General features: G+C 35.8%; 4 protein-coding genes across 5 annotated transcripts in view; all 4 read left to right on the plus strand.

The window, feature by feature from the left end:
- Positions 1–2,950: 2,950 nt before the first annotated feature.
- On the plus strand, positions 2,951–3,511 carry LOC127242569 (protein BFR2-like). Its single transcript, XM_051262150.1, has 2 exons — positions 2,951–3,128; positions 3,207–3,511. The coding sequence occupies exons 1-2, from the start codon at positions 2,951–2,953 to the stop codon at positions 3,509–3,511; spliced, it is 483 nt and encodes a 160-aa protein (XP_051118107.1).
- Positions 3,512–13,260: 9,749 nt separating this feature from the next.
- LOC127242532 (uncharacterized) lies at positions 13,261–16,771 on the plus strand. Of its 2 annotated transcripts, none has more exons than XM_051262089.1 (11): positions 13,261–13,586; positions 13,673–13,910; positions 14,011–14,252; positions 14,363–14,569; positions 14,653–14,742; positions 14,852–14,950; positions 15,048–15,356; positions 15,451–15,513; positions 15,624–15,708; positions 16,177–16,316; positions 16,407–16,771. In XM_051262089.1, exons 1-11 carry the CDS (start codon positions 13,272–13,274, stop codon positions 16,422–16,424), a joined length of 1,806 nt encoding a protein of 601 aa, XP_051118046.1. In that variant the 5' UTR covers positions 13,261–13,271; the 3' UTR covers positions 16,425–16,771. The 2 variants fall into 2 exon arrangements, with proteins under 2 accessions (XP_051118046.1, XP_051118047.1); XM_051262090.1 differs by having other exon boundaries at positions 15,060–15,356.
- A 17,477-nt stretch (positions 16,772–34,248) lies between these two features.
- LOC127242698 (germacrene A synthase-like) lies at positions 34,249–37,308 on the plus strand. Its single transcript, XM_051262350.1, has 7 exons — positions 34,249–34,368; positions 34,538–34,814; positions 35,002–35,374; positions 35,455–35,673; positions 35,757–35,895; positions 36,354–36,599; positions 37,009–37,308. Exons 1-7 carry the CDS (start codon positions 34,249–34,251, stop codon positions 37,306–37,308), a joined length of 1,674 nt encoding a protein of 557 aa, XP_051118307.1.
- Positions 37,309–62,428: 25,120 nt separating this feature from the next.
- LOC127242751 (germacrene A synthase-like) overlaps positions 62,429–72,089 on the plus strand; it is a 13,162-nt gene continuing 3,501 nt past the window's right edge. Inside the window, exons 1-2 of the mRNA XM_051262438.1 lie at positions 62,429–62,561; positions 71,963–72,089. The exon at positions 71,963–72,089 is cut by the window's right edge and continues 58 nt beyond it. Coding sequence (XP_051118395.1) covers positions 72,004–72,089 — 86 coding nt within the window. The 5' untranslated portion in view covers positions 62,429–62,561; positions 71,963–72,003. The remainder of the gene's footprint in view (positions 62,562–71,962) is intronic.

Here is a 72,089-nt window from a genome sequence, read left to right on the forward strand (position 1 = left end):
TTTTTGGATACAGCAGATGATGGGGATGGTTGGGAAGGTTACGAGAGGATGAATAGATAAATATGTATTGGTTGATAGGGCTGATGTCCCTGTAGATGAAAGTGATGAGCTTCCCGCTGATCATGGCGTGCCGGAAGGTGATCAGTCCGATCGCATGGTTCACGATACCATACCCATTGACATGTTGGCCATTGATGATTTACGCATGGATATGCATCACCTATGGACGATATGCAAATGGAGGTGAACCGCCAGATGGACAGTATGCGGTCAGAGATGAGATCTTCATTCTCACGTATTTTTCAGCATCTTTCCATTCCTATTTCACCAAATGAAGGCACTCAACATGCACCTACACCGGGACACGGCGACGTCACCATTGCACATATGCCTTGTTTGCGGATCATCCAAACATGAATGAGGATGAGTAGCTTCGTGTTTTTTTGTTTTGTTTCAAAGTATGTAATGAATTTATGTTTCAATATGTAATGGATTTTTGTTTCAAGTATGTAATGATTTTTTTTTTTTTTCTAAATATGTAATGAATGTTTAAGATTTAAATTATGTTAGATTATTTTTATTAACTTTAATTCAAATTTTCTAAATTGGCATAATTTAATTTTAGAGAAAAATCAATTTTGTAAAGGCAGTATATAATTTTATAAAAAATAAATAATGTTCAAAACTGAAAGATTTATGACCATATTAAAAACGTGATAATCACAATATCTAACAACCTAACACGGCCGTGTACACATCTATCACATCCATGATCGAAGATGGTGCTCATACACGACCATGTTGTTATTTGCACATGGCCGTGTTACATCGCGAGAACTGTTAGTTCAGATGTACATGACAGTGTTTGATGGGGAACACGGTTGTGTGTAAACATTGTCTGGAATCATGACTGTATAACTATTATACAACTGTGGACATTAGAACACGGCCGTGTTGTTTAACTGGGGGCTGCTGACTGTTTTAAATACGGGCGTATTTGATGTTACACAACCGTGTGAAGTCTAATTCAGCTACCAAGTCGACTCCGTTAAGTCCACGTCAACATATTCCGTTGGTTTAATAACGGTAAGACTAAAATTGATGATTTTTTTTTTTTTTTTTTTTATATTATGACCAAAATTGATGAGTTGCGATTATATTGAGACAAAGAATAATTTTTTTCTTTTATTTTTTATTTAAATTTATTAATAAAAATAATAATAATTATTAATTAAATCTTTAAGTACAATTAAATAAATATTAAAAATTCTCTTAATTAGCCGAGTCGAATCGAATACGAACAAAAAAGAATTACTTAACAAATCGAGCACAAAGAAGTTTTTTAGTTTGTATCTATTAATGAACGAACCCGAGATGAGCCAAACTTGAGTCCTTAATAAACCGAGCTCAAACATAAAAAGTTCAGCTCAATTCACCTCATTTACAGTTCTAACATATAGTAAAGAAATGAGAGAAATGAAAGAAAAAAAAGACAAAAAAATGCCGAATGATTTTTAATTTTTACTTTGCTAGTTCATTTCTAATCGTAAGTACAGTTTAATTGCAATTTCATGCAATTTAGATAATTTATAATTTTTAAATAGTTCATATAAAAGATTTGCTACCAAATAAATTTAATTCTTAAGTTATTAGATTGATAATAGCTCAAACTTTATATTTAGAGAATTTTCACCTCCGTTTAAGTTTAATTAGTTTTGGCAAGTGTCCCGAATCTGCATGTTTATTCATACTTTACATAATTTTTCAATCACAACTCAACGTACCATTTTACTTTTTGTAATAAATTAAAAAGTAATAGTATTTTATTAGTTAGGAGGAGTGCGTAAAATAATTTTGATATTTTTGTTCTTCCACTTACAAAGAAAAATGGTACTTTTGTAAAAAATTAGGAGTCACTACAAAAAAATATCAATTTTGTAACAAGATTTTTTCGTTGTTAAATCCAATATTTCCGTTACTAATGATATTAGAGACGGAATTTGAGATGGAATTACGTTAGCTACGTGAACTTTAGTAACGGAATTCCGTTACAAATATACTATTTTTTTTGCAGTGAGTATTTTAGTCTTTGTATGTAAATTACTTTTACTATATAATAGGAAATGAATATTTTGAATGAAACATACAAAAATAATAAAAAAATGAAATACTTTTAGTTGAAACGGAGAGAATATTTTTTATTTTAAAGAGACAAAATTGCCTAAAATCTCCCTGTGGTTTCGAAACTCTACGTAACTCCCCCCGTGCTTTAGAAATTGTACAGAATACCCCTATGGTTTAGAAAACATTGCACACTCACTCGCTCTTTTGTGGAAAAAGAGTTGACGCTGTTAATTTTTGACACCGAATGACCGTTATGCGCTCGTATATAATTCACCCCACCCCTCCCCAAATTCAACACTATCACCCTAAACGTTACTGCACGCGACCCTCTTCTCCCACCAACGCCCCCTGTCGATGCTGACACACTTTTCGATTTTGCGCCGTCGAGATTCACCATTTTCGAGGCCCGATCCGGTGAAACATCTCATACCCGTTTCTTGTCTATGATGTGACGTCGGGCAACTCTTTGATTTAATTTGTAGGGCTTCGGCGCTATATTTTTTGTGGGAGTCGGCGGCAACCAGGTGGGACCTGAGACGATGAAGGTTGGAGCGTTCAGTACCCGGTAAGTCCAGATTTCACTTTTTCTTGCCAATTTTTGTACATTGCGCCGCTGTTTTTCCTTATTGATTCTAAGTTTTTTCCCCGTTTTAGTAAGGATGGACCTTGTAAGCTCTATAGATTTGGACAAGGTGGGCTATTTCAAAATTTTAATAAGGATCGTGTTTATTATGGAACTTTTCTCTGGATGTACGGAATGGTAGGGGGCGGGCAACTATGGTGTGATTGTACTATACTGATATGCCTCGCCCATCGAGACTCATAGATGGTAACTGTCGGGTACATAAAGGACGATGAGCATATAATGGATATGTTTTGGGTGCTAAGGCAACATGAGGCTATCAATATCATAACCGAAGATGCTTTATTTCTCATGGAGGCGTGTGACGAGCGTTGGCAAACAATTGGAGAGGGAGATGAAGTCCTTGCCATTGATTGGTATGGTATCAAAAAAATTCCTGGTGATGCAGATTTCCCAGTAGTCTTATCTTCCGAATCTAATCTATGTATTGGCAATTAAGAGGCAAATGAAGAATTGAGACGCCGCAAGGGTAAAGGCGTGGTCTCGGAGGACAGCAGTTCATTGAGTGGGACTTATTCGTCAGATGACGAAGACGACGAGGATGAAAGTGGAGCTAATGCTTTTCCTGGAGCTGGGGTTCACAATGATGATGATGATGATGATATGTGGGATTATGAGCAGCATGGGTTTCCCTTAAATCTACACGTTGACGAGGAATTCTTTGATGCGTATGATCATGATAATGATGAGGAAAACAACAATGGTGACGATGATGATGATGATGAAATGGATGACGATGAGTAGCAAGGCGAGCAATTTCATGTTCACGATGACAATGTCGGGGACCCCATGGAAGATGACGAAGGTAACCTACATAACAATGAAGCGAACATAGAATTCGAGCATGACAATTCGAGCATGACATGCCCACCGGTGTGGGGAACCCTAGCTACGAGAGGCCTTCTTGAGCTGACTATTATGATGATTTGAAGACAAGCTACTGAGGAAATTATGGCGACGAGGCTAGCTACAATACAAAGATTCATTTGATGTAGGGTTCGGGATGCATCACGAACAACGCACCTACTATGGTGAAGTGGAGTGGGACTGTCCTGAGCAGGAGGCCGGCAACAGATGCGGGAATGAATAGGATGAGAGCGGGCCCGCTGACGAGATGGATCCCAATGAGGACACGGACACGACCAGAAAGGGTGGAAGTTTTGAGAAATCTAACCGTAGCTCAATACCCGAAGAGTTGAAAGATCCTTCGAACAATGATAATGGTACTAAAGTCTTAGAGGGGGACCAGGAAAGGAGAGGCGGGCAGCCGAGCAGGCCTGCGTAAAGATCGAAAATGAGTGAGGGAGAAGATGGATGGTACAGTGAAAGCAACAAGGTCACTTACAAAAAATTGCATCATTACTAGAACATGCAAAAATAGTGAAACGTAGAATATTTCAACTGCGGGAAAAATACAAAAAAAAATATGTTTCATGTATACCAAATTATTAGTTTTTATCTTTTATTTATCTCATTGGAATATAACTTATACATTTGCAAAAGTCGTTATTTCTGTCATCCGGCCGCGGGTGGTTGCCGGTGGAACAACCATCTTGTGAATATGACGCGCTGCCGGAGGAAAGGAATGGTGATTTTTGCATAGTGTACTTATTATATACTCTTAAAATACATTTCAATACTTTTACTATTATTCTATATACTTATATAATATCTCACTCTACCTCAATTTTTCGCCTGAAATACCTACATTTATTTTATGCATATCTTGATTTTTGTTTTGTTTTTTTTTTTTAAATTAAAATAAAAAAACAGTTAAAGACACATTATTCATGCATGCTAAGAAGGAAACTACCACCCATGATTTTAAAAAACCTTAAGTTTCAATTAAAGTACTCATGGTCTCTGCAAAACATCCAAACTCCGTCAACCAATCTTTTCGAAAAATGACGAGAAAAAATTGACAACCCATTCTGTCACCGTCACAAGACTGTGTGGGAACATGTGTTGGTGTTCATTTATTCTAATGGCATAATCGAACTACTTTTTGATCAACCGATCAAAGGTGAGATCATTGGCGCGTACTTTTAGTACCTCTGCAATTCTACCTTTTGGAAGCAACAAAATGGCACAGTGCGGTGTGGTTGTTTGTCCTGATTTGTGTCGGTAAGTTAGTAATTTGTTATTTGTATGATTAATTTTATTTTTCTAGTTTTTATATTTTAAAAATGTTACATAATAACAAATTATAACAACATCAATGGCTATATATATTATAAATATTTATTTTTATACCTTTTGAAATAAAAATAGCATAATTTCTCGTTAGAAAAAAAATCCACACTTATTATTATTTGTTTATTTTGATTTTTTTTACGTATTCAAAGGTCATTCAAATGACACATAAAATTCGATTTGTAACGTGCATATGGTTTGTAGGTTTCTATATTGAATTGATGATCTCGATAAATTTATTTGGAATTTCAGCTTCCAGGATTGAATTGGAAGAAATGAAGAAAGTAATGTACTTGTTGTCCGTGCATATGGTATAACAGCTCACCGATGTTATTTTTTTTTTCTTCTATGAATGGTTTGAATGTAGCATGAAAATTTTATAAATTTGTAGAAAGTATGCATAACTGGCCATGACATACTCCTTGACTGCAAACAAGATTCTCCCAAAAGAAGTAGATATGCTCATGTACATTTTTATGTACTCAATAACTGTACGAGATTGTTTACAAAAGACAAGACGTTATGTCGTTGCTGACTGTTTATTCATTAAAGTGTTCATAAGATGTTATTTTTTAGTGGATGCGCAATTGGTTTGCTTTCAACCAGACATTTTTTTTTTTGAGTAAACTATTTTTTTAGTTCCGTAACTGTACCCCTTGTCATTTTAGTCCCGTAAGTGGAGCCTGTTGCAAACTAATCCTATAAGTGAAAAATTTTCGTTGTTTTAGTCCTCCGGCACCGGAGACGCCCGCGTGGCTCGCCAGAAGCGACGTGTCCGCCAGGTCAGCGATACCTGGCGGACACGTGGATTTTATTATTTTTTTTAATTTTTTAAAATTGATTTAAAATTGACTTTTAATTTTATTTGCCTTTTTTTAATTTTTTTATTTTGGTCAAATTGATAAAAAATTTTTAAAAAAATTAAAATAAAATAAAATAAAATATAATCCACATGCCCGCCAGGTGTCGCTGACTTGGTAGGACACCTGGCGAACACGTGGCTTCCGGCAAACCACGCGGGCATCTCCGGCGCCAGAGGACTAAAACAACGAAAAATTTTCACTTATGGGACTAATTTGCGACATGCTCCACTTACGAGACTAAAATGATAAGGGATCCAGTTACGAAACTAAAAAAACAGTTTAGCCTTTTTTTTTTTTTAATTTATAAAATATGGTTATAGTTTCGTGATAGCGTACTAAATACTCAAAATTAGAATATATATGCTTATACATGTTTATAGTGTATTCACAGTTTTTTTCCAACCCAATTCATATTGATGAACATTCTACTAAGATTGTAATTTATATTCGTTAGCGTCTAATATTGTCCATATCTAAAAGCTAAAATTCAAACCCTAAGATTGGACACAATATATGTATAAATAGCTTTACAATGTCAACCACAATGACATTGCAAGTGTTTCAACATTTGTTGAACTTTTCATCAAAGTATAATAGAGGAGAACATAGATCGTGCTCTCACCTAGTTCTTTTATGTCTCATCTCTTAGAGGATTGACTGTTTAAGAAATCAACTACATTTATGGATACCTGATACTTCATATCTAGTACCTTAGATTTCAATATATATACCTCTATGGTCTGTGTTTATACTCGGCACGCATTCACGTACCAATATACACTATACTTATGTTATGGTTCACTAGTTATGTACCTATAGTATAATATCAAATACTCCGTGTACACGTACTTATGCCCAGGGAATCCCTACTTGAGAAATCAATCATCTTTGCTATCATATACCCCCTTGTAGTGGTAACCAGGAATGAATTCAACATGATAGTATTTCCACCAAATCCTGAAGAGTATTAAAATGCAAAGAGTACATGTTTATAAGAATTTAATGGGGAAACACCATCATACATATACAATAAATGTTCAATATCTACTTGTGGATGGTAAACAAAATCATTAAGAACTTAGTTAATATATTTTCCAATACTAGGCTAAACTTCCGCTACTACGAAATTATTAAACAATCAATGCCATTTAAATTTGTTCTCATGAAGTAACATAGGGCAAAGGTTTTGCTTACTTGAAAGAGTGAATTGTAATATACTATTATAACTTTGAGTGTTTTCCACATAATAGGATAAACAATTGTCTTTTATAATATTTTGATCCATAACATAATAATCCAAACCGTAGGAACTCATTTAGAGAATTCTCCGCCGTTGTAGGAACTTAACTAAATTAAAAGATACTTACTACTTTACAGATAATAACTTTGAAATGTATATATACACTCATAAACCCAGTGTTAATACTTGACTACTTTATTCACGTAACTATATAATTTATTTTTATGTCATGTTTTCATTCTCACATATCCATATACACATTTCAAATACTCCAAATTTGCATACTTGCCTATGTAACCTCAATTCGGAAAACCGATCATTTTGGGAACTATATAACTACTCTTGATACTTTTACCGGGGTAAATTTCATAAGATAATATTCTCACTCATTCTTGGAGAGTATCTATTTGCTATAAATGTTATACATATATATTTATTCCATCCAAGTCTCATGGCATTTATATTAAATTTAACTTCAAAAAAATATTATTAAAAAAATAACTTAAGGGGCTTTTTGTATGTATTCAATTAAACATTACTAATAAAATTGTAATAATATCATACATATTTTGTGTCTCATAAAAATCTATTAGATTGTTGCACTTCTATCTATGTTTATAGTAATAGATATATTGCACAACACTAGGTGTTAGTATATTGAGATGTTGCTGAAAATCAAATACTCATAAAAATTTTAAGAGTGCACCCATATATACCTATGCATTGATAATATATACATAAGTAAACATGATATATAATATAGAATTTCTAGTATATACCTTCATTTATAACGTATAAAATCTAGTTGCAGATTCATATGTACTTGAATGATATATGTATACTTATGGAAGAAACTTAGATATTAGTATTTAGTATCTGTACACTTTAGTAAAATAAAATAGTTGATCGTGTAATATATATTCATTAAAATAAAAGAGGTTATCTTAATAATTCCATAAAAATATTGACAAAATCACTTACACATAATCATTAGAGATGTTTGGTCTCATTTGTTCAATTATACGTTTTTATTTTATAATGTTATTTCAATACCATCGTTCTTTTGTATTTAATTTAGTAAGGACATTTGGTTGTTGTGTCTTTGTCCAAATTTTATTGAAATAAATATATTTTACTAACATCATGTATTAATATATGGATTGGAATACCATTGAAAACCAAATAAGTTTGCACATTTTGCGGATACAACCTATTGATCCTTATATACCCAAGTATTGATAATATAAACTTTTATATGCATAATGCTACTTTATTGATTTTAGTAAATACGTCAATTAATGTGCAATAAACTTATACTGCAGTATCATATGCCCCATAAAGGTATGCATATCCACCAATAGAACAAAACAGTTGGTTGTATGATATATATGCAATTCGATCAAATTATAGAGGTTACAAATTAGATTTCACCTATTCAATGACACATTTTTAATACTGTTGTGGCTATATTATAGATCCTAAATAATAATATTACAAAAAATTGTATTCAATTAAAATTAGAGATAACAAAATATTATCCTATTTTAGAACTGTGTGATGGAAACCATCATTTGTTTTTCTATCTAGATTTGAGCAAATGCAATCAAATAAATTGAGAGATAACTGTATTGAAACAAAATTCTCTTTATTTTGGAAGATGAACATATTCAACTTCAAATAGTATGAAACAACCAAATGATTAGAACACTCTTTCATATTTGTGCATCGAAAAATTAATTACTAATTATGTGCCATCAAATTCCACTACCAAAAAAACGGCCTTTCACCACGGCCCGAGAGTTCGTAACAATAACATCGTAACAAATAGTGGTTTTAGTTACGTGAGTATCCGTGACAAAAAAATTTCCTCTTGGTCAACGTTTCAAGTTTATTAGTTACGCAAAAAAAATGTAACAAATACGGAGATTGTAGACTTTGGTCAAAATAAGATTTGTTATGATAATTTTTCGTAACAACTGGTTAAATAATATTAATTAAAAATTTTTTTGCAATAAATAAATTAAAAAAAAAAAGAAGAAAAAGGTAAAAACGCATCTGCGCTTTCACTCAACAGACAAAATAAACACGCTTGTAGAGATCTAGGGCAAAAAGATTTCACTTTCCCATACTTAGAAAAATCAGACAAATTGAGGGCATAGTATTTCGTCCCCTCCAACGATCGACGACTCCCTTCTTTCTTTCGCCGACGCGACGCGCATAGTTGTGGAATTGAATAGGTAGTCCGGCGCTAGCGTCCAAGTAATGTTTTAAAGTTTTCTCCAGTATTATTTGTTGTCGATTCGCAGTTCTTCATCTCTTCCTATAAGGAAAAATCGAATTAGGGAGTATTAATATTCAGCTTCTTCCTCAGGTTGATACGGAGCTCTGCTTTAGGGAGTATCTTTAGGTACCGAAAGATTTCTTCCTCATCGTTACAATTTGTGTGTGAACATAGGTATTGAGCCCAATTTTGATTTTTCTTTCTGGGTATATATTGTTCTTTCATGATATCTTGCGCTAACTCTCACATTTCACAAAGGTGTGGGGGTGGATTTTCAACTATATTTTGTTTTATTTTTCATATTTGAGCTTGCAGTGCCGGGCTGCCCTGCCCCTTGTGCAATTTACTTTTTTTTTATTCTAGATTTAAGATAAGACTGTTATCAAAGTGATTCTTAATGTGTGTCTTCATTAATAACTCAGCCTCATAACGAAGATAATTTAATATCTTTTATCACCACATTTTCAAATATGATTTTGAAATAAAATAAATAAATAAATGTATATGTATGAAATCAAAAAAATAAAATATTGACAACTGCACAAAATGAACTTGAAAAGCCACCGGCTTGTGAATTAAGGATTAATAGTGCGAAGACCAGAAATTGTTGAATTGATTAAGCATCATATTCGAAAAGGGTGAAACTGTAAATGGTGCTATTCATACTACCCAAGTTTCTTTAGTAAAATTCTACCATTCAATAAGTGTTTTGGAAACAAAATCATTTTTGAAGCAGTGAATCAGTTGCTGAATAGTATGATAAAGATGATGTATGTGTGGAATGGAGAAGGAAAACAAACAAATGGGTTTCGTAACTAACTCTATCTAATTCATTCCATGAATATATGCATACACATGCACATGACATGCATTATCATCTTCTTCTCATTGTTTGTTTGTCCGTCTTTGAAAAAGCTTTGTATTTATTGTTGTTGCATTCATTAATATTAAGTTGCTTCCAGATATTGCTGATGTTGTGGGCTTAAGTTAAATTAGGCGAGCTGTTCATTGGATAATTTGCTTAACTGCTGTAAACTAATTTAGTTTGATGTGTGCTAGATTAATTTAGTGAGCCAACAGTGTTTGTAATGTGTATATCTTAGTTGTTGCTGCAAATTTAAGTAGTTCTAGCCTATCCTGTTAATCAATCTCGTTGTAATTGTAATAGGCTCAGTCAGTTCAGATTGTTTAGGTTAAATTTAATTTCTTACTATGTCTGTGGTACATTAGATAGTTAATATAATCTACTGTTGTCATTATACTTAGGCTAGTTTAATTATGTTGTTCCTTGCTTGGTTAGTCGTCAATTCGTCAGCTTCATTCCCATCAGAATAATAGCATTTCACACTTGTAATCCTTTCTTTTAGTTTTATGTACTTCAAATGTTAATCCTGCCATCATATAATACTAAAAGTGATATATATATGTACCAATTCAATCCTACAATAAGTAATGGATATTGTAACGTAGTGCATGTTTAACTTTTGTAGTAGTTTGTGCTATTTTTACTGAAAATGAGTGCATATTTAACTTGTATTTTTTTTTTACAGGATACTAAATTGTGGAGACAAAGGCGTGCAGTGTGAATTCAGGATAAGCATACTTGAGTTTAATGAAAGGTCTGATTTCTTTTTAATGCATTTCCACTGTGCAAAGCTTCTAATTTTTCTATGTTTTCTCGGGTGGTGGTGTAATGGACTTCAATCTGGAGTTGCATAAACAACAGTAGGGTTGTGTCGAAACCTGTAGAATAGTCATAAGTAGGTGCTATTTGCTATCTTTGCTTACTATGTGAACGATTGACTTATAAGAAATTTCGATAGCACCGATTTGATATGTTAAATTGTCATATCTTACATTACTGCTAGTTACTGGTTCCATGAAATCTTCTATGTACCCAATGATCGATTGCTAAACTGCCATCATGTTTGATGCATCCATGATTATGTTACTAGCATTCCACTTATTTTTGCATTTGTTTCTACTATGCAGCGATGACATTAGGGAAAGGCGCAGAACCATGAGCCAGAGCAGAAGCTGAACTTTGAGAATTTATTAGTATTTTCAAATCTATACAAAAGTTCCTTTGGATTATGTGTTTACTGTGCATGGACTTAACTAGCGCTGCTATGTACGCAAGGCCACGCCCTCTGCTTCAACTCGGGATTTGCTTGTCTTTCCTCTACTGAGGTTGTGACACTCTATCCTTACCTTATCTGTCTGTGCTTGTTTTTCTTTTTTTGGTTCATAGAAAAGAGATGCATTGAACTGTACAGTCGTGCTGCATATGATATGGATCTTAATAGATTGCTTGTTGCCTTCTTCATTTTCTTCTAAACCTCACTGATTTCGATTTTCTGTGGAGGTCTCTGCACGGCACTGCTTCATTGGTTTTCTGCATCTGTATGCACTTGTGCGTGGGATCTTCAATTCGGAAGATTGTGGATCTCAGCTGGCTACACTGCTAGATTCCATGTTTGTTGCGTGCTCTGCTCTGCTCTCCTTAAATAGATTTGTTCGATTAGGACTAAAGATGAAAAGATAGATGCTTTGCACACTCCTCGGCGGCATATAATCTCCACCTGTGCTTGCTTGGTTGCAACGATTGATTGATTGATTGATTAACTCACTCTTTTAGGTTGTATAATTGAGTAGAGAATTGAAAGCCCATTTTGAAAATAAAGAAGAAAGCAGGGGAGGGGGTCTGATCTGCTGTAGGTTTTCCTTAGGGTGTTATACAGTTTCAGCCCCTCCATCATCACATAATACTAAAAGTGGTATATATGGTTCTAATTCAATCCTAAAAGAGGGAATGCATATTGTGAATTAGTGCATGTTTAATTAATGTAGTACTTTGCGCATTTTTCATTGAAAATTAGTGCATGTTTAACTTATGTTTTTTTATAGGAAGTGAACGTATGTCAACGCAGGCGTGCTGTGCTCATTCAGGATACCTAGCTTTGAGTTTAACAAAAGGTCTGCTTTATTTTTTATGCTATGCCACTGTGTAGCAACTTTTCTGTGATGTATGTTTATTGGGTGGGTGGTGCAATGAAGTGTTAAGTGCATTCCTACGAATCTAAAATATTTTTTTCCCATCAGATTTCAGAATTATTTCATATTTGTTTTAAAGGGTTTCTACTAGAGGTGTAATCAACATATAGAGGACCCAGGTTCCTTGTCGGCATGATTGAAAAACATCATCACTATGAATTCTATCCTACAGCACGGGAAACTCTCTTCATCGATCTGCACCAACTGAATAACATATTCAATTTCATTATTTCAAAACACATTTGTGCATTGACAATTAACTCAAAGTGCATGCTTAATGAATTTCCTTTGTCGGAACCAATACCATTTTTTTTGTAACTTGGTTGTATGCGTCGATTTGTCGGAAGCAATACCATTTGGGCTATTTTAACTGAAAATGAGTGCATATTTAACTTGTGTTTTTTTACAGGATACTAAATTGTGGAGACAAAAGTGTGCAGTGTGAATTCAGGATAAGCAACATTGAGTTTAACGGAAGGTCGGATTTCTTTTTAATGCATTTCCACAGTGCAAAGCTTCTAAGTGTTCTATGTTTTCTCGAGTGGTGGTGTAGTTAAGTGTTATGTGCATTCCCACAAACCTGCTTTACTCTTTAGACATCAGATTTGAGCATTTTTTTCATATTCGTACAAAAGGGCAAGGAAAAATTTAGAATAGTAGGAAATTTTTCTTGACCCAAGTAGGGTATGGATAATTCTTGCTGCTCTAGTATCTAGAGATGACGCTCAGAATTTTTGGCGGAGCGTAGACATCATTTAATTCTCATCAAATGGCATCCATAAAAGGTTCTAAAGTGGAGATAATGGCTGATTTTAAACCATGGGCCTTAATGTTGTGATTTTAAAAGGTTCTAACACTGGTGTCTTGCAGGTTATGGGCAAATCTCAACGTGCTGCCGTTGGAGGGTCACAGGATCCGGCAGTCTCTCCCGCAAGACGTTTTACCCGGGCATCCGCACGTAACAGCCCCCTAGAGGCAACTCATCCCGCAAGCAGGAATCCATCGCCCATCCGCAATCCCACAAAGAAAGTGACAAAACGGAAGGGATCTCGGGTCTCGCCACTGCTCCAGCGACTCCGGTCCATCACATCAGAGTGGGAGAAAGAGCGCGATGCTCGTGGTCAAAGCATGAAGCCAACATCTTCCACTCGAAGGGCAGTGCTTCAGGATTCAGAGGGCCCTTTGGAGGTAATGTGGTTCCTTTGCCGAAAGCATGTCCTTATTTGAACTCTCAGTATAACACTACAATAGGCTGACACTGTTAACCCCAACAGGAACATGATGATAGGGATGTTCCATCACTTTTTGATCCGACGGCACTGACACAGGATGACGATGATACAATCCCCCCCACACAAGCAGATGACGAGACACTTCCGCCGACGCAGGACATGGAGACTGCAGAGAGTGATATGCCACTCTTGGATGAAGGGCCAGGCTCCGACCCCACTCTGATGACAGGAACAGAGGCGGGCAATATGGCACCATTGGACGAGATGACATCGCACGACGGTTTGGAAATTAGCCTTCAAAGATTACCGATTACATTTAGTGACTTCATATTTTGCATGTAATATCCTTATTAGAACATGTAATCTCCTGTTTGTGTCAGCTGGTTCGTCAAAGAAAAAGCAGGGGAGAGGGGCGGCACGAATGCCGCGTGGATGGGGAAAAGATCACAGGATGCTTGTATTCACATCGCCGGATGGTAAAAGCATCGTCGGACCCGACGTAAACGAGTACAAGACAGCCATTGGGGTCATTGCACGCAACGGAGCTCGACTTCCTCTACATTACCCCACGTTCGCTGAGATACCGGAGACGAAGAGACAGGGTGCATGGATGGAGGTTCAGGTGATGCAAACTTCATTAAATTGAAAGTTCTTTTATTTCATATAGATTCTTATATATGGCCCTACCATCTTCTCCGGACCTGGTGGAAACCGTGTGAAACGGCATTCCAGAGTAACAGCGGATTACCAGACTCAGCGGAGAAAGTGGTCTTGGCTGACCTAAGGGAAGTTTGGAGGCACTGGAAATACAGCATCAAATCAACTTACTTCAATCCGATCGAGGACGATGAAGAAGCACTGAAGAAGGTTCCCTCAAGCAGGATTGTGCCCGATCAGTGGCCGAAGTTGGTTGAGTATTGGCGCGACGAGAAGGTGAAGGTACGCATAGGGACATGCCAAATTAATATACGTTAAATCTGCACGGGCATGGACTGAGAACTAAATAACTTTGATTGACGTAGCTTCAATCCAAGAAAAATGCGTCGAACGTAGCGAAAAGAAGCTTTCCACATCGTACTGGGCGGAAGTCATTCACGACTCTGGCAGAGGAGGTACCTTTTATTACAATTAAGTAATTACTCATGTCATGCTCCATCCCCCTATTTTCCTCTCCTGTATTTCATTATGTTTTTGATGACAGAAGGCCTTGTATTGCTGCAGATCAAGGCAAAGGGGAAGGACCCCGACAATCTGGAGATTTGGATTTCCAGTCGCACACAAGGCAAGGGAAAGGATGACCAAGAAACCGAGGAGATATTGGTAGAATAAATTCGTTCCCAACTTAGTTACAATTCAGTCAGTATTTACATCTCTAACAACAAGAGCAAGTTCGGCCTCACTTAAATCTTTCCTGTAGACTTATTTACAGAATGAGCTAAACAAGGTTCCCCCTGAAGGGCGGACTCCCTCTGTTCGGGAGACTCTGTACCGACGGGCCCTTGGGGGAAAGATTAAGAAGCGGTCAAAGGTCGACAGTGCGGCAACTTCAGCTCATCCCCGCAGCGAGTCATCTGGTTTAACAGACAGTGTAGCATTCCAGCATGGGTGGGAACAACTACAGAATGGAATAGAGGAGCTGAAGGCAATGATGGATGAGTTCAAAACCATCAAGGCTGATGTGTATGCATTCATGCACAGAAACTCCGGAGCGGTTACTGGCCAGGCAGTAAGTATTCATAATCCCTGACCTGTTTGGTATGAGTATCCCATGAGATTTGGATGGCAAAGGAATTTACCATCCTCGGCATGTTATATGATAGGGCACATCTCGTATTGATTCAGTCCCTGAGATTCCCAGGCCTGTGTCCGAGCCAAGCATGACGGTATGATTCCGTGACGCCCTGGAGTTTCTTAGAAATCAGTGCAGTGTCTAATTTAGGCTACTCTTGACTGCGTACTACCTTATCCAACTCATATGCCCTGTCTGTTGTAGGTCGGCACACATGTGCTTCTATTATCCCGCACCGGTGAGAAAAAAGTTGTTGCAGAGGGACTTCTGCTCTGCCCCCCTGGGCCAGGTTGGTCCGGTATCTTTGAGGATGTTTAATTAAACTTTTAATATGCCTCAGCGACATATCGTAGGTTTTCGTGACTGTTCAGGCCTCATATTGCGTATTAGCATGGATTCACTAAGTGTAGAAGTATACAATGATACGATCCGTGGATTTCCAAAGCGATGTAGACTGTTAATGTAGGGGTGGTAAAATAACTGCTATTATGACGACCCATGTTTATTGAAGGATGTTTGGTTTAAAGATCAAGCTGAAATTACATAGGAAATTAGGGTATAATGTGCTTCGCTACCTAACTCATGAATGTAATACCATGTACTGTACGACATGTCTGAATGTACGTACTCCTCTTGTTCTAGTTCCAAAGTATTACACTTATAATGTCTGTGTTATGACATGTTATATATACAGTTCGAACGTCTGTTGATATATATGCTTGAATGTAATCAAAAATTGCTCTTGTGAATGCTGTAGGTGACACACTTTCCTTGGTCAAGGTCTTCGTGACATCCGCGTCAGTCCCGGACACACCCCTTATTTTGCCGACCATTTCTGGGGCGACTACCCTTCGCGATGTCGTCGGCGAAGATCCTATTGAGTGGAGCTACAACGACGTAAGGATCTACTTTAATACCTTTCTTGTATTGCCTTCCGAAATTTATAAGAAGTATGACTTAAAGTAATCTCTGTGTTGGCAATTGCAGCTCATGCGCCGGGCTTGAAATGTTGGTACCGATACACCCATGTTAATTGCCCCGTTTGTCATATGGATTGAATGTCGAACCTGTCTTTGGATGGATTGTGTTGAGTTTTTGTTGAACTATGTCTGGAATTGATGCGTAGACCTTTGTGGTTTGAATTCGTTTGGTGAAAAATGTGCCTAATGGGATTGATGGATAACCGTATTTGCTTATTGCGTTGTTTACTTCTGTTTGAACTGTTAAGCACGTTTTGCGGAACAGGTTGTTGATGTGTAGATACTAGTAGGCTTGTTCTATGGGTTGCTTTACTTTGTTGGTAGGTATGGAATTCAGATTTTAATATGAATTAATGTTTGCGCGGGGCGTAATGATGATGATGTTTATAGCAATCTTTGTATTCGTAATTTATTTTCGTATCATACGCATCACAGCAGGTCCATTTGTTACGAACAATTTCAATTGCAGCGTACCCCCTGTTTTTCACAATACGCTATTTTTCCGTAACAAAAGGCCAGAAAATCGTTACAAAAAGTGGTCTTTGGATATTTGTTGTTACAGACGGTTTCGTGACTATAAGTAGGTCATATTTTTTTTACGGGGTTCAATGCCGTTACAAATAGTCGTAACAAAAACCAAGTTCTGACAACCGGTCAATGGAAAACACTTGTAACGCGAGGAACTTCCGTAACAAATACCGTAACTAAAAGTCCTGCCACACGCGCGGAAGGATCTACCTTTCGTTACGAGAGAAAATTCGTAACAAACATCGTAACAAATACCATACTTCAGGGAGCGTTGACCGATCGTAATAGTTACGAAAAGTGGCGTGGCAAAAAACATTCGTTACGCGAGTACACATTACGGAAAAAAGTCGTAACAAAGGCGTAGCAAATACGCAAATTGCACGAAATGTGGCTTTTTTTTACGATTTTCCGGCCGTAATAGAAAACAGTTTTTTTGGTAGTGTTCCAAATAATTGAAAATTTTAATCACATCTAGAATATTATCACGGTAAGAAACCACCATTAATGTTGAATTTGTATGGTTTGAGAAAATGCAGAAAATGCAGAGTTTGACCTAAAAATAAAATTTGTTGGAGATTTCTCTTAGACCGTAAGCGCTTTTTTGAATTTACATATTTTAAAAATATTATGAACAAGAAACAACGATCACCATGTTTCTCTACTTATTTTTTCTTTAAGAACGATATTATGTGTGCTATCTTTAGTATTTAAAAGGATTTTCCAGAGATGATATGCGTCGTGAGAAAATTAGTGGTTAGCGGAAGGTTGTTTAATTTTGTGTGAAAATACAGTAATCAGAAGAGAGATTGGGGAGGAAGAAGATGAGCCGTAATTTTATATTTTTACAAATAGTAAGGGTAATAATGAAAAAATGGAAATGGGGAGTTATTTGCAACGATTTTACAAAACTAAGGTGTGTAGTGTAATTTATTTGTAATGGGGACTAAATAATAAGATTTTTAGTGGCAGAGGTAGTTTTCTCCAATTTTTCGATAAATAAATAAAAATTTAGAAACATTTTTGAAACATTCAAACAAAAGATAGTAACATAAACTGGAGATAGAATTTTAAGTAGGGTTGTAGTTAGGATTTCGTTATAGACTAAGCCCATTACTTGGATGTGATTTCAACACTCTTATTTAATTAGGTTTAATTATTTTCTACATTTTCATCCAAATTGCAATAAATTATACAAAACATATGAGTGTGGTTTTTGAGCCGATCCGTTAATTACATCATAATGTAAGAAAAGTTGAAGGCGAAATCAAAATTGAAAAAAATTTAGTGTATATGTATTTAATTATTTGGGTCTATTAGCTTGCTAATAAGGTCAAATCAGCATATGTTGATTTAGACTTCATAAATCAATAAGGCGGACAATACAAATATATATAGATAGGACAATACAAATATATATAGATAACACACCATAATAGTGACTTATATTTATATGCTATCCAATGTATATGTTGTATATATATACTTATTATATTGAAATCAATAATATATTGTTAATTATATCATGTGCTGTCAGAATATATATGTATTGTCTGTCTTGTTGATTTGCGCCAATGGGTCAAATAAGCATCATGTGCTTTCAATTTTGCTGATTTATGCAGGTTTAAATTAGCGCAATGTTGATTTGACATAATCTGCACGAAAATTGGACTATCAATTATCATTATTATTCTTTATGTTTTTGCCGATCTTTTCGCATCTCCAAATTTTTATTTTTATAATCTAGGCATACATAATTGTCACGTGCTTTCCAATCCTACTCTCTCCGATGTCTATAGGCCATGGGACATGCTTAGGCCGGTAGGTACATAAATATGGCGGGCTTTTGTTACCCATTCTTTATGTTGTTATTATTGTACTCTTTTGTTTCAATCCAAAGAGGTTATTTAGAGTTTTGTGGTATATTAATAAATAATATTAATATTTTATTAGTTAGGAGAAATGTATAAGATGATTTACTTTATATATAAAATTAATTAGATGTGTAATGATATATTTGTAATTTATGAAAAAAATTAAAAATTATTTTATTATTAGTATCACTTTTTTTTTTTTTTTTTTACTATAATAGAAAATAAATACTTTTGTATAAGATAGTTGAAAATGATAAAAATTATAGTTTGAGTTGAGATGAGAAAAGTATTTAATATTATTTTGTTAGGAAAAAAATGAACTGCTTTTTGTGGGTTTTTTTTTGTGTTAAATTTTAAATAATTATTTTTTAAAAAAATTATTATTACATATTCTTTTTTTATGAGTTTGTTCGTCCAACTAATTTTTTTATAATACTTCAAATTAAAATACTAAACAAATACACCGTAAGTTTATTATTATTAATTTTTGTTAAATTAAAATTTATTTTATTATTATCTTTGTATTATGATAATTATACAGAATTACTATATCAATCAATCAAAATAATAGAAAAAGAAGAGAAAAACAATTCACTTGATATGTGTCTGGTTTGTATTTTTGTTTCGTATTCATGTTTTGTATTTAAATAGTTATTGAATATGATTTTGTTTTCTTAATATTTTTCTAGTACATATAATGCAATTTAAGGGAGTTAAAGTGCGTGAGATAAGCCATTAAGAAAGTAATAACTCTCAAAATGCTAAATTAATCTATAACTAAAAATGATGCCAATTATTAATTGTATCATAAAACCCCTAAGTCTACATCTTAAATTTCACTTTTTAAATAGTGTAATTAAATGCTTTTAACACTGGCCTATTAGAAATTATATATGTTTTATAAAATTGGGTGAGCTTGATGTATAAGATATACTTTCTCCGTCTTAATCCAAATATATCTATTTGGATTTTTGTAGTATATTAAACAATAATGGTATTTTATTGGTTAGTTAAAATGTGAAAAATAATTTAATATTTTTGTTATTTGTACTTTATATTTGTAATTTACTTAAAAATTAATGATATTTTAGTATCAGTGTATAATCACTTTTACTATAATAAAAAATAAATACTTTTGAATAAAATATAAAGAAAATAGTAAAAATAATAGTTTAAGTTGGGATAGAAGAAGTTTTTGTATATGATAATCCAAAATTTAGCATATTCTCTCGTTGCAAAGTATGTCTATTATTTGTGATCATCGTAATATCTTATTTATAACATATCTTATTATTATTATTATTATTATTATTATTATTATTATTATTATTATTATTATTATTATATAATTTGATACGATTCAATAGACCATATATTAGATTCACATACAAAGCCATGAAAAATATGAAATTTAGCCACAAAACTTGGATTTGAGCGAGCATCATTCCAGGTGAGCAATTTACCTCGTGAAGCTCTCTCATATCTCTTTGGGTTTGGTTGGGAATATTTGATTTAGATTTTGTAATAAAATAATGTTTTGGGAGAAATTGCAATAAATATTCCGTAGCTATGACCAATTATCACTCTTGCCTTAAGTGTCACCCTTATAAAATATATCCCTAAGTGTCAATTTTTCACGATTTTTGTTCTCTAGTCACGCGTTAAGTTCACAATGAATACAATCTCATGCACTCAGGGTGGGATTGTACAACAGAGGATGAAAATCATGAAAAACTGGGATATATTTTGTCAGAGTGACTATTAAAAGACATAAGTGATAATTGCTCGATATTACACCTATTTTTAGACTCCAAATTATACAAACTTGCACGACTAATTTGAAACAACTAAACAAACCAACTAACAATATTTTTTTGTCTATCCAAGGTTATTTAGGGCCTAAATATCCCTAAATGCTAAAAAAATGTACATTTATTTTCAGACTCAAAATTACACAAAACTTGAATGGTTAATCTGAAACGACCAGATAAACAAACGAGTGATGTTGTTTTGTCCATCTAAAGTCATTTAGGGCCCTGAAAACCATAAACTCTATGAATTTATAAAACCATTTTTAGACTTAGAATTGGAAGAAATTTGCATGTTTCATTCGAAATGACCAAACGAATCAACTAACAGTATTATTTTGTCTACCGGCGTTGTTTAGGGCTTTGAAAACCTTAAACACAAAAAGAAGAAAATGTAAATTCATTTTTAGAATCCGAATTGAACGGAACTTGCACGGTTTATCCTTGTTGGTACAAACAAAACCCTAAAACCCCATTTTGCTATATTTGGCAATGAACAAGCATGCTGACATGCTGTTGCAGCTACCCTATAACACAGTTTTGGCTTTGGCCAAAAAATGAGGTTCGTAAGGGTCAAACCTGCTGTGCATTCAATGCTTTGAAACAAAGGGACTTGGCTTATGTGGAAGAGAAGTAGGACGTAATAGTGGAGTGTCTCATTTGTCGTGCATGATATTAATTGTCTTTGTACACACAACCATAAAGTTGATCAGTCAACTTTGTCATTTAGTGTAGTGTGTATATGTTTTGTTTGTTTGCTTGTTTTCGTGGGTGAGCAACCAAGACTAGAGAGTTTATTCCTCTCCACTTGTATGTGTGCTGAGATAGCTCATCTGTGGAGGTTTGAAGACGAGAAGAAGGATTTCTTAGAGCTGAAGCTAAAGAAGTCATTCATCTGATAAAAAAATTTATTCTTAGCTTGGCCACAGGTCTGTTGCTGTTGTTACGGCGTAGTAACAACTAGTCCATGAGAGTTTGTATAAACTAAATTGAGTTTTGGTAGAAGATAGATTGGGTAGTTCGGTTTGGTGTCTTATATAGTGTAAACCAAGTGTTTGGTTTAGTTAAATATCCTGGATTGGAATCCCCCAGACGTAGATTGGAAAACCGAACTGGGTAAACAAACTTGGTGTGTTGTTTTTCTTTTTGCACTTATTCAACCTTCAATTTTTGCACGCTTACACACCGCTGCTATAATCGCGAGACAACTACGTTGTAAAGCTGTGTTTACGTTGAACGTTTCACAGTTCCACTGTGCAAGTTACTCAGAGGCGTTGGACCTCTTAATCGATTGTCCCTGCGATTTCCATCAATTTGAAATGACCAAAAAAAAATATAAACCTATTTTAGACTCGTAATTACTCAAAATTTGCACAGTTTATTTGAAACGGGCAAACAAACCAACCACAATATTTATTGTCAATCCGAGATCATTCTGGCCCTAAAAATTTACTAAAAACACGATTCATCCCAAATGAACGTACAAACCAACTAGCGAAATTTTTCGTTAGTCCGGTGTTGTTTATAGCCCCAAAAAGCCAAAAGATTAAAAAATGTAAAGTAATTTTTAGACTTAAAATTGGACAATTATAACTTGTATCTTTTAATTGTTACTCTGGAAAAATATATCCACATGTGTCATTTTTTTTCCTATTTTCATCCTCTATCCGTGCGTCGGATAAAATCGCCTTGACATATATCCTGCGGGTGGCGGTGCGAGTGGGGTTATGCTACGAAGGATAAAAAATGAAAAAAAGTGACACCTATAGAATATATTTTGCCAGGGTGACAACTAAAAGATAAGAGTGATAATTGGTCATAGGTATGAGAAAATTATTGTAATTTTCCCTAATTTTTGATAAGATGTTTTGTGAGAGAAAAATTATACTCCCTTTGTCCCATAAGAGACGTCTTGTTGGATGTTGGCACGAAAATTAATGAATAATAATATTTAATTGAAAGTGAGTATAAAGTAGAATGTAAAAGATTAAAATATCCTTGCTTTTTAAATGATTTTAAAAATTAAGTTAGAGTAATAATTAGGGGTAGTTTGGAAAAGCATGAATAATTTTGTTATAAAGTGGAGACCATTGTTACTAAATAAGGCAATATGACAAATGTTTTGGGACAGACAAAATAGAAAAACAAGACAACTCTTTTAGGATGGAGGGAGTATATTTTTTTGGGGGAAATATAGAGTTCAAATAGTAAAGTTTGGGAGACCTGTGTTAAAGAAACACACCCTCGGTTAGCTAATAAGACGCTTTCACTAAGTGAACTTCAACAGTTTGAGAGAAGTCTTCAATTATTAAAGTTAAGGTCAACCACTCTTGAGAAAACGTTTAGACAATTATGCAGTTTACTCAAACTCACAATGACAAGGACTTCAGCCTTTTAGTCTTTCCCATGAAGCGAAGTTCCTGTGTACTTAGCACTTAGGAGGAAGATCAATGCTTAAAGTGAAGACCATAAGATGATATGATAGACGATTACAATTTCCAGTACCATTATGACAATTATAACCAACTAACTGTTATTCCAACACCTATAAATACCATCATGCTTTGTGTTATTTCATATGTTTCCCCACTTCTTATTTTCACTCATTGTGTAGCTGTAAGGTATAGACTTCATAGCTCAAATGGTAAGAAACTCTTTCCGATAGTTAATAGTTGCAGTCATGAGCCATTTGTGGAGGATTTCCTCCCCTAAACTCCCTTTTCCTTCTAGATTTTTTTCTAGCAGCTCTTACTTTGTAGATTAATGTAGCCGTAACTTGTCTCATTTTCAATAGTAATGAGATATCACTTGATCCTCTATTTACCTAGAAATCATCCTTACCATGTTGCTTTACTCTGTTTAAGTTTGAACATTAGTTAAGTTGTGGAAGAATGTATATAAGTTGAATACCCATGTCTTTTTTATAGACCAAAAGAGATGTCTAGATGGTCAGTAATGAACGAGCAATGATAGAGTTGACAATCTCATCAAACTCATAATCATAATTCAACCTAGAATAAAGAGATGTAACACAATGATATATAACAAATGAAATGACTAAATAGAAAAATTAGATGTAGGTGAAGTCTATTAGATCCGAATAATATCTTGTTACAAAGACTTTACTAATTAATAATGTTCTTAGTTTTTTTTTATTTTTTTTTACCCATAAACGCACACACTCACACACCCGACAAAAATTTCACCCAACTCAAGCATACACCCATCCACCTGGAATCGAACTTAAGACCTAGCCCTTATACGAGGAATGCCTCACTACTTGATCTACAAGAATTTGACTTAATAATGTTCTTAGTTATGAAGTCAAGCATTCGTTAAGCACTAAGGTCAAGTACCAACAAATCCAATGGTCTAGCTTAAACAATCAACCGTAATCTTTATTATTTCACCCAACACATCCTTTTAAGTATAAATCTTCACCAAGACGTACCTCCATAGGGCTCAAAAATCACTATCACTTCTACTTTATAAAAACACAATGTGCACCTTCACTCTCACGATATCGTTTACATCAAAATGATATAATAACACAATTTATTATCACTTCTTCCAATATAAACGCCATTTGCACTTCACTGAATATATAAACTATTCGCTCGTTACATTCCACAAACATTTCATTTATTAAAACATTCATTAATACTTCTCTCTGCTCATGTATCATTACTTCATATTATTAAACCATGTAGCAATCATTTTGCTTTCAATAGTTAATTTAGCTAAATTTACAAAATGTCTTAAAGTAAAATTCATTTTTAGCCTTCATCTTGGCTAGAGTCAAACGCATAATTCTTACAAGTAATTTTTTAATTAAAGTACCTAGTTCAATCTAAAAAATTACCAGACAAATTGTATAAAAACCATTATAAGTAGACTACAACATTGACAACTCTGACTCAATATCTAATACAATCCATAGCCAAGTTCCATCATTTTTTATTATCAAATCATACTACTCACAGTATGTATCACCTATGAAAAATATATTCAAAGGATCTAGAATTTATATAAAATATATTGTGACATCCCGTTGTACAAGTCACGCAAGACCAGACATGTTAGGATTTTAGATTGGCCCTACAGGTCAACACAAGTCCTTAAAATTACACTAGGGCTAACACACTTAACTTTAGAGTTCTTTCAGTAGGGTTTCCGAGAAAGAGAGTGCACATTGTTGATATGAGTATTTTATTCAACTTTGGATGGCCTAATACCGGCTCATCTACACATGAGAGTTGGCCAAGCAACGATCCAACTCCTGGGGTATTACACATATATATATATATTAACCATAAATCACAAAGTGAACAATAAAAAAAACAACAAAATATTGGCTCATACACTTAGCCTCCTTTATATAGAAAGGAACTCAAGAAATGAGTCGTATTGTCAGTGGCCAACGGATGCCCATCTGATGTGTTGTAAAGCCAAAGTTGGAGTGATAACCCCAAAGTTGAGTTTTTTTTTTTTGATTAAATTTTTTTTTTCAAAACATGATTATTACTTGTATTTTTCTTTTTTTTTTGTGAAAATTATCATAATATTTTACTTATGACATACTTTATTGATTTATTTTTCTTGATACGATCCAATACGTATTAGATGAGATTTACTAACTTTTTTATTTGACTTAAGTGAAATTTAGGCCCAAATTATCAGTCTGGAGCAAAGCGACAAAGGCAAACAGACTATGAGATGTCTTTGAGCAAAACGAGAATCCGCTCTACTGGAGTGAGAGCGGCCAATGAATTTCCACCGCTGCACCGAGACCCTGAAGTGAAATTCTATCTTCTGAAGCAAAACAATCATCAAAGCGGTACAACTATTCAGTTCTGACTCACGATGAAGACCAATTCTGTTTTGAGTGACGTCAATGCCCTCTTACAGTGAAGCAAAGAGGAAGATCTGTACCATATCTAGAAAGAAGCCGCAAAGTGAAAGAGTTGGGAGTCATGGAAGTTGCAACAAAATCCAACAACATAACCGCCTAACTGCTAGCGGTTGCAAGTGATCTTTAACAACATTTCAACTGCTTTTCCAACTGGCGTTTCGATTGCTGAATTGTTGTCCTTTGTTATTTTATAAATAGGGCCATATTTCTCATTGTAAAATACACTTACACATATGCTCAATTCAATTACTATGAAATTACTCTTTTGAGAGCTCAAAACTATAAGAGGTCTGGTGTGTTTGTTTGGGGGATTGAAGTAGATTTTCACTATTCATCCCATTTTTTTCCCCCAAAAATATCAAATCAAACACCTATTTTTCATTTTTTATATTATACTAAAAATATATTTTACATTCAAAACATCACATCAACACCTATTTATATCACATCATACAACTATTCAAATTCAAAATTTTTACTATTCAAATCCCAACTTAAAATCCAAACCCCCAATCAAACACAGTAGTTAATTGTGAAAGATATGGGATCAATGGAGTTTCTCCACCCCTGACCTCCCGCAAGTACTGCGGGAATTCCTTTAATTGTAGATTTACTCCTTTATTTTCCTGCCTTTCAATGTCGATTTTACTGCTTCTTAGATGTTAATAAATTATAATTTTCTATGTTATTCTCTATCTTAACCCAAACATCCAGGTTTGTATTTGATTATTTAAATTCTAGTTCTTGATAAAATTGTGGAAGGGCGAGAGAAGAGTTAACTATCTAAGTCTATGATTGCGTAACCAATGGAGATTAGGTAGTTTGTAACATATAAGTACGCGAGAGCCTTGTCGACATACTTATTATGTAAACTGAATTTGTGATTCTAATTAAAAAGGGGTATCAAAGGGGTAGAGCCATTATCGAAACAACTTAAGTAATAATTCATTAGATATAAGCGTTAGTCTATCGCGTCCTAGAAATATCCAGTAACAGTCGTATTTTTAAAAATAATCTTCCTAGTTTTGAGATCTAAAGTCTCGATGTAACTCCCCTAAGATCAAGTACCAGTCAAGTCAAGAATCTGATATAAATAAACAAGTATGATTACACATTTTACTTCTATTTATTTTTGCTCTTATATACGGTTATATTATTTCACCATCATCATCCCACTCATTGCCTCAAGAAAAAACTAGCCATTTAGGAATGCACAAGGATCAAACAAAAACATCAATTTTCATCATACAATCATATATAATCTCGCTCAAAACTCACTTTTATTCTTAGCCACCACTTGCTCTCTCCATCACTGTCACCCTCGCTTCCCTCACCACTTCGCTCTGCTCCCTTCACCAATACATTCCACTTCATTCCATTCCACCGCTCGGCCACTACGCTCACTTTACTACTTTTACAAGAATAACTTTACAACTTTTTGCTGCTAGTTATCTTAACCGCTTTATCGTTCTGCTCAAAATCATCTATAAGTATATCTTTAATTTTTATTTCAAGACTTAAAATTTCTGAGTTTGACCAGGAAACTTGTAAAAAGAAGTATAAACATATTTTTGATATTAAGTTAGGCAAGTACGACATCTTCATTTATTCAAGTGTAAATTGATTTTTGGGTCCCTTAACTAGATTCTTTTATCATTTTAGTTTCGTAACTGGAGTCTGTCGCAAACTATTCCTATAAGTGGAAAATTTCTGCACTTTTAGTCCTTCGACGCTAGAAATGCTTACGTGGCACCTGTGTGGCTCGTCGGAGGACATGTGTCCGCCAGGTCAGTGATATATGACAGACATGTAGACCTTTTTTTTTAATTTTTATTTAAAATTTTAATTTATTTATTTTGTCTTTTTTGTAAAAATTAAAACTTTTCAAAAAAATAATTGAAAATTAAATTTTTTTAAAAAATAAAAAAAATAAAAAAATTAAAAGTCCACGTGTCCGTCCGGTGTCGTTAACCTAGTAGAAATGTGTCCTCTAATGAGCCACACAAGTTCCATATAGGCATCTCCGGTGCCGAAGGACTAAAAGTATAAAAAAATTTCACTTACGGGACTAGTTTGTGACAGACTTCAGTTACGGGACTACAAGGATAAAATGATCCAATTACGGTACAAAAAAATCAATTTACCCTTTATTCAATATCTGCCCATTAAAATATTCTGAGATCATAAGATTTTAAAATAATCCATCGCTTTAACCTTTTCCCCTTATCAAAATTTGACGCCATTACCAGAAATTTTAACTTCTAGAAACTTAGTCTCAGAAATATACTTGAGTTCTGCGCCATAATATTATGCATTTTCTTTATTATTGCCTATTCTAACTTTCTCACTTTGATGTAGTATTTTAATTTTAGAGGTCTTAACTTAAGCATTTCCAACGTGAAACTAGTTCAACTCTTTCCTCCCGTACACAGAGACGTCTTTTTTATGATCAAGTCAGAGAAAGAATGATGGCTTTCAACAGAATCAATACTGCTGCCCCTGTGTCTACTGCTGTCACCACATCAACTCACTCTTTCACTTTATTGGAGAATCCACTCGTCTCTGCTGCTCCTACTACTACTGATGTGAAAATTATGCAGGCTCTTGTCAACATGCAGGCAGACATGGCTTTTATGCAACAACACCTTCTTCGGGTCGGTCAAGGCCTAAGTTGCTCAGGTGCAGTTTAAAGGTTCTAGAAAACACACACACACACATATATATACATATATATATATATAGATATTAACCACAAAATCACAAAGTAAACTCAGGTGCAGTTTAAAGGATCTAGAAAAAACACACACACACACATATATACATATATATATATAGATATTAACCACAAAATCACAAAGTAAACAACAACAAAACAACAAAATGTTGGCTAATACACCCAACTTTCTTTATAAAGAAAAAAAAAAACTCAAAAAATGAGAGCTTCGGCATTGTCAGTGGCCAACGGATGCCCATGTGATGTATTGTGAAGCTTATATTAAATACATAGAGATACTATACATCCAACCCCTCAAGTACCAATCGAGCTTCGGCATTGTTCTTTCGTGGTTTTTTGATCTTGATTCCTAATTTACACAACACTGCACAAACCTTAAAATATAATTTGAGATAAACTTAAATCGTGATAAAAGTGTAATTTTTAAGGTGATACATAAATTCTAATAATAGAGATGACAAAATCAGTAGAAAATAAACTGTCATATGTGTTTACTTTGTGTTGATCTTGTATTAGCTTAAAATCACATTTGCAGCATATAGTTGCACTGTTAACAATAGAATTACACTCCCTCCGTCCCATATACCATGTCCACGTTTCCGTTTCTGTCTGTCTCACATTCCATGTCACTTTCTTTTTTTGGAAAATAATTACATACTTACTTTAATCTCATTTTAAACTTTTTAATTTATTTTTTAATTTTAATTAAACTAATTAGTTATCTTAATCTTAATTTATAATTATTTATATTATAGGATAATTATTTTCACTAATACATTCTTAATTATCTACTAATAATACCCCTCCTAAAATACCGTGTCTATAGTGTAGCAGACACGGTATATGGGACGGAGGGAGTAATAAATAACTATTACTAAAGCATTAAAGGAAACACTATGATTGAAATGTATGCTTTCTTAAATTGGTTTAGGAAGATAGCATTTGTCGCATTGTTCATGGGCATAATGAGAATGCATGTAAGGATTACATGGCTAAATAATACTTCTGCCGTCCCAGCTAATTTGTCCACTTTAGCTTAGGTACGAAGTTTTAACTATTGTGTAATTAGTAAGTAATTAAGAAGTGTATTAGTGAAAAGAATTATGATTTAATAAAAATAATTATAGATTAAGATTAAGATGACTAAATAGTTTAATTTAAATAAAAAATTATACATTTTAAATTTTAAAAATATGATTAAAGTCTATAATTTTTTTCAAAAAAAAAAAAAGGCAAAACTATCCCCTCTGTGGTTTGGAAACTTGGCTCCATTTTCCCCTGTACTTTAAAAACTGCGTGGTTCTCCCCTGTGTTTTCAGAAATGTTGCGCCTAACCCCCCAAACGAAAAAAGTTAACGGAATGTGGAATACACGCGTGGAGTAAGTGAGTAGACTTGCTGTTGCTTCTCTTAAACTACCCAAATTCCCTAGTTTACCCTTCCACTCCCATTAAGTACAACCATTCTCTATCAATCAATCTAACACAACCGCAGCAAACCCAGAACACCCTGAATGCCCTTCTCGACGCTGGTTAACCACTGATTTTCAATTTCCAGGTAGGTATTTGCAAAATAGATGTGATGTTTTCGTTTCCACCTTCTTCCTTGGCTTCATTTCTCCAATAATTTTTTTTTTTCATGTATTTTTCGACATCAGAATATGTTTTCGGTTATGGTGGATGTTGTTTTTTCCTTGATGAAATTTTCGAATATGGCTATCTTCTTTGTAGTGGCCAAAATTGGTATCTTACATGACTATTCTTTGAATCGAGTTAGAATGTTTTTTTTCGATATATGCCCCAATGTTTTCGGTCCTGTTTGTAATTGTGAGGTATTTAATTTGTAGTGATATGTGTGCATTTATCTTGATTCAGAAAATTTTATAGTTCTCTGAAATTGAATGATTTTTCCAATTTGCAGATGTCTACAGGTAGTAGTAACTCTCACGCGAAAAAAAGAATGAGTTTTGAGTTTAGGTATAAATGCCCAAAGTGCAAATGTGGTGTACTTGTTGCAATACGTGTGGTTGGTCCATCAAAAGAGACCGAAGGTAGATTATTCTGCAACTGTCGGATGGGGGATTGCGATTTTTTTCGTTGGCTGGAACTTCTCAATAGAAGTCACCAGGATCATGAAATGCACGCGTATACTGAAGCCGAATCTTCCGTGTGTTTAATTGATGAGTTCAAGGAGATTAAGATGGTGAACGAGCAGATCATTTCCGAGTTGAAGGTGTTGCGACGCTATTTGAAAAACATCATGACAGTTTTTGTTGTTTTTATTGTATTTGTGTTATTGAAAATAGCACTTTAAACAACCTATTGTTGCTTGTTGGGGGGGGGGGGGGTGTGGTTTTTAAATTACTTGTGTTGTTCTTGTGGTTGTTGTATTTTAGAAGGTGTAGTGCTCGTTGGTATTCCGATGCGTGTACTTGATACGGTTTTTAAATTACTTATTTTGTTCTTGTGGCTGTTGTATTTTAGAAGGTGTAGTGCTCGTTGCTATTCCGATGCGTGTACTTGATGCGTGTTTCTATTGTATTAGTAACCATTCCCTTGGTTATTACTTCTGGTGTTTCCAACAGCCATCATGCTTTCCAGCAGGCATCCAACAGCCATCTTTTGTGTATGCAAGTCCAGTAGCACTTGCCGCCCAACCAGTTCTACCAATTCGGTGTACATAGTCCCCTATTCCTGTTGGAAAGTTATAATTTATCACCACCCTATAACAAGATGGACTATGAAATAAGAGATAATTCGTTTTCCCAGGTATTTGTAATATCAGGGTTATCGCTTACGATACTCTTGATTCGTCTTCCCAGGTATTTGTAATCCGCTTGCGTATTTCGTGTTTGGTGCGCACAAGTGTGAGTCCCTACATAATGTACAAGCAAACACAAAAAAATGTAATGTACAACTGCACCAATAAATATTGCCCGAACAGAAATGCGCAAACAAATGTGAGTACATTTTAACGTCTTGATCTGAAATGTAGGCCCATTCATTACACATGATGCGTGGATCCTCCAAGCGCATCCCTTTTTGCAAGCCGCGGTCACTTTTGTCCTTTCATTCTTTACGAAAAATATGTCCCATCCTTTGCGCACCGACCAATCCCTCAATGCATTCTTGTACTTCTCGCGGCTTTCAAACTTTAGGCCTACTTTTAAATCAACACAACCTAAATCACGATCCTCGTCCCATTCATGATACATAGGGGCCGAGGTATGATCTGTCCGAGGCGGCATTCTTAGACATCCCTCGTTGTCGCTGTCTGCATCGCTGAACCAGCCCTCGGACGATCGAGGTGCTGCCGTGAACCACCCGCCTACTCCTCCTCGTCCTCATCATCCTCTCCGTGAAGACCTTCAAATCCCTCAAAATCACGCTCATTTTCGGGCAATTCATCATCCTCCCCATGCAATCGGTGTATCTCTTCTTCAAGTCCCTCAAACCCGGATCCATCTCCATCATCGTCATCATCTTCTTCGCCGGATGTGATGCCATCCCAACATTCGGCATCGTCTATAGCTGGTGCAGTAAACTCTCCCTCCAAGTCATCATCCCCGTCCGGTTGATCCTACATGGCCGTGTCATAACTGTCCTCATGGTTGAACCTCCCATCGTGCTCACTATCTCCTCCGTCGAAGCCCCCATCATATGAATCGTCCATAGCAGCCCGTTCATCGAAATGATAACCCGTACTATGTTGTTCCCATTGATCTCTACTTGGTGTAAAGCCGAAAGTATATTCCGCACCATACTGTTTGGCCTTTCTCGCACCCGCAATATCTTCATTGTAATCTGTCCACACCGGTTCATCCACACCAAGATGCCCTAGACCGTCCCCCGTACGAATCTTCATCATTGTCGTCATAATTCCACGTTGGCGGTCCACTACCACGAACATCATCATCCTCCTCGTCCATTCCTTCACCCCCCTCATCATCGAACTCTTCTTCTTTGGACTCTTCTCCTTCGACATTCTCATCACTCTCTTCATCCATTTCATCCCTATCGTCAAACCCACCATAATATCGCCCTTCCCCACCATCCATTTCCGAGGACTCAGAGTCCGAGTCCGAATCTAACTCCTCCACAGTTTCAGCAACTCATTTACCCTTCGCATTGTATAATTCATCGTTCGGATCAAACCCCCCGGTCATATTTCTGCCAGTCCATGCGGCAGAGCACTCTCCACCCACGCAACCACCCTGGTTCTCTTCCACAGACTCGTCAGTCTCTGAAGATGGCAGCTCAATAACCGCACTGCCCAGGGGAATCGGAAAATAACTTGAAGTGTTATCTCCATGCCAACCAATGAGGGGCATCTGTTTTTCCAATCCTACTTCGCACCACTCTCTATTGCATGTCGCGATGGGCAATCAACGTCTTCTACATAAACGTATATGTGCTTTTCCCCATAATGCTCGCGAAACATTTCCAAGACATCCTCGTCGGTCTTCATTAGGAAAATAAATTTGGTGCTGAATCCGCAGGAGACCCCTTTAGAAGTGTGATACATGCGAACTGCAAGGCTCTTTCCACCAGCACGTCCGTACATATTCAGGAGGGTCCCATAATAAATCCTGTCCTTGTCGATCTTTTTAAACAATACTTTTATTCTGCCTACATAAGGATGACCTGGGCTTTCCACTTGAAAATATCCACCAACCCACATGTAAATATCAACGTAAGAGTCTTCATTCATTGCTTCGAACTAACATAATCCTGCAAGTGGGACAACCAAAATCACGATTCAATCCCCCTCCGACTGACAGACATAAATAAACTATACAAAACAAAGCGAAGATGGTCCACCCCTAGACAAAAAAACAAAAGTTCGATTAAAAAAACCAATAAATTCTAAACTCTACGTAGACAGGTAATGGGTTTTTGGGGAACACCATCGAAAACCAATAAAAACCAGACAAATCGAAGAACTTCTCAACCCGAAATTGCCATAGTCCGTGAAAGCAAAGGAAAAATGAAAAATGCCCTAACCCGTGAAAAAAAAAAAAAAAACAAAAAGAACGAAGTAGAAGATAACCCATGAAATGCCCTAAATCGCGATAACAAGTTGAATACCCGTGATATCGCTGAAGAGGAATGAATGACAGACCTGTTCTTGGCCGAAATTGCGACCGCGACCGGGGGAGACAGCCGCCGTCAGAACCTGAAGTTCGTCTGGAGCTGCGGCAACTTCGGGAGGGGGGGATGGTGGGGATAGATGTCAGTGGGGTGGGGAGGAGTGGTAGGAGAGAAGCGATAGAAAGTTATGTGAGATATTTAATTGAGGGGTATAACTGTCCATTACATATAAAATTTAACACCGTTAGGTTAAATTGATCAATGGGGAGAGTGTGCAACGTTTCTGAAAATACATGGGAGAATCACGCAGTTTTTAAAGTATAGGGGAAAATGGAGCCGAGTTTTCAAACTACAGGAGGATATAGACAGTTTTGCCAAAAAAAAAAAAAAACAAAGAACAAATTATTTAGAACATATTGAAATAGAAAAAGTGGACAAATGAATATATTTCCTCAATCCACTAAACTTATGCTTATTTTTTATTTTTTTTAATTTTGTCCACCAAATTTATACTAGTAATAAGTTTATTTCAAACCACTTAAAATATTATTACCACTTTAATTCAATGACAAATTTGTCATTGTAGCTACATTACATATACAATATCAATTGAACTCGTTTAATGAATTTTTTCAAAATACCCCTATATAACTATAACTTATACATTAAATTATCATTTATAGCATAAATTTGTTAGATAGAACAGTATATAATTTTGAAAGATTGGTCAAAGTTGAGCTAACAATTTAATTACATAGTTAATAGGTTGTTATTCGACTTAAATGGATATACACATACGTGTGTGCATATATAAATGGAGTATCCCATTAATTAATATATGTTGCTTGCAAAGTAAATCACAAATAATCGAGAATCATATGTGTTCTATGAATAATAAAAAAAAAACATGGTTGAAAATGGTGTGAATAACTTGGGCAAGGAAGTCGGAAATTGTCCCCGTGCCGTTGGTAACTTCCCTCCAAGTTTATGGGGTGATTTGTTCTTCAAATACACCCCTGAAGATCAGGTTTAATCAATTCTTTTCTACTGTAAAAATTAAATAGTGCAAGAATAATATCATAAATTAGTGCAAAATATATTTGAAAACGTACAACATACACAAGTTTATCCAAAAGAAAAAAAATTGTTAAGATTTTTTATTTTTTTATTATTATTTTTTTTTTTTTCACTAATAGCTCATGCAAGAATATTCAAAGGAGATCGAAGTGTTGAAGGGTAAAGTCAAGAGTATGCTAACAACTCTTACGAGTTGCAGCAACATTGTCGAAACAATGGAGCTAATTGATACAATCGAACGCCTATGCTTGTCCTACCACTTTGAAGACGAGATTAAAGAAAAGTTGGAAAAATACTTCAATCTTGATGTTGATTATAAGAATGAAGCCTACGATCTCCACACGGTAGCACTTCACTTTCGATTATTCAGAGCGCATGGCCATCATATGTCACCGGGCATGTCTTGAATCTCTTTTATATTATGATTAAAAAAAAGATGAAGATAAATTTAAACTACCAATCTGGAAAATGCAAGAATCATAAAAGTATGATAATGTTTTATTGATTATATGTTCTTACTAAGAATGTTCTTTTATTTTTATTGTTTTTTAATTGATCAAGCAACTTTATTTCTGGAAATTAGATGTTTTCAGTAAATTCAAGGATGATAAAGGAAATTTCCAAGAAGCCCTAAAGAGTGATACTAGGGGTTTGTTAAGCCTATACGAAGCAGCTCATCTACGGATACATGGAGAGGACATCCTCGACGAGGCTCTTGTTTTTGCAACATCAAATCTCAAGTCTGCGACACAAAATCTCGATTCACCCATTAAAGAAGAAGTCGAGCATGCTCTAGCGCAGCCATTGCATTTGAGCATTCCAAGAGTTAATGCACGAAAGTTTATCTCAATTTATGAAAATAAAGAACAACATAATAACATCCTTCTTAGATTGGCCAAGTTGGACTATAATTTATTGCAAAAGCTTCACAAGAAAGAACTCTACGAAATATCAAGGTAACTTCATAATCAACTCACATATGATGTATGTATCCATCCATAAATTTGGTTAAACTTACTATCATTAGTTGATTCAGGTGGTGGAAAGAATTGGATGTTCCATCAACACTTCCATATGCTAGAGACAGAGTAGTAGAGTGTTACTTTTTTTCGCTGGGGACATATCATGAACCTCAATATTCTCATTGCCGAGTTTTACTAACCAAAGTCATTGCAACACTATCCATACTCGATGACACATATGATTCTTATGGTACAACTGAAGAACTAAATGTTATTACAAATGCTATTCAAAGGTAACAATAGTTCATACTTCTTTAAATTAGATAGAGTTTGGGATTTAAGTATATTACAATTGATTATCTTAGAGATATTTCAGGTGGGATGTTAACCAGATTGATCATGTCCCGGACTATTTTAAATCATTCTACAAAGCATTTTTGGAACTCTACGAGAAATTTGGAGAAGAACTGGAAGCTAGAGGGCAATCTTATGGAATACATTATGCCAAAGAAACCGTAAGTTAAATTGCAAGTTAGTATCGTACAAAGAAACCGTAAGTTAAATTGCAAGTTAGTATCGTATGCAATAGAGATTATTCAAGAAAATATCTTTTTGATAAAATAAGATTAAAACAACAACAATGTGAGCAATAAAAAATTTTAGGGCTTTGTTTTCGTAGAAAGTTTACAATGCATGGTTCTTGGATGCTATTACCATGCTGTAACTTTCTTCATGAGTGATACAAGAGAATTAAGTTTCAAAAACCACTACATTATGTTTCGGTGTTTCTTGATTTTGACATTTATGAGTCGAAAATATTTGTTGGATATGATATTTTGAGGTGAAAAATGATAGAAGCCACTGACGGGTTTTAAAATACAAGTAAATAAACTGGTTCAATTTGTACATGTATGGTTTCCAAACTTTATAGTATAGCTAATTATCTATCTTTTTGTTCCGATCCATGTTGCAGCTTAAAGAATTGGTGAGAGGTTACAATGTTGAGGCAAAATGGTTCAACGCGCGGTGCTTGCCACCATTTGATCGATATCTAAGTAATGGTATTATTACATCCGGCTACTATTACCTTGTAGTCGCATCATTATTTGGAACAAAATTTGCAACTAAAGAAAACTACGAATGGTTGATGACGAAACCTAAGGTACTAGTAGCAAGTTGCATCATTGCTCGTATTGTTGATGACACAGCTACATACGAGGTATGCATATTTATAAAAATAATTTCATCCTATATAGTCCCTCCATCTCATTAAGTATAGATACTATTAAAGATTAATAGTATTTTATATTTGTTCGATAATATATAAGTGCGTAAAGATTGAAAGACCCTTAGATTGTGAGGATTATGACAAATAAGAATTGTTAAAAAGGGTATTTTAATATATTATTTTTTATGTAATATAGTATAATATTATATTAATATTTTAGGTCCACACTTATAAAATTGTTTGTGGATGTACTAAATGTCTATTGTAGTAGACAAAGGGAGTATGATATTAACTCAACTTACATGTACAAATTATACCCTTTTAGTTTATGTCTCTACAAATTATGTCATATTGGCCATTATTATTATTGTTGTTGTTGTCGTTGTCGTCGTCATTTAAGGTTGAAAGAGAGATTAGAGGCCACAAAGCTACTGGCATTGGATGTTATGCAGAAGACAAAGGAGTTTCAGTCAAAGAAGCCATAGATAAGTTCTATGAGATTGCTAAAGATGCATGGAAGGATATGAATGAAGAGCTTCTCAAACCAGCAAAACACTTGAGGGATGTTCTGACACGAATCTTGAATTTGACGCGACTAGTAGAAGTTGTTTACAATGGTACTCAAGATGGATATACACATCCCACGAGAGTTTTAGCACCACATATCAAGTCGTTGGTCGTGAATCCCATCGTAATTTAAGATTTCTTGTCATCTTAATAAGATTATACATATGTTTGTGTGTGAATAAGAGCTTGGAATGCTCATGCATTTGTCATACAAATGTTTTCAGTTGTTCATGATTAATATTTGTTTTTCTATTATATATTTCCTGATGTTTTCCCCCATCCCCTGTCTTTGGAATTCATATACAAAATTTTTATTATGTTGTCCTTTGAATGACAGAAAGAATTCATTTTTTATCTCAAGCTACATACAATCAAGAAAATAAAAAAATAAAAAATAAAAAAAGACAAAATTACATCACTTGTTGTTCTGAAAATATGTATTATTCTTCCTCATAATTTAAAAATTGCACGATATTTCTCTGTACTTTTGAAACATTGTTCAAAATTCATTTTAGGGAATTGTATGCAATATTTCCAAAATACAAGTGAGTCTTATGTAATATTTAGAGAAGTGCAATATTTTCTAAAATAAGAGGAAGTTTGTGTAACATCTGAATCATAGGGGAGTATGATGCCCAGATTTGCTGCCACCACCTTGAAGAAATCCACTGTTATAAGATCTTGCCAAACCTATTCTTTTCTTTCCTTTTTTTTTTAAATTTCCTTTTTCGTGTTATTTTTTTTTTAATTATTTATGTTTGGAATTGAATGAAATTCCTATAATCCATTTGAAATGGCCCAATGAGTCAAACTTATAGCTTTGCTATGAATTATGATGTTTTTGGCTGACTCGATCCAACGCCCGAACCGAGTCCGCAACTTGGTTCGACACATAATTATGTATCATTTATGTATTTCTTACTCACCATAGTTCAGTTTTGAAACCATGCTAAACATTTTATGATTATTTGATTTACTTAATTATGAAAATGTGAATTCCTAGAATTGGATCATGTCATTAACGTTAAATATAATTGAAAAGACAGAAGTGTACAATGGATCATGTTTAATACTCCCTCCGTCCCCAATATTACGTCTTGGTTACTGTAGATACAAAATCTTACGAATGGTATGATTAATAAATAATTAAGAATGTATTAATAAAATTAGTTATAATTTAATACAAATAATTATATATTAAAATTAAGATAACTAATTAGTTTAATTAGAATTAAAAAATTATAAATTACATGTGGTTTTGAAAATCTTCGTGAAATCCCCAAGGTTTAAAAATTGCATTGTCTCTACTTGTGTAAGACACTTTTAGTAAAGAGATTCAAATTAAAAATATTTCAAATGACTGCATGAAATTCATTCGTTTTTTTTTTTTTTTGATAATACCATAAACTTTAAATCTTCAAAGTTGTTTGTAAGTTTTAAATATTTCATCTTATATGCTTAAACAAAATTTATATTATGTCATTTCAAATACTTAATGTAACCAAATGACAATTATTATTATTATTATTATTATTATTATTATTATTATTATTTTCATGATGAACAAAATGATAATTTTAATTATGAAGTATTTTTGCAGAGTGAGGTTGAATATTTGCATGTATAACAGAAGTATCAACAATTGTACTTACAAATTTTTGTGCACAATATGTATGTTGTTTTCACACCATATTAACATAATGAGAATTTGAACATGATGTAAAACATATATACATAAGAGTATCAGGGCCGGGTTTACCCAGTGCACACTTTTGGGTAGCGGATGAGGATTCCCACGTCATAAAAAAAAAAAAAGTCATTTATTCGGTTATTAACTTCAAATGACTTAGCTTATTAACTGCTTTAATTATCTGACGGTTATTCACCACTTTGTTGCAAGGAAGTTAAAAGAAGCATACTTGAATGTTTTCGTCTTATGCACAATCTTATGAATAACATTTGTGCATTCTTTGCTCTTTGGTTGATCGACCTGAAGTAACATGGCTAGAGCTCTCAAAATAGGTTGAGTCTGTTGGGTTGGTCCGTTTCACTTTACTTTTAATGAAGGTTAGAGTTCTAATCATGTAGGCCCATTAAAGCGCAGGCCTAAATGAGCCGATCCACATGTGTCGCGTTAGAAGTAAGTTAATCTGCAATGGGGCGGATTAGCATGTGGTCTAAGTAAATATAATTATTATCTATATTAAAATTATAATATATTTTTTATAGTTTCTCCGTTCGGAATCAAGATATCTATTTATTTATTTTAGTTTATTTGAAATTAATTTATTCATTTCATTTTTAGTAATTCTACTTGCTACATATCTGTAAAAAGAAAAAAAGAACAAACAAAATTCTTGCAACTTACATATTATTACAAACATATCATCTTTATTAGTGTTTAGCTACTGTGTTTTCTTATTTTTTACTTTTATGGCTAAATTTGACTATTTGTACATCTTTTATACTATATACATGTAAATGCTAATATTAAAAAATTTACGAGTAAAAAGTAAATAGACATTTACATATAGGATTGGAAGAGTAATATATTTTATAGTACTTTGTCCACCTTAGTTGGACAACGGTGTTTTAGTTATTATTTAATTAATAAATAATTAAAAAGTGTATTAGTAAAATAATTATAATATAAAAAAATAATTATAAATTAAAATTCAGGTAACTAAATAGTTTAATTAAAATAAAAAAATTATAAATTATGAATTTTTAAAATGTGATTAAAATTTATTATTATATTTCTTTAAAAAAATGAAAGGACAAATTATGTGGAACCAAAACCCCGGCGAACCAAGGCGTACAACTTCAACCCACACAGCACTGAGTCATGCCTTATAAATAAAAATATTTTATTAGTTATTGGAAATATGTAAAATGTTTTTTTGATATTTTTGTCATTTGTATGATATATATAAATTAATTGTATGTGTAATGATATATCTGTGATTTATATAGAAATTAAAAATTATTATCTTATTAGTGTGATCAATTTTACGATCATAAGGAAATAGATAAGTATTTTTACTTGAGATGAAAGAAATATATTTTAAATATTATTAAAAAAACTTGCAAACAACTCGCTTATTCGCAGGTTATGATGGATCCCAGGCTAATCAGACCAAATATCATATAATTTTGTGTATTCGGGCCCATGTAAGTACATGTTCGATCCAATAATAAAAACTTGAAGGATATTTATCCAACACCCCCACAAAAATTATACAATCATATCTATTCAAACTGTCTAAATGATTCTTTCATAAATGATAAGAATAAAATATAAAATAAAATTTATAATAATATTATGACGGGTATTTTAAGTTAAAAAATAATTAATATAAGAATATAAGAATATTTAATTAGGTTTAGTTATATTTTCATCCAAACTGCAATGAATTATACAAAATATATGAGTGTGGTTTTTGTGCTGATCCATTAATTACATCATAATGGACATAATAGTATAAGAATATTTATGTAAAAAACATGTGTTAAATATGTGAAAAATCATAAAAGTTGAAGGAAAAATAAAAAAAAAAATTAATATAGACGTATTTAATATCCGCTATGGTTAGCTCGCTAATAAGGTCAAATCAATACACATGCTGATTTGGTTCTATCAGCACAAATCAATAAGGCCGATAGTATATATATATATATATATAACACATTATAATACTGTGTTATATAAATACATATGTTGTGCAATTTATTTATTGTATTGTGTTGTTTATATATATATACTTATTACGCTGAAATCAATAATATGTTATTCTATGTAAAATTATATTATGTGCTTTCAAAATATGTCTTGTATATTGTATTATCATATGTTGTCCGTCTTATTGATTTGTACAAGGTCAAATTGACACCATACAGATTTAACACATTTTGCACAAAAACCGAATCATTAATAACCATTATTATTCTTTATTTTTGCCGATATATTCAACCTACACATCTCTAAATTGTTATTTTTATAATCTAGCACACGTAATTATCACGTGCTTGCCAATCCTACTTTGTCCTATGTCTAAAGGCCATCGGACATGCTTAGGCCAAACATAGGTACATAAATATGGCTGACTTTTGTTACGCAATCTATACGTTGCTAATATTGTACTATTTTGGTCACGAAATAAATGATCCATTTGTTCTGAACATGGTTATTCAAAAAATATAAATTAGTAAGTTATTAATAGTAAATAATGATATTATTTTATTATTTTTTTATATAAGTAGTATTGTTGGTATTTTAAAAATTGATATATATAAATGATTATAAAAAAATTAGAATATCCGTTCAAATATATGATTAAAATATGTATAACATTGTACATAATAAAATTTTACATAATACAAATAAATAAAAAAATATTTATTTGTTTATAATTAACTTATACTAGTTTTATAAAAAATAGAGAGTTTTAAATATAGATAAAAATATTTGTTTATTGAAGAGTGATAGAAAAATCAAGAGATTTTGAGCGGTATGTGTAAAATGTTAGAAATTTAATTAAATTTATTTATATTTATTAAGTATGTTTAAAATGTACCAAATTATTAAAAGTAAAAATAGAACATTTATTTTGAGACAGACTAAAAAGAAAAACGGATCATATTACATATTCTTCTATTATGGATTTGTTTGTCCAATTAATTTTTAAATCGATACAATTCCCAATATATATATATATTACTTTTTTTTATAAAAAATAACATTCAATATATATTATTTATTTTTTTATATTTTCTATAACTCACGTAAATTAAAATTAAAATTAAAACCCTAAACAAATACACCCTAATTGTTTAGCATTATTAACTTTTTTTTTGTTAAATTAAAATTTATTTTATTATTATCTTTGTATTATACTCCCTCCGTCCCATGTAATATGGGTGTATTACTGTAGACACGGTAGAAATTAAAAGTGTATTAGTAGAAATAATTATTTGGTAAAGTATAATTAGTAAGTAATTAAGAAGTGTATTAGTAGAAATAATTATTATTAAGTAAAAATAATTATAGATTAAGATTAAGATAAATAAATAGTTTAATTAAAATTAAGAAAATTATAAAATTTAAAATTTAAAATACGATTAAAGTGCATAAGGACAAGTTATGTGGGACGGACGAAAATAGAAAATAGGAACAAATTATGTGGGACGGGAGTAATAATTATACAAAATTACTATATCAACCAATCAAAATAATAGAAAAAAAGAACCCATTCACTTGATTAGAGTGTCTTTGATTTGTATTTTTGTTTTGTATTCATATTTTGTATTTAAATATTATATTTTGCATTTTTAATTATTTTCGAGTATATTTAATGCAATTTTAAGCGGGTTAAATGTGCATTATGCCATTAAGGGAAATGCTAAATTAAGCTATAACAAAAAATTAAACTAATTATTAATTGTATTATAAAATCTTTATGCCTACATCTTAATTTCACCTTTTCAATTTTGTAAATTTTAACAAGGGCCTAATAGAAATTATATATATTTTATAAATTTGGGTGAGCTTCATGCATAAGATCTATTTTTAGTGTTTTTATTTATTTATTTACATTTTGATATTTTTGAAGTAAAATAATTGTTACATATAATATTTTTATATAACAATTCCATTATTTAGCATATTTTCTCTTTCCATATATATATATATTTTCAAAATTCAACATATTATCTTACTTTCTAAGGCTTACCTTTACCTTTTTGTGTCATTATACTTGATATTAAAAATATCTTTATATTTATATAATTGATTTGTACAAATGTCATTATATTAGTATTATAAGACACTAATATAAGTTTTTTTTGTTATTTTTTCTTAATTTGTATTACGTATTGTTATAATAATTAACATTCAAAGATAAATATATAAAAGTAAATTTGACCGAACCGGACAGAGATAGTATTATAAATTATAAATTCGACCAAATATTAAATTCACATACAAAAGCCATGAAACATATGAAGTTTCGTCCCAATACCTGAATTTGAGCAAGCATAATTCAACTTAGAATAATAGAAGTGTTATAAATTTTATATATTTAATTTTACATTTCTTATGTTTAAGTTTAGTGGGGTGTATTCAATACAAAATCTATTGAATTTCATTGGACTCTTAAAATTCAAATTTTTAAAAGTTTTACAAAATTTGGTATAATCTATCCATATTTTTAAAAGTCTTTTAAAATTTGAGTGTATTTAATTTAATTTTTTTTAAAAAAATGTTTCGGTATATTCAACAATTATAGACTTTAAAAATCTATATATTTTCTTGAATTTTTAAATAAAATTATTAACAAATTACACTGTATAGAATCTAGTTGAAATTTTGTAGATTCTTAAAATCTAAAAAAATATATTATTTTATTTATATCATTAATAACTATTTATTATTTTATATGTATTTAATATTTTATTATAATAATATCAATAAGATTAAAAAAAAATGATGTAAATATAATACAAATATTTTAAAATTTTATATATTTGAAAAAATATTTAGAATTATATATATTGTAGGCATTAAAAATTAAATGTCTAAATTAAATTAAATATAATGTATTTTTGAAGAAAATAAAATTTCAATAATATAAATATATGGTATTTAATTATGCACGTATGTTAATTTTTGTACAATAAATATCAATCATTAATGCAAAAATCTTCTTAAAATGAAAGATATCGTACAAATATTACGTGCATAAATAGAACCATAATAAATTTGGCAGCAAAATAAATTAATTTTGTCAATAAAATATATAAATTAATATCTTCCAAAAAAGACAATAATATAAAGATCTTGTTAATAAATGAAATATATAAATTAATATCTTCCAAAAATAGGCAATGACATAAAGATTTTGGCGAGAAAGAAAGGTGCACAATCAAATCCGTCAAGAATGAAAAATGACATCTGATAAAAAAGGAAAGATTATAAAATCTTTCTATTGACCAATCAGGACACGCCATGTGGCACCATCCGAAAAGGAAGCCAAGGCCACCCTCCCCTATAAATAGGAGCCTTGGCCAATTCATTACACACCGAAGTTCATTTGAAGACTCGCGCAAGGGTAAGTCTCTCTAGTTTCTCTATAATGTTCTTCATTTTTCTTCGTGTCCTTCGAAGCGTTCTTCGTCGAAAAGTCACCGATTTGGACAAATGATCCAATATTCGTTGAAGAATCGATGAAGTTAACGTTCTTTGTCGTATGACCGAGCCGGAGAAAGGATCAAAGCTCCCAAAGCCATCGAGGAATCCATCAAAGACAAGGAAGAGCCTCTAAAGTCGCTTCCAAAGCTTCAAGATGTTTATCGCGTTCTTCATAAAAGGCGCAAACTCGGCCCCTTTTGATCCAAAAGTCAAAGGGACACGCCGCCAAAAGCGTTATGGAGCACCAAATCTACCTCCTCAAATATCAAATTCCCTCGAATCATCCAAAGGAGATCAATCCAAAATCGACGATCAAAATCGCCAACGCGAATACCAAAGCCCTCCAAAAGGCGGTGATGACTCCAAATATGAGCATATTCTTAGCTTGACAAAAATGTGTGTTACTTGAATTTTTGCATAAGAACCATCAAAATAATTCGTAATCGGCATACAATATTGATTTATATCACCAGGCATGACCCAGAATTCATTGTTGAGATTATTAACGATTTTTGCCCTCTTAAGCGGTATTCTGGAGCCAGAAAAGCTAAGGCAGACGCCGCAAGCGACAGCCGCCTTCGCTCGCAAGCGCCCAAAACACACCTTGAAAACACTAAGGCATGAGAGGCAAGCGGCCACCTTTATAGCCGCAAGCGATAGCCTCTCCCGCTTGCAAGCGACAGTCCAGATACCCGCCGCTGCAGACTATCACCAGATTTCAACTAAGTACTTCAAATGCAGCGGTACAGCCATTCCAATTCCAGCTAGCTCAAGCGAGCCGTGCTACGCTGATGCCCTCCTGTTCTCCAGCAAGCGAGGAAGATCTGTGCCATCAACGCAAGCGAAGCGGACACCCTGGGAGTTATGGCCAGCAACCGCTTCAACAGAATAACCACCTGCAACCGCCTAACTGCCCAGCGGTTGGAACTGCCCAACAGCTTCTTGCAACCGTCTCGTTACACCTGCTATAAATAGGGCCAGATATCTGTATGTAAAGAGAATCGAATTCTTGGACGATTTTCAGAATACACACAGCGTTCATTGTCTTCCTGTTTCCGAGAGCTCCAACCCTGTAAGGGAGTTCTCCACAGGAAAGGCCAAGGGAGTGGGCGTATTCCCCCTCCCTTGGCCACGTCTTTAATGCTTTCTTAGACTAGCTTACTGCTTTCATTTACAGCTTTGTAGTCTAATCCTTTTCGCAGTTTTCATAGTATATAAAGAAATATCATTCTCTTCTTCAATTTAAATCCTTCCACAATTTTCCATACTTATATAAATCAATTTAGAGAATTTCATATCACTGGTATAGAGCGAGAGACGAATTAATTAATTAAGCCTTGTGATGCGCCAAAAGCGGTCTCAAGGTAGTTCAACGTAGTTAAGTACGCGGGAGCCTTGTCGACCTACTTAATTACTGTGCTGAATTTGATTCTGATAAAAGAGTACCAACATCAGGGGGTAAAGCCACTAATGAGGCAGAAATTGAGAAAATTAACGGGACATAGACGGGGGTCTATTAGGTCGCAGAAATTCCTAGTGACAGTAGGGTTTCTTTCTTATAATGTCTTAATTCTGGGTGTCATTGAAGTCTTGTTGTAAATCCCCCCCAGGCCAAAATACCAGTGTGATGAGTTCTTTATAATCGAGTTTATATAATTACAACATCTTTCTATCATCATTTTCGTAATATACATATATACTTCCGATAACACAATTACGTCACTCGCTCGCTGCATCCAGGGAATTCTACCCATTTTGTAACGCACAGTTCAGACACAACACCTCTTTTCCACTCCAATTCGCTCATATACATATACATATAATATGCCGCTCACTCACATCCCAATCCTATCGCTTTCGCTTCGCTCGCCCCCGTTCATCTTTTACTGCTTTATTTACCGCTTTCAGTAGTAGAAAATTTAGGCCCGCTCCAAGCGGACCCAAGCGGACCCCTTTTTGTCTCTTCGTCGCTTCTCCAAGATTTTTACCTTTGAAATTCATGACTTTAAATCCCTGTGTTCGACCTGGAAACTCACCAGTAAAAAGAGTATAAATAATTGTGATAACTATCCAGGGTCTACAACCACATAATTGCTATATCTGACCATTCTTCTATAAAAACTCTACTCATTGATTTTCGAATAAAATTCCCTGCGAATTAATATACAATAACAAATATATTTTTCGGTTATCATAATTTGGCGCCGTTGCCGGGGATTTGAAACTCATGAAAAGTATCTGTTGGAAATCTTTTGAAGCGCCATAATTTATTTTTTTAATCCGTTGTAATCGTGTTTTTTGTATTTAATTAAAAAATTCTTCTAACTTTAAATTTTTGTATGTGGCTGCCGTTTTGTAGGGGTCCGAAGCGTTTTTAGCGTCCCACGAGTCCTACTCCCTCCGCTCGATCACAGAGACGTCTGTTCCGAGAGCAAGTGCGAGAACAACTCATGGCGAATCAAGGAAATGCCACCGCTCCTCCTACTGTCATCCCAGCTTTCCAGACTGCCGCTGGGACATCTTCAAACTCCGCCACATCTGCATCTTCGCAGGAGGTGCCGCTCCACGTCCCCTCTGTGGTCCCTACTGTCATTCCCCCTGCACTTTCACAGACTGAGGAGCAGCTATTGAGAGCCCTCAGTAGCATTCAACAAGGAATGGCGGGGCTGCAAGCGCACCTCGCTCAGGTGGAACAAACTCAAGCTGCGCAGGGAGCATTTATTGCTTCCCAAGCGGCACAAGCTGCCACCACCGCTGCGATACCCACAACAATCATTCCCCCACCACCTACTGCTGAGCCTTACCAGAGGGCTGAGGGTCATAGGGCTGCTGATCGCCCACTTGCTGAAGTCCCCATGGATGTTCACTACCAGACCCTTCTGGATCACACTTTGATTACAAGTTCTGCGCCCAGAGGCTCTGGCCATTATGAGGTGAAACCAGCGCTCGTCAGCCTGGCGAGCCAGAGCCAATTTCATGGGCTACTCAATGAAAGCCCTTACGAACACTTACAGAACTTTAATAGGATCGCTGCCACCTCCAAATCGCACGGCATCACGGAGGACGCTGCCAAACTGATTCTGTTTCCATTTTCTTTAACAGGAGAGGCCAGAAATGGTTTGATAACCTTTATCCGATCCCTGGCTCATTCAAGGAAGCAGCGCAGGCCTTCGTGAGCAAATACCATCCTGTATCAAAGACCATTCGCCAGAGGAATGAAATACTTACTTTCAAGATGGCGAGTGATGAGACCCTTCCAAAAGCCTGGAGCCGATTCAAACAACTACTCCGCAACTGCCCTCATCACGAAATACCGGACTTCATGGAACTTCAGATTTTCTACTCAGGAATTACTCCTGAACTCAGAATGTCCTTAGATGCAGCGGCAGGAAGCTCGCTTATGGGGCGTTGTGCCTCTGAAGCGAGGGCTTTGATTGAGAAGATGGCGGCCAATCAGTCAAGTTGGCCAGAGTCCAACAGGCCCGAGCCATCGAGGGGTCTGTACCAGGTCCCTACTTCCGTATCTCACGATGCAAGGATCGACAGTTTGTCAATCCAAGTGAAGGAGCTGTCTAAGCTTATGAAGCAGGACCTGCGTACTAAAGGAAAACAAGCATTACATGAGGCCGCGGAATGCGAGGAAAAAGCTTATGAAGACCAAAAATGTCCGCAGGTTGCTGAGTATTCAAATGAGGAAGCTCAGAACCCGGCGGAGGTCTTTTATATGGCTGGCAGAAATGCCCCTCAATTCCAGCAGTTCCAAAAAGGGCAAGTTCAAGGCCCCGCTGGACCGCGTCCTCAGCAACAATTTCAGAGGCCACAACAGTTCGCTGCACAACAATATATCCAAGGGGGATATCATCCACATCATCAACAATACAATCAAACCCCCCATTTCCCGCAGCAGGCACATGCATTCGCTCAACCTCCCACAGCGGCACAAGTCCCGTTGAGTCTGGAGGAACTCTGGAGGAACACAGAGCGAGCGAATCAGGAGTTCCAAAGAAACACATCTGCTTCGATCAAAATGCTGGAAGTACAAGTCGGGCAGATTGCTGAAGCGCTGAAGCTGAAGCAGAAAGGAACGTTGCCTGGGACAGTCGAGACTGTCCCGAACCAAGCAAAGGCCATCGAAACTAGAGGAGGAAAAAGGACGCAATCGCCACCACTGCCAGACAGAGGTATGAATCAATCTTCTTCCCCTATTGTTGCTAATATGCCTGTGCAGGATGAAATTACACAGATTCCATCTAAGGAGCAAGGTCCATCCCAACCTCGAGCGATACCAGCCGCTCAGGAGTCTGACCCGAAGGAAAGGGATATTGCTCAGCCTTTGGTTCGAGCTCCCTTTCCCGCACGATTTGGGAAGAAGGACAACTCCAAGGAGTTTGATAAGTTTGTACATACTTTCCGTAGTCTTCAAATTACTATACCGTTTGCTGATGCTTTGTCTCAGATGCCACATTACGCTAAGTTTATCAAGGATATAATCAATCGGAAGCGGGCATTTCCTGATGAAGTGGCAGCGGTGCAGCTGGAAAGTGTGTGCAGTGCCGTATTTAAGGAGGACCTCCCGAAGAAACTCAGCGATCCTGGGAGTTTTATCATTAGTTGTATAATAGGAAATTTAGAGCCGATTAGGGCATTATGTGATTTAGGTGCAAGTATCAATCTTATGCCCTTCTCGCTTTTCTCTAAATTAGGGCTTTATGAATTAGAAGCATGCAGAACTGTAATTCAGCTTGCCGATAAATCAATAAGATTGCCTAAAGGAATCATTCGTGATGTACTCGTGCAAGTAAACAAATTTATTTTCCCTGCAGATTTCATTATTATGGAAATGAGCGAAGACCGCGACATTCCAATTATATTAGGGAGACCTTTCCTAGCCACCGCTCAAGCTACAATAAATGTTGCTGAAGGAAAAATATCCTTGAGTTTTGGTGGTGATAAGGTCACATTTTCCATGAACTCAGCACTGCGCCAACCCCAGGAAGAAAATTGTGATTTTATCAATGAGTTAAATGAAATAATAACTTTTGAGAACCATGTTACACTTGATAGCCTGGAAGGAATTTCAGGTAATGGATCGCTCGAACTGGAAGATAAAAAGAATTCAGCTGAGGCAAGCGACGACATTCAAGCGCCCACTGAATCCATTGAACAAGCGAATAGGGAACCAGCGAGCGAGACCAACAATAAGGATGAGCTGAAGAAATTACCTGAGCACCTCAAATATATATTCCTTGGGCCGGAGGAGAGTTACCCGCTGATAATCTCCGCCTTATTACTGCCGGACCAAGAGGCTCAGCTCATCTCACTTCTCAAAAGAAATCAAGCGGCGTTTGCATGGAAAATCTCAGACATTAAAGGAATCAGCCCAGCGGTGTGTATGCACCATATAAGGCTGGACGCTGATGCAAAACCATGTAGACAGCCTCAGCGGCGTTTGAACGAAAATATGCAAGAAGTAGTCAAGAAAGAGGTGATCAAATTGTTCGATGCAGGAATCATATACCCTATCAGTGACAGCCAGTGGGTTAGCCCAACCCAGGTGGTTCCCAAGAAAGGAGGATTCGTTGAACAGACAAGCGACGATGGGGAGGTCTTCATGACAAGACCTGTCACTGGATGGAGGGTTTGCATCGACTACAGAAAATTGAATTCAGCCACAAAGAAGGATCATTTCCCACTTCCCTTCCTTGATCAATGCCTTGAGAAGCTTGCAGGTCACGAATACTACTGTTTCCTCGATGGCTACTCAGGCTATCATCAAATTCCCATCAAACCGGAGGACTGTGAGAAGACCACATTCACTTGTCCATATGGGACTTTCGCTTATAGGAGGATGCCGTTCGGGCTGTGCAACGCTCCGGCCACCTTCCAGCGATGCATGTACCATATTTTCAGTGATCTCCTGGACTCCTGTATTGAAGTCTTTATGGATGATTTCTCGGTGTATGGCAAGACATTTTCCAGATGCCTGAATAATTTGGAAAAAGTACTCCTCCGATGCATAGAGACTGATCTCGTGCTGAACTGGGAAAAATGTCACCTTATGGTGAATGAAGGAATTGTCTTGGGCCATAAGATCTCGTCTGCCGGTATAGAGGTAGATAGATCAAAAATTAGTGTAATCGAAAAAATGCCAGCGCCCTCGAATGAGAAAGGAGTGCGAAGCTTTCTGGGTCACGCGGGATTTTACCGTCGTTTTATCAGAGGTTTCAGTCAAATCACACAACCACTCACGTCACTGCTGTGCAAGGATACTCAATTCCGCTGGTCAAGCGAGTGTGAGGAGGCTTTTCAAATACTGAAGGATAAGCTGACCTCTGCTCCTATAATTTCAGCACCAGTGTGGAGTGAGCCATTCGAGTTAATGACGGATGCAAGTGATTATGCCGTCGGCGCTGTACTAGGACAAAGGGTGGAGTCTAAACTTAACGTCATTTACTATGCAAGTAAAGCGCTGGACTCTGCTCAGAAGAATTACACTACCACCGAGAAAGAGCTGCTAGCTATTGTCTTCGCTTTTGAGAAATTCAGGCAGTATCTTATTGGAAGCAAGACTATTGTTCACACTGACCATGCAGCTATTAAATATTTGATGGAGAAAAAGGAGACAAAAGCCCGCTTGATTAGATGGGTTTTGTTGCTCCAGGAATTCGATATAGAAATCAAGGATAAGAAGGGAAAGGAAAATCATGTGGCAGATCACCTCAGTAGGTTGCAACAAGAGGAGGACAAATCTCCTGGAATCAATGAACAATTCCCAGATGAGAAGCTGTTCCTGGTGCAAGCGAAAGAGCCATGGTTCGCTGACCTGGCCAACTTTTTAACTACAGGACAGTTTCCAGCACACACTGTACAAAGGGAAAAAAAGAGATTGCTCAGTTTGGCAAAGGATTATTTTTGGGATGAACCTTATTTGTTCAACATCGGCTCAGATGGGATAATCCGTCGCTGTGTAGCGGAGTCTGAGATCCCGCTGATCTTGAACGAATGTCACGGGTCCCATGTAGGAGGGCATTTCGCTGGCATGCGCACAGCGGCCAAAGTTTTGCAGTCAGGTTTCTTTTGGCCTACCCTACAAAGAGATGCAGATGCCTTTGCCAAATCTTGCGACAAATGTCAAAGACTGGGGTCCATTTCGAAGAAAGATGAGATGCCCCAAACTGGAGTCTTGTTTGTGGACATATTTGATGTATGGGGGATAGATTTTATGGGTCCCTTTCCACCTTTAATGGGAAACAATACATTCTGGTGGCGGTGGATTACGTGAGTAAGTGGGTTGAAGCGCAAGCGCTCACCACAAATGATGCTCGATCAGTGATCCGCTTCCTAAAATATACCATATTTCCAAGGTTTGGGGTCCCTAGAACAATAATAAGCGACGGAGGCACCCATTTTGTGAATAAGGCGCTGCAATCTTGCCTTCAACAATATGGTGTTCGTCAACATTTAACTACCCCCTATCATCCACAAGCGAGCGGTCAAGTGGAAGTTTCAAATAGAGAGATCAAACACATCCTCCAGACCACAGTAAATAAGAGTCGCAAGAATTGGGCAGAAAAATTGGATGATGCGCTGTGGGCCTATAGAACAGCCTTCAAGACTCCAATTGGAATGTCCCCTTATCGGCTTGTATATGGAAAAGCCTGCCACCTACCACTGGAACTAGAGCATCGTGCGTACTGGGCTATCAAGTATCTCAATTTTGATCTTCTCCCAGCGCAGGAGAGGCGCACGAAAAGATTGCTCGATCTGACCGAGTTCCGATACCTTGCATATGAAAGCGCAAAAATCTATAAGGAAAGGATGAAATTCTATCATGACAAGAAGTTGAAGAAGAAAGAGTTTGCGGTGGGATCCAAAGTTCTTTTATATGACACTAGGCTCCACTTATTCCCAGGAAAATTGAAGTCACGGTGGACTGGGCCGTATATTGTCAGACAAGTGCTGCCAAGTGGAGCCATAAGGATTAACAATGTGGAGACCCCCGGAGAGAAAGATTCCTTCTTGGTGAATGGAGCGAGGCTGAAACCGTATATTGAAGGGCCTGTGTTGCAACAGGCCAATGCAGAGATTAATCTGATTGAGGTTCAGAAGCTCAAGCGATGATAGAATTTCGTGAAAAGAATCCAGAAGCCCAATCTTATATCCGCCAATTTACAGCTTTCTTTTATTGCTTTTCTAGTTAAAACTTATCGCTTTCATAGTTAAAATTTACAAGCTTTCCTTTACCGCTTTCATAAATAGATTTCATAATTTTATCGCTTTCATTAGAATAGGATTATCGCTTTATAGGAATAGTTTAGTGTTAGCATTTTAACTTCCAACCTAAGCCTGACCCAAGTCAACCACCGCTCCGCTTGTTTCACCCTGATATTTACTGGGGGAGCAGTATCGCTCACCCAGCACCGCTTTCATCTTCGCTTTTGTGTCAGTCTTAGGTGTATAGAAGTGTTGCTTTAACCGCTCGCCCGCCCTGAAATACCCTCCCCTATACCTTTATAAGTATTTACAGTGGACTTGGCATCGCTCCGCTTGCCCTCTAGAGAGTCTTGAGAAAATCTATAAATAACCCAGTCCACAGTCATTTTTCCACTTTTGCCCTACAGTAACTTCCTCCCGAAGCTTTAGTAACCGCCACTCTCAGAGCGAAAATTTTTCAAAATCTCACCATTTCAACCAATAATAGCTTCATTTAAGGTAAGATCTAGGTTAACCTTAGTACATAAACTCTATTTTACGGTTGATTCTCGCCGATTTAACTTTTAAAAACACAGAATCGCAAATTATTTTCACGATATTTCACTGTTCTTCATTTTTGCGAAAATGTTTGCCTGTTCGATTTCTGTGAATCTAAGTTTGTTATATGCTAGATTTAGATACAATAACAAATATACTTGCTCTCTACGGATGAATTTCACTCTAATCTGTAGGTTAGGTTTTGTTTTGTGATTTTCTCCCTTTTTCACAACGTAACGCTTACAGTAGTGTTCTGTTTCGTTGTGAGGGGGAGAATTTAGGGTTAAAATCACCGGAACTTTGAATGTGATTGCCTTACATGGATGTTATTTACATTTAAAGATAATGAGGCAGGATTCATAATGTTCGTATGACAAACAATAATTCTGGAAACCCTAGTTTCAGGACAAGCTTAGCAAAATAGATCCAGCAAAGCAAGAAACGTTGAAGAAGGAGTTTGAGAAAGTTGAGGAGAGGATCGAACGAAGAGTCCAAAGGATCAAATCCACGGACGGACGTAAGGTGGTGACAACAACCTCAGGGGCAGAATTAGTAGAGCCAGTGCCACCTGAGGAATACTACAAGAGGAGGAGAGTATTGGAGCTAACAGAAGACTGGGGGAAGCTCAGGCAGCTTAAGTCACTGCCATTCCGAAAATTCATCCCAGAGTTCCCGGAGGAATACCACAGATTCGAATACACTGAGGAAACAGAGCAGAGGTATCCGGTGAGCGACTGGTGGCTGGAATTAGAAGAATCGGAATACGAACAACTGAAGGAGTACCAGCTGAAGGAGCTTAAAAACAAATTTGCCTGCCTAGAAGCACCGCCAAGGAAAATGAAGGCATTCCGGAGCAATATCTCCAAGAAGAATGCCGCCGACGCTGCAAAGGACGTATTGAGATCGAAGCAGTATGACAAACTGCACTTTTCCAACATTGACGCAGCGGCGGCGTACGAGCGGATGAAGGCAATGGGAATCCTCTACGAGAGAGGATTTGACCCCGAGAAGATCACAGGCCCGCTCTCTGACTGGCTGGAGGAGCGGGGCCTGTCGTGGTTGATCAGAAACCCCAATGAACCAGTGGATGTATCACTGGTGAGGGAGTTTTTACGCTAATCTGAACCAGGCTGAGAGTCTTAAGCATGTCTACATTCGGGGAAAATGGGTAGACTGCTCAGCCAGGAAGATCAACCGACTCTTGGGTTGGGAACACCACTACCCCGGCCAAGAGATGCAAGACAAGCTGAAGGCTACGGAGGTCTGCAGTTCACTTGAACTGCAGTCGCTATACAGGACCTTCGCCACCACCCCTGCATATGAGAAAAGAAACCTGAAGTTTGGGTCGGTGGACGAAGAGAAAAAGGAATGGGTGAAGTGGTCGTTGAGCAGAATAATGATCACTGCTCACACCACTGACATTCGTCCTGACTACCTCATAGCCCTTCGCTCAATCTTGGAGGAATCGAACGATGTGGATTTGGGCGCGATCATCGGCTTAGACATCTGGGATCGAAGAAGTGGAGACAGAACATTGGGTCACGGGACCCTGATCACAGAACTTTGCCGTCGCGCGGGCGTTGATTTGCCCACTCCAGCCCCAGAACTTCAAATGAAGCCGCTTGTCCCAGCGGCCTTCCACAAAAATTGGCTGGAGTCCAAGGGGTTCACTCTCATCCCCAAGCAGAAAAAGAGGAAAGCACAAGCGGCAACGCCCCCGCCACCAAAAAGAAAGATGAAATTTGTGGGGGGGGGGGGAAATCATAAGAGAAGACGTGACACCCCATACCGAGCCAGACTCTGAGAGAACAGTTTCCAATGAAGCTCCCAGCGATGAGGAAGAGAAAGCCCTCCGCTTCGCTCGGGAGATTGAGGAAAATCTATTTGGGGCTGAAACAACTAGGAGAGATAAGGAAGGAAAGGCGCCGCGAGCGGCCGTGGGCGAAAAGAGGTCAAAGAAACAAGAAGACCCTGCTCCACCGCCTGTCAAAAAGCCGAGGGTGAAAGAAGTACTGCGAAAAAACCCAACACCCCATCGGCGAGCGACAAGGCAAGAGAAAGGGAAGGGGAAAGCGGTGGATATAGAGTCAAGCGAGGACACGATTCCCCTCTCCAGACTACGGAAGGGGATCGTCATCAGAGAACCCACCGCCCAACCCGAGAGACCTTCGCCGGCACGGCCAGCAACAGAGGAGGTTTTGCCAAGCCCATCTGGCGATGAACCTGTTCCCTTCGACCAACAGGGGGCAGGTGAGCCAACTGCTGTTGGAATAGGCAAAGAAACCACACCCGTTAACCAGCCGGGAGCGGTGGAGCCTACTGCTGCTGGAGCAGAGGAGGAGCGGGAGACCATATTCACCGAAGAAACTATTGGCGGGATCGATGTCACCATTGAATCATACAAAGAATACCCCGCCGAGGTCCCCGCTGCCACAACCGCTGAAGCTGCCAATGAAGCCGAAGAGGTGGAGGCAGTGATTCTAAATCTTCCTGTCTTGCAGGTATCCCCAAGCAGCCCAAGAACGCATACCATGATCGGGACACCCGCAGAAATTCTGACTCCTGCCTCAACCAAATCTGATAAAACACTTATAGAAGAGGAGGAGGAGGAACAGGACAGGAAGTTCCAAGAACAGAAAGCTCAGCTTCTTGCCGCAGTACAACGAATCAAACGAATGCAGCAGCTCGAGCGAGAAAGAAAAAGGAAAATGAAGGTGCTGGTCAAGCTGCTAAAATACTGGAAACCGCTGACTCAACTCCAGCTGCGATTCAGAAGATATTTACAAAAGAAGAAAGCAGAGCAGCAGGAGTACGAGGCAGCGAGGCAGCTAGTATTCCTCAGGGATGTCTCCCCTGAGCCAGCACCCGATTCCCAAAACGAGGAAGAGCCAGTGGATATCAGTTCAGCTGAGAGCGAGCGACAATCACCAGAAGCGGCGGGTGCTGGACCATCAGCCCCCCGCGCATCACTGGAAAATATTGAAAGAAGATTGGATGAACTCGACTCAGCCATTCTCACCCAATACATGATGACTCAGACATTAATAGACACATACGCTAGGAGTCTAGGTGACGAACTGACTGCTGGAAAGAAAGCGACTGCCGCACTAGAAGAGCGAGTGGAAGCGCTAGAGACTCTGGTTGCAAGCATGGGTACGACGCTGCATGAAATTATGAAAGCTCTCGCAGCTCTTACCCAACAAAACGCCATCCTAATGGAACAACAGCTTGAAACAGCCAGGAGTCTCCTCCGATTGGAAGACCTAGTGCGGCAGATATCACGCAACCTTCCTCAAGGGCGAGGACCAGCAAGCGAAAAGAAGAAATAAAGAAAGGTCCTCACCCATGTAAAATTGAGAATAACAAGGGCTGTACATAACATCAATCAAGGAGACAACAATTTTTGGTAACTCGTGACAATTTTTCTTTATTGTATGCCTAACATAACCTGAAGTATGTGCTCTTATGTGAAATTCCTGTGATATTCTGCTTGGTTAACTTTGTGATATGTTCTAGAGTAGAGTTAGACAACCTAAACACATCAGACTAAGTACTTGTCCTTCGAACTTCACCATAACTCGAACACTAGTGTTAGACTAAGTAACAGCGAAAGAGACTTGTGAAAAACTAGTGCCCCCTTCGTTTCAACTTTCCATACTCAGTAAGGCAAGTGACCAGGTTTTTCGATTTTGCTCATAAGGCATAACTTGAAAAGAGAAGTCCTTAAATTTGGTTTAAGATACGATGCAAGCAAAGCAGGGAGGACCTATCATTACAAAGGAACTGAAAAGGCCTAGGCGTGCGAGAACCTAATAAGATCATGAGCAGACACAATGTTTGTTTGAAACTCACGATCTAAAAAAAAAAAAAAAAAAAAAAAAAAAAAATTTATACATATATTCTCCACGCCCTTCGGCTGAAGGTTTCCTAGATCAAAAAAAGAATCTCTGCTAAGCGAACAAAGTTGACAATACCTGGACAACTCCAATCTCGTTAAATCAAATGACATGCTGAATACTTGTGGTTCACTTGTTACTATTTGAGATTCACTCTACTCCCAATCATGGCACTGGTTATTAGCACTTCTTGATTGCCGTGAACGGAATAACCTCTTGATCCTTTAATGCAGTTTGTTCGAGGACGAACAAAGGTTTAGTGTGAGGAGGTTTGATGACTCCAAATATAAGCATATTCTTAGCTTGACAAAAATGTGTGTTACTTGAATTTTTGCATAAGAACCATCAAAATAATTCGTAATCAGCATACAATATTGATTTATATCACCAGGCATGACCCAGAATTCATTGTTGAGATTATTAACGATTTTTGCCCTCTTAAGCGGTATTCTGGAGCCAGAAAAGCTAAGGCAGACGCCGCAAGCGACAGCCGCCTTCGCTCGCAAGCGCCCAAAACACACCTTGAAAACACTAAGGCATGAGAGGCAAGCGGCCACCTTTATAGCCGCAAGCGATAGCCTCTCCCGCTTGCAAGCGACAGTCCAGATACCCGCCGCTGCAGACTATCACCAGATTTCAACTAAGTACTTTAAATGCAGCGGTACAGCCATTCCAATTCCAGCTAGCTCAAGCGAGCCGTGCTACGCTGATGCCCTCCTGTTCTCCAGCAAGCGAGGAAGATCTGTGCCATCAACGCAAGCGAAGCGGACACCCTGGGAGTTATGGCCAGCAACCGCTTCAACAGAATAACCACCTGCAACCGCCTAACTGCCCAGCGGTTGGAACTGCCCAACAGCTTCTTGCAACCGTCTCGTTACACCTGCTATAAATAGGGCCAGATATCTGTATGTAAAGAGAATCGAATTCTTGGACGATTTTCAGAATACACACAGCGTTCATTGTCTTCCTGTTTCCGAGAGCTCCAACCCTGTAAGGGAGTTCTCCACAGGAAAGGCCAAGGGAGTGGGCGTATTCCCCCTCCCTTGGCCACGTCTTTAATGCTTTCTTAGACTAGCTTACTGCTTTCATTTACAGCTTTGTAGTCTAATCCTTTTCGCAGTTTTCATAGTATATAAAGAAATATCATTCTCTTCTTCAATTTAAATCCTTCCACAATTTTCCATACTTATATAAATCAATTTAGAGAATTTCATATCACTGGTATAGAGCGAGAGACGAATTAATTAATTAAGCCTTGTGATGCGCCAAAAGCGGTCTCAAGGTAGTTCAACGTAGTTAAGTACGCGGGAGCCTTGTCGACCTACTTAATTAATGTGCTGAATTTGATTCTGATAAAAGAGTACCAACATCAGGGGGTAAAACCACTAATGAGGCAGAAATTGGGAAAATTAACGGGACATAGACGGGGGTCTATTAGGTCGCAGAAATTCCTAGTGACAGTAGGGTTTCTTTCTTATAATGTCTTAATTCTGGGTGTCATTGAAGTCTTGTTGTAAATCCCCCCCAGGCCAAAATACCAGTGTGATGAGTTCTTTATAATCGAGTTTATATAATTACAACATCTTTCTATCATCATTTTCGTAATATACATATATACTTCCGATAACACAATTATGTCACTCGCTCGCTGCATCCAGGGAATTCTACCCATTTCGTAACGCACAGTTCAGACACAACACCTCTTTTCCACTCTAATTCGCTCATATACATATACATATAATATGCCGCTCACTCACATCCCAATCCTATCGCTTTCGCTTCGCTCGCCCCCGTTCATCTTTTACTGCTTTATTTACCGCTTTCAGTAGTAGAAAATTTAGGCCCGCTCCAAGCGGACCCAAGCGGACCCCTTTTTGTCTCTTCGTCGCTTCTCCAAGATTTTTACCTTTGAAATTCATGACTTTAAATCCCTGTGTTCGACCTGGAAACTCACCAGTAAAAAGAGTATAAATAATTGTGATAACTATCCAGGGTCTACAACCACATAATTGCTATATCTGACCATTCTTCTATAAAAACTCTACTCATTGATTTTCGAATAAAATTCCCTGCGAATTAATATACAATAACAAATATATTTTTCGGTTATCAGGCGGCAAAGCCAAACCGAAGACCAAATCCCTTCGGATCAAAGAAGCCATCCAAAATTCAAGTTGGAAAAATGAATCAACCCGGGAAGAGAATCAAAGGATCCGAATAGAGAATAGGACCCGCATATATTTAAATTAAATGTAATTTGTACAATTTTGTGCTTATCAAAATATAACACAATTTTTTTGTCTACAAATTATTGGCACGCCCAGTGGGACAACTCTACCTTTCATCTCTCTTTCCATTGAATTCTCAACGATCAATGACTTCTTACAAGATCAAGACTTCCAACGCTGTGACGAAAGCTGTTGCTCTAGCTGCCGCTGCCAAAGGAGTCGCTGCTACTACATCAAGAACCTCAAGTGCTTTAACAAATGCTGGAGTGATGACACAAAAGCATGGCTAAAAGAGCATTGTCATTTTCCGAGGACGCACATCCGAAAATCACAGAGCCTTCAATCATTTTGAGAGAAGTCTTCAATTATTAAAGTTAAGGTCAAACACTTTTGACCAAACGTTTAGACAATTATGCAGTTTACTCAAACTCACAATGACAAGGACTTCAGCCTTTTAGTCTTTCCCTTGAAGCAAAGTTCCTGTGTACTTAGCACTTAGGAGAAAGATCAATGCTTAAAGCGAAGATCATAAGATGATATGAGAGACGACTACAATTTCCAGTACCATTATGACAATTATAACCAACTATCCACTATTCCAACGCCTATAAATACCATCATGTTTTGTGTTATTTCATATGTTCCCCACTTCTTATTTTCACTCATTGTGTAGCTATAAGGTATAGATTTCAGAGCTCAAATGGTAAGAAACTCTTCCCGATAGTTAATAGTTGCAGTCATGGGCCATTTGTGGAGGTTTTCCTCCCCTAAACTCCCTTTTCCGTCGAGATTCTTTTCTAGTTGCTCTTACTTTGTAGATTAATGTAGCCACGACTTGTTTTATTTTCAATAGTAATGCGATATCACTTGATCCTCTATTTACCTAGAAATCATCCTTACCATGTTGTTTTACTCTGTTTAAGTTTGAACATTAGTTAAGATGTGGAAGAACGTGTATAAGTTGAATACCCATGTCTTTTTTATAGACCAAAAGAGATGTCTAGATGGTTAGTAACGAACGAGCAATGATAAACATGACAATGTCATCAAACTCATAATCATAATTCAACCTAGAATAAATAGATGTAACACAATGATATATAACAAATGAAATGACTAAATAGCAAAATTAGATATAGGTGAAGTCTATTAGATCCCAATAATATCTTGTTACAAATACTTTACTAATTAATAATGTTCTTAGTTTTTTTTTACCCATACACGCACACACTCACACACCCGACAGAAATTTCACCCAACTCAAGCATATACCCACCCACATGGAATCGAACCTAAGACCTAGCCCTTATACGAGGAATGCCTCACTACTTGATCTACAAGAATTTGACTTAATAATGTTCTTAGTTATGAAGTCAAGCATTCGCTAAGCACTAAGGTCAAGTACCAACAAATCCGATGGTCTAGCTTAAACAATCAACCGTAATCTTCATTATTTCACCCAACGCATCCTTTTAAGTATAAATCTTCACCAAGACATACCTCCATAGGGCTCACAAATCACTATCACTTCTACTTTATATAACCACCATGTGCACCTTTTCACTTTCACGATATCATTTATATCAAAATGATATAATAACACAATTTATTATCACTTCTTCCAATATAAGCACCATTTGCACTTCACTGAATATATAAACTATTCGCTCATTACATTCCACAAACATTTCATTTATTAAAACATTCATTAATACTTCTCTCTCCTCATGTATCATTACTTCATATTGCTAAACCATGTAGCAATCACCTTGCTTTCAATAGTCAATTTAGCTAAATTTACAAAATGTCTTAAAGTAAAAATCATTTTTAGCCTTCATCTTGGCTAGAGTCAAACGCATAATTCTTACAAGTAATTTTTTAATTAAAATCCCTAGTTCAATCTAAAAAATTACCAAAAAAATTGTATAAAAACCATTATAAGTAGACTACAACATTGACAACTCTCACTCATTATCTAACACAATCCATAACCAAGTTCTATCATTTTTATCATCAAAATCATACTACTCAGGGTATGTATCACCTATGAAAAATATATTCAAAGGATCTAGAATATATATAAAATATATTGTGACATCTCGTCGTACAAGCCACGCAAGACCAGACATGTCAAGATTTTAGACTCGCCCCACAGGTCAACACAGGTCCTTAAAATTACACTAGGGTAAGCACACTTAACTTTAGAGTTCTTTCAGTAGGGCTTCCGAGAAAAAGAGTGCACATTGTTGATATGAGTATTTTATTCAACTTCGGATGGCTTAATACCTGCTCATCTACACATGGGAGTTGACCAAGCAACAACCTGACTACTGGGGTATTACATATATATATATATATATTAACCACAAATCACAAAGTGAACAATAAAAAAACAACAAAATATTGGCTCATACACTTAGCCTCCTTTATAGAGAAAGGAATTCAAGAAATTGGTGGTATTTTCAGTAGCCAACGGATGCCCATCTGATGTGTTGTAAAGCCAAAGTTGGAGTGATAACCCCAAATTTGAGTTTTTTTTTTTTATTTTCAAAACATGATTATTACTTGTATATTTCTTTTTTGTGAAAATTATCATAATATTTTACTTATAACATACTTTATTGATTTATTTTTCTTGATATGATCCAATACGTATTAAATGATATTTATTAACTTTTTTATCCGACTTAAGTGAAATTTAGGCCCAAATTATCAGTCAGGAGCAAAGCGACAAAGGCAAACAGACTATGAGATGTCTTGGAGCGAAACTAGAATCTGCTCTACTGGACAAAGAGCGGTCAATGAATTTCCAACACTGCACCGAGACCCTGAAGTGAAATTCTATCTTCTGAAGCAAAACAGGCATCAAAGCGGTACAACTATTCAGTTCTAACTCACGATGAACACCAATTCTGCTTTGAGTGACGTCAATGCCCTCTTACAGTGAAGCAAAGAGGAAGATCTGTACCAGATCTAGAAAGAAGCCGCAAAGTTAATGAGTTGGGAGTCATGGAAGTTGCAACAAAATCCAACAATATAACCGCCTAACTGCTAGCGGTTACAAGTGATCTTCAACAACGTTTCAACTGTTTTTCCAATTGGCGGTTCGATTGTTGAATTGTTGTCCTTTGTTATTCTATAAATAGAGTCATATTTCTCATTGTAAAATACGCTTACACATATGCTCAATTCAATTACTATAAAATTACTCTTTTGAGAGCTCAAAACTATAAGAGGTTCTCTTTAGTTAATTGTGAAAGATAGGGGATCAATGGAGTTTCTCCACCCCTGACCTCCTGCCAGTACTGTTGGAATTCCTTTAACGGTAGATTTACTCTTTTATTTTCCTGCCTTTTAATGTAGAGTTTACTTCTTCTTAGCTGTTAATAAATCATAATTTTCTATTTTATTCTCTATCTTAACCCAAACATCCAGGTTTGTATTTGATTATTTAAATTATGGTTCTTGATAAAATTGTGGAAGGGCGAGAGAAGAGTTAACTATCTAAGTCTATGATTGCGTAACCAATGGAGATTAGGTAGTTTGTAATATATAAGTACGCGAGAGCCTTGTCGACATACTTATTATGTAAACTGAATTTGTGATTCTAATTAAAAAGGGGTATCAAAGGGTTAGAGCCATTATCGAAACAACTTAAGTAATAATTCATTAGATATAAGCGTTAGTCTATCGAGTCCTAGAAATATCCAGTAACAGTTGTATTTTTAAAAATAATCTTCCTAGTTGTGAGATTTAAAGTCTCGATGTAACTCCCATAAGATCAAGTAACAATCAAGTCAAGAATCTGATATAAATAAACAAGTATGATTACACACTTTACTTCTATTTATTTTCGCTCTTATAAATGGTTATATTATTTCACCATCATCATCTCACTCGTTGCATCAAGGAAAAACTAGCCATTTAGGAATGCAGAAGGATCAAACAAAAACATCAATTTTCATCATACAATCATATATAATTTCGCTCAAAACTCACTTTTATTCTTAGCCACCACTTGCTCTCTCCATCACTGTCACCCTCGCTTCCCTCACCACTTCGCTCCACTCCCTTTACCAATACATTCCACTTCGTTTTATTCCACCGCTCGGCCACTACGCTCACTTTACTACTTTTACAAAAATAACTTTACAACTTTTTGCTGCTAGTTATCTTAACCACTTTATCGTTCTGCTCAAAATTATCTATAGGTATTTCTTTAGTTTTTATTCAAGACTTAAAAATTTCTGAGTTTGACTAGGAAACTTGTAAAAAGAAGTATAAACATAATCTTTATAGGAAGTTAGGCAAGTACAACATCATCATTTATTCAAGAGTAAACTGATTTTTGGTCTCTTAACTAGATCCTTTTATCATTTTAGTTTCGTACACTACAAAAAAAATAATATATTTGTAACGGAATTCCGTCCCTAAAGTTCACGTAGCTAATGTAATTTCATTACTAATTCTGTCTCTAATGCCATTAGTAACGGAAAAGGTAGATTTAGAGACAAAAAAGTTTTGTTACAAAAATAATTTTTTCTTGTAGTGGTAACTGGAGTCTTTTGCAAACTAGTCCTATAAATGGAAAATTTCTGCACTTTTAGTCCTTCGACGCTGGAAATGCTTATGTGGCACCTGTGTGACTCGTCGGATGACACGTGTCCGCCACGTCAGTGATACATGGCAGACATATAGATTTTTTTTTAATTTTTTTTAAAAAATTTTAATTTATTTATTTGGCATTTTTTGTAAAAATTAAAACTTTTCAAAAAAATAATTGAAAATTAAAATCTTTTAAAAAATCAAAAAAATAAAAAAATTAGTATTGATTGATGTATGAAACCCTATATTTATTTATATTTTTGTTATTTATTATCTCTAGAAATCTGTTTTTTTTTTTATATTATTTGTTATTCTAACAAAATTTAATTAATTATCTAAATTTATTAATTAAAAAATAAATAAAAAACTCCAAAATTATGTTAGCGCAGGAATATGAGTGCCTTGTCAAATATATATATGTATATGATTAGTAAAAATATAAAAATAATAAAAAAATTAATTCAATATTTAATAAATAAAAAAATTGAAACATTTTTGAAACATTAAAATAAAAGATAATAACATAAATTAGAGATAGAGTTTTAATTAGGGTTGTAGTTCGGATTTGGTTATAGACTTAGCCCATCTCTTGGATGTGAGTTTAACACTCTTATTTAATTAGGTTTAATTATATTTTCATCCAAACTGCAATAAATTATACAAAATACATGAGTGTGGTTTTTGTGCTGATCCATTAATTACATCATAATGGACATAATAATATAAGAATATTTATGTAAAAAACATGTGTTAAATATGTGAAAGATTATAAAAGTTGAAGGGCAAATAAAAAAAATTTAGTACATACGTATTTAATATCTGCGGCGGTTAGCTAGCAATAATGTCAAACAATACAAATGCTGATTTGGTTCTATCAGCACAAATCAATAGGGCCGATAGTACGTACATATATATATATATATAATACATCATAATATTACGTTATATAAATGCATATGTTGTACAATTTATTTATTGTATTGTATTGTATTGTATATATATATTTATTATTGTGTTATGTAAAATTATATTATGTGTTTTCAAAATATGTCTTGTATGTTGTATTATCATGCGTTGATTTGTACAAGATCAAATTGATATCATACTGATTTAACATATTCTGCACGAAAACCGAACCATTAATAACCATTATTATTCTTTATGTTTTTGCCGATATTTTCAACCTACACAGTTATTTTTATAATCTAGCACACGTAATTATCACGTGCTTGCCAATCGTAGTTTGTCCTATGTCTAAAGGCCATGGGACATGCTTAGGCCAAACATAGGTACATAAATATGGCTGGCTTTTGTTACCCAATCTATATGTTGCTAATATTGTACTGTTTTGGTTCCCAAATAAATGATACATTTGTTCTGAACATAGTTATCTAGAAAATATAAATTAGTAATATATTAATGATATTATTTTATTATTATTTTTTATATAAATAGTATTCTTGGTACTTTAAAAATTAATATATATATATGATGAAAAGAAATTTAGAATATGTGTTCAAATATTTTAAATATTATATTTCAATAAAATATGTATAATACCGTACATAATAAAATTTTATATAATCAAATAAATAAATAAATAATATTTGAGAGTTTTATAAAAACATATTTAGCTTTATATCTCAATAAAAATATATTTATTTGTTTATAATTAACTTATACGAGTTTTATAAAAATTGGAAAGTTTTAAATATAGATAAAAATATTTATTTATACAAGAGAGTAGAAAAATAAAATGGATTTTGAGTGGTATGTGTAAAATGTTAGAAATTTAATTATAGTTATTATGTTTAAAATGAAAAGAATTATTACAAATAGAAATAAATCATTTATTTTGAGACCGACTAAAAAGAAAAATGGATCATATAACATATTCTTCTATTATGAGTTTGTTTGTTCAACTAATTTTTTAATCGATACGATTCCCAATATGTATATATTTTACTTTCTCACTAAAAATAACATTCAATATAAAATATTATTTATTCTTTTATATTTTCTATAACTCACATAAATATACTCAAATTAAAACTCTAAACAAATACACCTTAATTTTTTAGTATTATTAATTTCTTTTGTTAAATTAAAAATTTATTTTATTATTCGTTGGATAATCGGTTATTTTACAATCGATTATTTTGTGAGTGAAAATGCGACGGGCCGGTGTACCATAATTAATTTGGAAGAAACTGTATGGGGTTTGGGTAATATTTTTGCTATTTTGCCTGTCTCGAGACAAACCAAATTGTGCAACCCCAAATTAAACCCGGGTATATGGCCTAAGTCGCAATATTATTTGGATAAAATATTATCCGTTGGATAGATTTTTTATAATCTCAAACGAAATGTTTGAAATTAGAAGAAATTACAATCGTTTCAAATGGAAGACTTGAAATTAGAATAAATTATGATCATCACAAACGGAAGGTTTGTAATTAGAATCAATTACGACTGCTTCAAACGGAAGGTTTTAATTTATAATTAATTACATCGATAACTAAGGTCGTAATTATGATCGTAATTGATCTCCTGCCATTTTAGCTGAGTGGAGACGCCTATATAAAGGGTCTCCCCCTTCATTCTAACATCTAACAAAAACAATCCTCTAGTCCTCCTCTCCTCTCTTCTAGCTTTCCGGCAGCCTCCCCAGCTCAGTTTCTCTCTCGTTTTGTTCGTCGAAGCTCCAACGATTAGAGGTGTCACTCTCATTGGAGACGGAAACCGTTTTATCTTTGGATTAAAACGCCACCCACCGGAGGCACTACCGGGGCGTATCTAATTTTCGGAAAGAGGATCCATCATCGACTCGGTTTCACGTTTATTCTCACAATACCCATATATTCCAACAATCAAAAATTAGATATTCCTTTGCGAGAATGTCAACCCCTGCCGAATTCACCGCCGGAGAAGTCTCCGGAGCCGTCGCCAGAGAATTTTCCGGAGCCGTCTCCAGAATCGCCGCCGGAGGAATCGCCGGAAGAACCCCCGGAGCCGTCGCCGGAGCCGCCACCGGAGATTTCGCTGGAAAAGTCGCCGGACGAGTCGCCGGAATCTCTGCTGGAGCCGCCGCCGGAATCGCCACCGGAGATGTCGCCAGAAAATTCGCCGGAGCCGCGGCCGGAGGAGACGCCGGAACCGCAGACAAGATAGTCGCTCATTTACTTGGGCCAGTTCCCTTTATGGCAGCCCTTTGTTTTCTGGATTTGTCCCTGGGGGATATGGGGGATTTCCTGGGTTTGTGGCCGCACCCTCTGCTTCATTCGCGGCCCAAACTGTTAGTTCTAGGCTTGGCCCACGGATGATGATCCATGTATAAGTTCCATAACCATTCACGGGAGTGAACTTTAAGAGGTGGCAGGAGAAGATGTTCTTTTACCTGACTGCGATTGGGTTTGCCATGTTCGTGTTGCACGATGGCCCAATCACCCCACAGCCCGGTGCTGATCAGCAGACGCATGCAGATTATGCATCGTGGGCACACAGAGACTACATGACAAGAAATACTATATTAGGTAGTCTCTCTAACTCTCTTTATAATGTATATTGCAAAATAAATAGTGCGAAATGGTTGTGGGATGCCTTTGAGAAAAAATATAAGCCCGAGAATGCCGGATCTAAAATGTTTGTCGTGGCCCGATTTATGGACTATAAGATGGTAGATGGCAAGTCCGTTGTCGAACAAGTGGAAGAATTTCGACATATTGTTCACTCTGTTATCGATTGTCCGAATCAGGATAGAGGAAGACAACAGAAAACAGCACAAAGCTAAAATTGGAGATATTGCTAAAGTCAACTTGGTCGGAGATCCTGCCAAAAAACGTGCACGCCCAACTCAAACGGACAAGGGCAAAGCCAAACAGTCCAAGTTTACAAGTAACTGTTTTAACTGTGGTAAAACAGGAAACCAGGTTAAGGACTGCATGACACCGAAAAAGAAGAAGCTGAGTTCTCAAATGGTCGAGACGAGCCACCGGACTGATTGTGATCTCAATAGTGACGACCTTGTCGCTGTTGTGTACGAAACAAATAATGTGGAAAGTCCGAGAGCTTGGTACTTTGACACCGGAGCAACCTGCCATGTTTGCTCCGACAAAACAAACTTCTCGACCTACAAGGAGACCGAAGGGAGAAAACTGCAACTTCTGAGGTCCAAGGGGTAGGGAACGTGGTGCTGAAGATAACCTCTGGCAAAGAACTAACCCTGAAAGATGTCGTGCATGTTCCAGACATTCGAAAAAATCTCGTCTCAGGATCGCTACTAGTTAGGCATTGTTTTAAACTTGTCTTTGTAGCAGATAAATTTATATTATCGTACAACAAAATGTTCCTAGATATGGTTTATCTTACAAATGAACAGTTCAAATTGAATGTAATGGCCGTGCGCTGAGCACCACCTACTTATAATAAAAATATTGCTTCTTCTTCGTACTTGATTGAGTGTTCTGATTTATTGCATTGTAGACTAGGTCATGTAAACCTAATGCTATAAAAAGATTAGTAAATATGAATTTACTAAATATAAAAGAGGTGAACACTCAAAACAAATGTGAAGTTTGCGTAGAGGCCAAAATGGCAAGATTACCCTTCCCGTCTGTTGAAAAGAAGACTAAGCCATTAGAGTTAATTCACACCGATGTATGTGATTTAAAATTTGTGTAAACTAGAGGTGAAAAGAAATATTTCATCACCTTTATCGATGGCTGTACAAAGTATTGCTATCTTTACCTATTAAGGGAAAAGAGCGAAGCAATCAAAGCCTTCAAGAACTTCAAAACCGAGGCAGAAAATCAATTTGACTGTAAAATCAAGACAGTTCGAACTGATAGAGGTGGCGAATATGTGACCCCGTTCAAAGAATTATGTAACGAAAGTGGCATAATTCATTAGACAACGACTCCATATTCACCTCAATCCAACAGCGTTGCAGAACGCAAAAATTGAACACTTAAGGAAATGATGAATGCCTTGTTGATAAGTTCAAGACATCCCTAAAACCTTTGGGGGAGGCGGTACTGACTCCAAATTATATCCTGAACAAGATTCCACTTAAGGGTAAGGATGTCACCCTTTACGAACTATAGAAAGGCAAGAAACCCACATATAAATACTTCAAAGTGTGGGGGTGCCTAGCAACAGTGGAAGTTCCGTTTCCAAAGCAAGTCGCTATTGGCCCAAAAACGGTAGATTGCATATTTATTGGATATGCACTAAACAGTAATGTGTATCGTTTCATAGTTCACAAATCGGAAATCCCTGGGATGACCGAGGGAACTACGATAGAATCAAGGAATGCCACATTCTTTGAAAATATCTACCCTTGTAAGGAACGGATGCAGTCAAACCCAAAATCCGTAGATAAAGAAGTACGGGGCGTAAAAAGACAAATGACCAGTAGCTCTGATCAAGAGGCTTCAGAGCCTAGGCGTAGCAAAAGAACAAGGGTCGAGAAAACCTTTGGTCCGGATTTTGTTACGTATACGTTAGACAATGATCTAACAACGATCAAGGAGGCACTATCTAGTCCTGATGCTCATTTTTGGAAGGAAACAATAGATAGTGAAATAGACTCTATAATGTATAATAACACTTGGGTGTTATCTGCCCTACCCGAAGGTTGCAAACCACTAGGGTGTAAACGGGTTTTGAAAAAGAAACTCAAGGTTGATGGGTCAATTGACAAATACAAAGCCCGTCTCATAGTAAAAGGCTACAGAAAAACCGAAGGGTTTGACTTCTTCGACACATATTCACCGGTAACCAGGATAACATCCATTCGAATACTTCTTTCGATTGCGTCTTTGAACAATCTTGAGATTCACCAAATGGATGTGAAGACTACTTTTTTAAATGGTGAATTAGAAGAAGAAGTATATATAGAACAACCGGAAGGATATGTCGTTCCTGACCAAGAGAAAAAGATGTGCAAACTGATAAAGTCTTTGTTAGGCTGAAACAAGCACCTTTACAATGGCACTTGAGATTTGATAACGTTATGTTATCAAATGGTTTCAAAATAAACGAGTGTGACAAGTGTGTTTACATCAAAGAAACACCTTCCGGTTTTATCATAATATGTCTATATGTAGACGACCTACTAATCATGGCTAAAGAGGTCAGTTTGATCAATAAGATCAAATGCATGTTGAGTCGTAACTTTGACATGAAAGATTTCGGGGTTGCCGACATCATCCTTGAAATGAAGATTCTAAGACAAGACGAAGGTATTGTTCTGACTCAGTCTCACGATGTGGAAAATATACTGAGAAAATTCAATACTCCATTGAAAACCCCAATGACCTCAGCGTACACTTGAACAAAAATATGGGAGACCCCGTAACTCAAGAAGACTATGCCAAAATTATTGGAAGCCTAATGTATTTAACATATTGTACAAGGCTTGACTTGGCTTGCCTTGTAAACAAGTTGAGTCGATACACTAGCAACCCTAGTCATAATTAATTTAGCTAAATTTTGACATTATCCCTTAAAAAGTAAATTTCATTTCCAATCCTCATCTTGGCTACACTTAGACACGTAATTCTTACAAGTTTTTGACTTAAAATATCTAAGTTCAATTTAAAAAATCACCCATGAACATTATAAGTAGACTTCAACATTGACAACACTCACTCAATATAAAACACAATTCCATAGCCAAATTCCATCATTTCTATTATCAAATCATACTACTCACAGTATGTAGCACCTGTAAAAAAATATATTCAAAGAATTTAGAATATATATATATACAAGGCCATCTCGGACTTTTTGGGGCCTAAGTGAAAATAAATTATAGGTCCTATAAATACATGATTAAAATATATTTTCAAAATAATATCACTGATTGGAGTCGATTGGAGAAGAAGTTGAATGTGATCGTATGGACAATGTTAATTTGAGAAAAAAAATGAAAGACGGTCTGTCTGAAATTTCAAAAAACGAAAAGGATTGAAGGAGGGTGAAATAGATAAGAGAGAAGGTGAGACATGTTTGGTCTGAGTTGGTGGGCACAGTGCGATAGGATGTGAGGTAAAGAAGTATAAACGACGATTAAATTTGAAAAGATAGAGTGAAGCAGGAAGAAAGAGATAGAAAAAATATAGTATATAATTAGAATTTAAACTTTAATTTTAAAATTAAATAGGATAATTATGAATGAAGGAAAAAATATAAATTAAAAGTTAAAATATAATTTTAAAATTTAATAATAATAATAGATAATAATTTAAAATATGAGCCTTCCATTAATCAGGGTCCTGAGCAGTTGTTCACTAGCCTCTCTCTCTCTCTCTATATATATATATATATTAAATTTAAATCACAAAGTGAACAATAACAAAACAACAAAATGTTGGCTCAGACACTCAGCCTCCTTCGTAGAAAAAGGATCTCAAGAAATGAGAGCTTCGGCATTGTTAATGGCCAATTAATGCCTACGCAGACCTTAAAATCTACTTTGACACCAACTCAAATCCTGGTAAAGGTGTGATTTAAAGATGATACATAGATTATAACCGTAGAAAAGACAAATAATTTATGTTTAAAATCAAAATTGCAACATATAGTTGCACTATCAACAATAGGATTAGAATAAATGATTGTTAACTGAAGTCTTGAAGGAGACACCGTCGTTAAAATGAATGCTTTCTTAAATTGGTTTTCAAATATAGCATTTGCCCCACTGTTCATGGGCAAAATGGGAATGAATGTAACCTCGATCCATCAAATTTATGTTTGTTTTTCAATTTGATTCTATCCACCAAATTTATAACCACTTAAGTATTAATGTAACTGTAAGGCAAAAACAACTTTGTCATTGTAGCTGCATCACACGTACAATATCAATTGAACTCATTGTTTAATGAATCTTTCAAAATACTTTTAATTTACATATCTTTTACTTGTAAATTAAGATATTATTTTTTAATTTCCCGGTACAAGCATAAATTTCTTAGACAGAAGTAGTGTATAGTTTCGAAAGGTTGGTCAAAGTTGAGCTAACAAATTAATGACATAGTTAGTAGGTTGTTATTCGACCTAAACGAACGTGTGTGTATATATAGACATATAAATTGAATATTCTGTTAATATTACTTGCAGATTAAAGCACAAATAATAGAGAGACTCATCTCTTGTGTTCTATGAGTACTGAAAAAGCAATGGCTGAAAAAGGTGTGAATAACTTGGGCAAGGAAGTTGTCGGAAATTGTCAAGGCCGTGTCGTCGG

The sequence above is a fragment of the Andrographis paniculata genome, unplaced genomic scaffold (genome assembly GCF_009805555.1).
Source record: "Andrographis paniculata isolate CXL003 unplaced genomic scaffold, ASM980555v1 Contig87END, whole genome shotgun sequence".
NCBI classification, from domain to species: Eukaryota; Viridiplantae; Streptophyta; class Magnoliopsida; order Lamiales; family Acanthaceae; genus Andrographis; species Andrographis paniculata.

Bases quoted from the DNA above. Each gene is read 5' to 3' on its own strand.
- LOC127242569 (XM_051262150.1), top strand. From the start codon at position 2,951: ATGGTAACTGTCGGGTACATAAAGGACGATGAGCATATAATGGATATG. The intron at 3,129-3,206 runs GTATCAAAAAAA...TTGGCAATTAAG, and splicing joins CCTTGCCATTGATTGGTATG to AGGCAAATGAAGAATTGAGA.
- LOC127242532 (XM_051262089.1), top strand. From the start codon at position 13,272: ATGGGCAAATCTCAACGTGCTGCCGTTGGAGGGTCACAGGATCCGGCA. The intron at 14,743-14,851 runs GTACCTTTTATT...GTATTGCTGCAG, and splicing joins TCACGACTCTGGCAGAGGAG to ATCAAGGCAAAGGGGAAGGA. The intron at 15,514-15,623 runs GTATGATTCCGT...TGTCTGTTGTAG, and splicing joins TGTCCGAGCCAAGCATGACG to GTCGGCACACATGTGCTTCT.
- LOC127242698 (XM_051262350.1), top strand. From the start codon at position 34,249: ATGGTTGAAAATGGTGTGAATAACTTGGGCAAGGAAGTCGGAAATTGT. The intron at 34,369-34,537 runs GTTTAATCAATT...TTTCACTAATAG, and splicing joins AATACACCCCTGAAGATCAG to CTCATGCAAGAATATTCAAA. The intron at 35,896-36,353 runs GTAAGTTAAATT...TCCATGTTGCAG, and splicing joins TACATTATGCCAAAGAAACC to CTTAAAGAATTGGTGAGAGG.